Source organism: Polypterus senegalus, chromosome 2, assembly GCF_016835505.1.
Source record: "Polypterus senegalus isolate Bchr_013 chromosome 2, ASM1683550v1, whole genome shotgun sequence".
In the NCBI taxonomy this organism is placed as follows: domain Eukaryota; kingdom Metazoa; phylum Chordata; class Cladistia; order Polypteriformes; family Polypteridae; genus Polypterus; species Polypterus senegalus.
The window spans coordinates 18,905,558-18,977,646 of NC_053155.1; positions in this window are offsets into that span (position 1 = coordinate 18,905,558).

The window sequence follows — 72,089 nt, forward strand, 5'->3', positions numbered from 1 at the left end:
TAAAAAAATAGATCTTATTGCACTAAATGAAACATGGCTGAATTCAGATGCCGCGGCAGTTTTAATCGAATCTGTGCCACCGGATTACAGTTTTACTCATGCAAACCGCCAGGGAAAAAGGGGGGGCGGATTGGCTAACATTTACTCGAGCCGATTAAAATGTAAAGATGTCAGTTTTGGTAAGTTCAAGTCCTTTGAGTATCTCGCCGTTGTTATTCATGGAGATTCTCAAGTTCTAGTACTATCCGTGTATAGACCTCCTAAATATAACGCGTCGTTTTTTGAGGAATTCTCTGACTTAATGTCAATTTTAATTACTAACTATGACACACTCCTAATAGTTGGCGACTTTAATTTTCATATAGATAATCAGTGTGATCTAAAAGTAAAAGAATTTATGAACCTCCTGGATTCTTTTGATTTGAGACAACTCATAAATCAGCCTACACATAAAGCAGGTCATACATTAGACTTAGTGATTACTAAAGGACTGAAAGTTGATATAAAACAGATCATTGATATTGGTCTATCAGACCATTTTCTTCTACTTTTAATATAGAAATAATGATAAAAACACTCATGAGAAGCATATTGTTAAAAACGCTTCTTTGATTCGCAGCAGCTTTAAAACTTACAAACATTTTAAGCAATCAGTCCGTTTATAGTGCCAGCTATAATAGCGAGGACAATGTAAATAGTAAGGTGGAAAGATTTAATTCTAAAGTGAGAGCTGCTGTTGACATAGTTGCACCTGAAAAGACAGTGAAAAAATCTTCTAGCATTGTTATACCATGGAAGACCCAAAGAGTGTCTGATTTAAAGAGAACATGCCGTAGAGCTGAGCGTCAATGGAGGAAGACTAAACTTACTATCCACCATGAAATATTAAAAGTCAAAATAACAGAATACAATAACACTGTCCGTCTTGAGAGACGCTGCTATTTCTCAAGATTATAAATAACAATGCTAGTAATCCCAGAGTCTTATTTTCTACAATTGATCGCCTACTAAACCCCAGGTAGCTCAAAGGAATGCCTCCTAAGTGCTTCCAGTGAAACCTGTGAGGCTGTCGCTGTATTTTCAATCAAAAATTAATGATATTAGAAATAACATAGTATATCTCCCCAACACTAAGGATCCTCCTAAACCCCAGCATCCTGTTATAAACAAATTAAACTCTTTCACTAGGATAGATTTACCTGATTTAAAAAAAATATCTCAATTAAAACCCTCCACCTGCGTCCTTGACCCGATACCAACAAGGTTTTTCAAAGAAGTATCAGGCTGCTAATTGATAATGTTCTGACATAGTAAATTCGTCACTAGATACTGGGGTCTTCCCAGACTGTCTTAAGACTGCTGTAGTTAAACCCCTACTTAAGAAACATAATCTTGACCCTCAGCTCTTGAAAATTTTAGACCCATCTCTAACCTGCCTTCTTAAGTAAAGTTCTGAGAAGGCAGTCATTATGCAGTTAAATGACCACCTAAATAAACATGCTATTCTTGATAAATTTCAGTCAGGTTTTAAAACAAATCACAGCACAGAAACTGCACTCGTTAAAGTAGTAAATGACTTGCGGGTAAATGCAGACAGAGGCCATTTATCTGTTCTCATCCTCTTAGATCTGAGTGCTGCATTTGACAACATTCTTAGAAATCGCCTTAGTCAATGGGTGGGCCTCTCTGGCAGTGTCTTAAATTGGTTTGAATCCTACCTGACAGGGAGAAAATATTTTGTTAGTTGTGGGAATTACAACTCAAGACACATGATATCCAATATGGTGTTCCACAAGGCTCTATCCTGGGTCCGCTGTTATTCTCAATCTACATGCTTCCGTTAGGTCAGATTATCTCAGGGCACAACGTGAGCTACCACAGCTATGCTGATGACACACAGCTGTACTTATCAATAGCACCTGATGACCCTGATTCTATTGATTCACTAACACAATGTCTGACTAGTATCTCAGAATGGATGAATAGTAATTTTCTCAAGCTAAATAAAGAGAAAACTGAAATTTTAGTGATCAGCAATAATGGATACAATGAGGCTATTAGAAATAAACTGGATACATTAGGATTAAAAGTCAAGACGGAGGTAAAAAGCTTAGGGGTGATTGTTGACTGTAATCTGAATTTTAAATCACATATTAATCAGATCATTAGGACAGCATTTTTCACTTAAGAAACATAAGTAAAGTTAGACCTCTTATATCACTGAAAGATGCTGAGAAATTAGTTCACGCGTTTGTTTTTAGTCGACTAGATTACTGTAATGCACTCCTCTCAGGACTACCCAAAAAAGATATAAATCGTTTGCAACTAGTGCAGAATGCAGCTGCTAGAATCCTAACTAGGAAAAGAAAATCAGAACACATTTCTCCAGTTTTATGTCACTACACTGGTTACCTGTGTCATTCAGATTGACTTTAAAATTCTGCTTATGGTTTATAAAGCCTTAAATAATCTCGCCCCATCTTATATATCGGAATGTCTGACACCTTATATTCCAAATCGTAACCTCAGATCCTCAAATGAGTGTCTCCTTAGAATTACAAGAGCAAACCTTAAAAGTGGTGAGGCGGCCTTCTGCTGCACCTAAAATCTGGAATAGCCTGCCAATAGGAATTTGCCAGGCTGATACAGTAGAGCACTTTAAAACACTGCTGAAAACACATTACTTTAACATGGCCTTTTCTATAACTTCATTTTAATCTTAATTTAACTTAATCCTGATACTCTGTATGTTCAATTCATCATAATAACTATTCATGGTGGCTCTAAAATCCGTACTGACCCCTACTCTTTTCTGTTTCTTTTTCTGGTTTCTTTGTGGTGTTGGCCTGCGCCACCTCCACCTACTCAAAGCTTCATGATGCTCCAGCAATGGATGGATTAAAAGGCAGAAGTCTACGTGACCATCATCATCATCAAGCCCTTCCGTGAGAACCCTAAATCCAAAGGGGACTGTTTCATTTTAGGTAGAATGCCCAGAGGGGACTGGACGGTCTCATGGTCTGGAATCCCTACAGATTTTATTTTTCTCCAGCCGTCTGGAGTTTTTGTTTTTCTGTCCCCTGGCCATTGAACCTTACTCTTATTGATGTTAATGTTGATTTATTTTGTTTTATAATTGTGTCTTTCATTTTTCTATTCTTTAATATGTAAAGCACTTTGAGCTACTGTTTGTATGAAAATGTGCTATATAAATAAATGTTGTTGGCGAGCTCTGCACAACTGAACTATACTGTTCTTATGCGGCGGATGAAATATGTTTGACATATGCACGTTAAAATGGTTCAATTGATATGAGTGTATCATTTGTAGTATTCTCCTAATGAAGACGAAAAAATTATATTTATAGATTTATACTATATGACGTACGGTTTTGAACAAAAAAGTGTTCCATAAAAGGTTGCATGATTTACCTAATCTTTTCATATATAAAAGTTGATATATGACAATATATCTTTGACACTATGTATCAGACAAAGGAAATCACAGCAATTCACAAGAATTAATTCTCAGCAACTACCTGAAATGTAATTTAACCATATCAACTGAAATATATAATGTCAATACGAATTACAAAATAACTAGAGAGTTAAGTGTCAGATAGACTCTCAACATAGAGGTCAATGCCTTTCAGTGTGCTGAGGCTTCACAAAGATTCAGTAACCATGTCTGCTCAAAGCCCTGTCATGATCCAATCTCAGTACTACGCATGTCTGCTCAGTGCTTCGAACCGCAATGAACGGTGGCAGGACATTTCCACGCTTATGTCAGCTTACTGCTTCAACCTGAGAGTTAGGAAGTTATATTAATTACATTACACTGCATATTCCACGAGTTACGATTGGTGAAACGAATCTTTCTGGATCGTCAACACAACTAAAATTATTGTGCAGTACATTACTTGGTGTCAAAAAATAAAATGACAAATTTTGCATATTAAAATGCTAAATATTAGAATGCATAACAGCTGTACTAATACGGTTCAAAACACTTCCTTTACCATAATACTCTGGCTGTTCTCATAAATATTCTAGTCTCTGTATTGCACTGCCTCACTTCTATAGTGACCAGTGTTATACATCTATTCACTGCATATAGAAAACACACACAGTCATATGTTAGTGTTAAATGTTACACTTTTGTTTGATATTTTATATGTTCTATTTACTGTCCTGTGTTTTTATACTGTCTGCTACAATATCACCGTTTCGGTCTCTTCTCATAAATATTCCTTTTCTTCCTCAGGTTCATTACTGCTATAATTACTGCATTAATGTTCAAGATGTCATTGTCCAACCCGCTATATCCTAACACAGGGGTCTGCTGGACCAATCCCAGCCAGCACAGAGTGCAAGGCAGGAACAAATCCTGGGCAGCGTGCCAGCCCACCGCAGGACACACACACACACACACACACACACTAGGGACAAGTTAGGATCGCCAAAGCACCTAACCTGCATGTCTTTGCACTGTGGGAAGAAACTAGAGCACCCAAAGGAAACCCACGCTGACCGCATGCAAATTAACCTAGGTCTCCTTACTGGGAGGCAGCAGTGATCAAGATGCATCTAATGAAAATGTGTCTCGTTTCAGGTGTATGATGAAACCGTAGATCAGGGGTGTTATTTTTTCGGCTTGTGATCTACTTTTAAAATGACCAGGTCGAAATGATCTACCTACATTAAAAATCATATATAGTACAGCCGAATAATGCAGTCAAGGAGTTTTTGAATTCAGCCGAGTGAAAAATGACGGCTGTCCGATTAACTGTAATTTTAGCTCCTTCACCTTTCTCAGTTCATTTTTTGGAAGGAAGTCAGTTTCGTAGTTTTTATGAACAGTTTGAAAGTGCCTTTCCACATTTTCCTTCTTTGGAATAGCAATACCCTCCCCAAAATTTTTAAATCCCTTCTTTAGACCATATAAATTGGAAGGCTAACTAGATCACTTAGACAGCCGGAGTTTTATAGTAGCTCGTGCATTTGATCGTGCGGGGTGACCAGTGTGTTAGAAGAAAAGCGATCTCAGACTGGCCACCCTGTATGTCAATAAAGTGGCAAATGCCATAGGGAGATATGATAGACTAATGTTTAAAAAAATTTTTTTTTGAATGCAACGCAATCTACCTGTACCACCTTTGCAATCTACCGGTCGATCGCAATCAATGCATTGGGCACCCCTGCCATAGAACTAGCTAACGTAGGGGGTTTCATTAGTTGTAGTAGGTATATTATGTTACAATAGGTAAACTGCAGGTCTTGATACATATATACCACCTAACATTCAAAGTACAAGTATTTGTACAGGTTTCGAGATACATGATTAGTATGGGCTGCAGTTAAGGTAAGCAAGAATAAATGTTTCTGGCAAAGAGATTTTTTTTGGAAATTACTATAAATATGGATAGCTGCCTGCTCTTTGCTTCCAGTGCATAAGTATCTTTAGGTCGGCGTCTGTATCAATCGAAGTGTCTACAGGGTCGGCATTAACAAGGCTAACATGGGGTGAAGTAATTGACAGTATTGATCAAAGTAACACACGACAGACCAAAGTTACATTTGGCTTTGCCTCCCCTTCATCTCACGTGCACTTTTTAAATAAGCTTCAAGGTGTCGTTTTGAAACATGTGCGTCAAAAGCTCAGCGTCTCATTTTCATGTGGATGTGTAGCGCCAGTTCGTATCAGTATATCAGTGACACCTGGAGCTTATACCTGTGAATGTCAGTGTCCAAAACACTCACCTGATCCCAATTCAGTCTAATACGCACCTAAACTACTTAAAAGTAGTAATGCATGCGTCCAAGTTTGAAGGTTATTTTTTTTGGAGATGAGTGAGGCGAGAAACATCGATAATACGACTAATCTACTTTGCGATTACATTTAGGATACCAGATGGAAGGTTCACGCAAGAGGTCTCGATCTCTGGTGTGGAATTACTTTGATTTAGTACCTACAAAGGTAAAATGCATGATTTGCAATAAGCAACTTGCATTTAGCAGTAACACATCTTCAATGCTTCGTTACTTAAGGTCGACGCATCCTGGCGTTACAGCGGGATTGTCGTACTCCTCTGTATCTGCTCACACTGGAACTTCTAAGCAAGGTATGACAAAATTTATTCTTATAGTATTACAAATATTTTAGCAATTCTAAACCAGCAGTAATGAAAGTGTCTGCAGCATGAGGTCTGGTGTGGGTGTACACAGTTTGCTTGATGCAATAAGCTTGTTTTGTGTGTTTTTTTTTTTTTTTAGGCAGACAAGAGGAACTGGATGAAGCTTTGGTTGACATGGTGATAAGATTTGCAGCCCTTTTCTATTGTCGAAGATAAAGGCTGCAAGGCTTTTGTTAAACTGGATCCCAGCTACATCCTCCCAACCAGAAAGGCACTAAAAGCAATGGTTCAGGCCAAGTACTGTGCAGCCAAAGAGAATGCAATGGCTGAGGTAAAGCAGGCTACTTATGTCAGCCTGACCTCCGATATGTGGACTTCAATTAATATGGATGGTTATCTGGGTGTCACATGCCATTATGTCACAGCTGAAGCCAAACTGGCCACAGTTCTCCTTTGTGTCAGGCAATTTCCCCAGACACACACTGCTGCTCGCATCACGGAGTCCATGAGTGTGCTAATGACGGACTGGGGAATCAGTGACAAGATACACTGCATGGTGACTGACAATGCAGCCAATCTTGTTGCCAAGGCCCAGCTGCTGAAAGTTTGTCATGTGCCATGCTTTGCCCATACCCCGAATCTGGTAGTAAAGGCAATTGACCAGACACCCAAGCTCCAGGAAATTCGCCAAAAAAGCAAGGAAAATTGGTGTCTTTGTTCAGGTCAAGTTGCAATGCTAAGGAAAAACTATCCGAGATGCGGCAGCTAAATGGGCAGGCCAGTACAGAAGGAGGTTAAAGTGGACACCAGATGGAACAGCACTTGCGACATGCTGCAGCGTCTGTATGACCAACGTGAGACAGTTGGTGCTGCCCTCTAATTTAAATACAGAGGTTGTTCCCTTAACAAGTGGGGAGTATGATATTAGTGAATGTCTGACCCTCCTTCCACTAAAACATGCAACAACTGAGATGTCTGCAGAAAAAATGGTGTCAGCATCAAAAATGATCCCACTATATCGCATGTTGCAACACACAATCTCAGAAGAGTACCAAGGTGACCAGAGAAGAGTCCATACAATTAGGGAAGCTGCAATGATCCAAAAACATTTTTGTACAATGAATAGTTGTGTCCCTTTAGTAACATTGACTATTGCTATTTTCTGTGCATCTGAAGGAAAGCTCCAGATTCTCTACACTGGAATCCATCCAGGTTTTGGCCTTGGCTACGCTGCTGGACCCAAGATTCAAAACTATTGGCTTTGGCAATCCAGAGAGGCTGAGAGACAACTCACCTTGGAATGCGCATCCCTAATGCGGTCCTCTCCAGACACTGCATGTGACACCCCAAGGTGATTTTTGTGTGGAATGTTTATTTTTGGTACTTGATACATTTAATGTGTACTGTGAATAAAACCATGTACTCTGATTCTTTCATCAACAGCCCCGGCCCCATACTTAGAAGCAGCATGTCCCACAGACTGACTATGGCAACTTTTGGACTTGCCTGTTTCCGAGGCTCAAAGAGTCCACAGTGCCACTGCAGAGGCGAAGAGATACCTAACGGATGCTTCTCTTGGTAGATAAGATGATCCACTCCTGTATTGGAAGGAGAGAATAACTGTTTACCCTAATCTTTATCAGCTTGCCATCAAGTATCTGTCTGCCAGCAACGTCCGTTCCCAGTGAATGCATTTTTTCCCCAAAGGCTGGGGAAGTCCTCTGCAAAAAAAAGTCACCTGAAGCCCAGCACAGCAGAACAAATTATTTTTCTAAATAAAAATGACTAAAACTGCTGCACTCGCCAACTTTACTGAAAGCTTCCCAGGTCAAAGTTCTTGAGGATCCACATCCTAGTGATACTTGATGCAACTGGACAGAATTGGTTGGGTTTTTGTACAAATTACTTTGTCCACTCAGGTTTTTGGGTTATTGCAAACTGTCCTTATTAAAACTTAATTTGAAATAACAGGCTGAGTTTTTTTGTTTTTTTTTGTAGGATGTGCAACACATTGACTTTGGAAAACAAATCTGGACAATGCAGTGTGACACATTTATGTTCTACAAAGATGGGACTATTCTAAAATTCAACCCAGGAGTTATTTTAATAAAACTCGTGCATAACTGATAAGGGAAACTATAATGAATTGCCATGGGGTTATTTCAATTAAGCACCACGGTATTGCATTATACTGTAAGTAAACGTTACAGTACTTTAGTGCAAATTTAAGAGCATTTCACATTGGACTATTGGCAGCGTAATGTATTGTGGCTACAGTATTACTGTTTTTACTAGCAATTCTTCTAGTTATTGCAAAATTTAGAGTGATAGTGATGGACCAATTGCATTTCCACGAGGTGTAGTCTAGATTGAGTTTAATTCAAATACTGATATATGCTGGTTTTACATTGGAATTAATATGAATGTATAATGTGCGGATTAAATTTCCGATTAGGAGGCGAACACCATCCAGGGCAGGCTCCTGTCTTCAGGTTTTCAAGGAGCATTGTTGCATAAATCGGAACAATCTCTATCAAACGCATTAGGCAGTGGAAATCTGCAATCCCCAACAGATACTGACCAGGTTTGTTATCGAACAGGAGAGCTGGCGCGGTGCGACTGCCACAATCGTTCAAGCCACCTTTACGCATATGTTAGGCGCCTGCACCAATTACGGTTGTTTAGAAGTAACCGTATAAGGTCCTTCTCAAAAAATTTGCATATTGTGATAAAGTTCATTTTCTGTAATGTACTGATAAACAGACTTTTATATATTTTAGATTCATTACACACAACTGAAGTAGTTCAAGCCTTTTATTGTTTTAATATTGATGCTTTTGGCATACAGCTCATGAAAACCCAAAATTCCTATCTCAAAAAATTAGCAGATCATGAAAAGGTTCTCTAAACGAGCCATTAACCTAATCTGAATCAACTAATTAACTCTAAACACCTGCAAAAGATTCCTGAGGCTTTTAAAAACTCCCAGCCTGGTTCATTACTCAAAACCGCAATCATGGGTAAGACTGCCGACCTGACTGCTGTCCGGAAGGCCATCATTGACACCCTCAAGCAAGAGGGTAAGACACAAAGAAATTTCTGAACGTATAGGCCGTTCCCAGAGTGTTGTATCAAGGCACCTCAGTGGGAAGTCTGTGGGAAGGAAAAAGGTGTGGCAGAAAACGCTGAACAACGAGAAGAGGTGACCGGACCCTGAGGAAGATTGTGGAGAAGGACCGATTCCAGACCTTGGGGATCCTGCAGAAGCAGTGGACCGAGTCAGGAGTACAAACATCCAGAGCCACTGTGTACAGGCGTGTGCAGGAAATGGGCTACAGGTACCGCATTCCCCAGGTCAAGCCACTTTTGAACCAGAAACCGCGGCAGAAGCACCTGACCTTGGCTACAGAGAAGCAGCACTGGACTGTTGCTCAGTGGTCCAAAGTACTTTTTTCGGATGAAAGCACATTTTGCATGTCATTCGGAAATCAAGGTGCCAGAGTCTGGAGGAAGACTGGGGAGAGGGAAATGCCAAAATGGTCCACTGTGTTTTATCAAGGGCAGGGTCAATGCAGCTAGCTATCAGGAGATTTTGGAGCACTTCATGCTTCCATCTGCTGAAAAGCTTTATGGAGATGAAGATTTCATTTTTCAGCACGACCTGGCACCTGCTCACAGTGCCAAAACCACTGGTAAATGGTTTACTGACCATGGTATTATTGTGCTCAATTGGCCTGCCAACTCTCCTGACCTGAACCCCATAGAGAATCTGTGGGATATTGTGAAGAGAAAGTTGAGACACAAGACGCAACACTCTGGATGAGCTTAAGGCCGCTATTGTAGCATTCTGGCCCTCCATAACACCTCAGCAGTGCCACAGGCTGATTGCCTCCATGCCACGCCGCATTGAAGCAGTCATTTCTGCAAAAAGATTCCCGACCAAGTATTGAGTGCATAACTGAACATAATTTGAAGGTTGACTTTTTTGTATTAAAAACACTTATTGGTCAGATGAAATATGCTAATTTTTTGAGATAGGAATATTTGGTTTTCATGAGCTGTATGCCAAAATCATTATTAAAACAATAAAAGGCTTGAACTACTTCAGTTGTGTGTAATGAATCTAAAATATATAAAAGTCTGTTTATCAGTACATTACAGAAAATAATGAACTTTATCACAATATGCTAATTTTTTGAAAAGGACCTGTATAGTCAACGTTGACCCGATTACTGCAGCATAATTGCTTGCTAAGCGTATGCAGAGTTACGATGTTTGACATTTATTGGCAGTTATAATTTTGGACTTCACAAAGATGTCTATCACAACTTCAGCCATTGTTTTTGTCCGCAATGCTCCGATAAGACTTTGAACTGTTAAATGTGCTGGTAATACAAATGGCCAGGAGATGTCACTAGAGAGGTGTGTCAAATGCTTTGAAGCTTCGATACGATTTCCAACACAATTGCTTCAAATGTTTTGATGCTTCGTGAGGCTTCACTCTGCCCATCACTAGTGTATACTATTAGATATACAGTCAGTGCTAGTAGCACACAGAAGCGCAATTCAAATCCCAGGTTTTAACACTAGAACTCCCAGGTTTTCCTGACCCCCTCAGCCCTACCAGAGGTAGGCCAAATGGCCCCTTGGTTTGAAACTAAAAACTCAATCACCGACAATTGGCTCCCATTCATTTGTAAATGGGTGGCCCATTGGAATGTGTCACTTCCCTTCCCCCCAAGAACTGCAAACCACCCATCACCTGTGAGGCCTGGCACATTTGCATTTGCTTACTCAGAGTAACTAAAATCCAAGGCAGGCCAGGAAAGACACACATTCACAATATATGGAAACACAAGTCAAAATTGAGTGAAAACAGAATGAAGAGTTGGTAATAGAATAGAATGAAAACATTCAGTCTCCAATGTATGTTTGTATAAAAATGTCATAAGATGAGTAAAGTTGTGGTCCATGGTTTTTGACATGCTCATACACATACAGAATAAAATGTAAAAAAAAGTGATCTGTCCCTCAGTTCCAGGTTCATCTCTTCATCATCTTTCTGCCTTTTGTCTCAGTGGCTACTTTCTCACACAGTCTGTCTGTCTGTATCAAAGTCTAAGTTTGCAGCATTTGCAGACCCAGTGACCATCGTTCCTGCATTTGGCAATGGAGTTCCTTGGCTAGTAGTATCACAATCTTCTTTTTTCCTTTCCACCCTGTACATGCAAATCTAGTGTTAACATCCTGTGGTATGTGGTATGGGTGACTGTGGGCGGGGCTGTGAACTGATGACAAGCTAAACTTGGGAATAAAAGGGATAGTTTACTACATGCATTCACAATCTTCTTCAAGAACCTACGGGTACGAACAAGCCACAAAGCTGCCAAGAGGTTACACTCCTGCCGAGGCTTTGGTTCTGCTGCAGAACATGGACCCTTGTGACTCGGATGGCGGGGAAGTATCCATTCACTTGCAAGAGTGTTCAGACTCTGACATGTCTTCAGGTGATGAGATGTGTTCCGGGTTGACAGTATAACTCCTCCAAAGAAGAAAGGTCGGCTGGAGACACAGACCACACAGAAAGGTTCCAAGTATGAGACAGCAAAAGATGGCACAGTGTGGGCTGAAGAAGAAGTGGGGAGGCCACTCCCTCACGGCCAACCAGAAACATATACATGTGATGGAGAGCCAACAGAAGAAGTCAGAAGAACTGTCAAGAATCGCTTGCAGAGCTTCTTGTTTTTGGTGAATTGGGGCATCCTTCACACTATAAGAAAATGTACAGTTCAGCATGGCCGCAGGATGGAAGCAGATTGGGACATGTCTGTCTATGAACTGATGGCATTCATCTCCATCCTTCTCTGGAGAGGGGTGATCAGAATTCCATCACTGGCTGATGCATGGTCGGAAACATTGGGGATCTCGCACGTCAAGAGCACGATGGCCCAAACCGCTTCCAGGACATCATGAGACATCTACGCTTTGATGACAAGGACACATGCACTCAGCGGTTAGCAACGGACAAGTTCGCAGCAGTTTCAAATGTTTGGCAGATGTTTGTTACTAACTGCATCAAGTCTTACAACCCGGGCCAGCACATCACTGTCGACGAGCAACTTTTTCCAACCAAGTCTCGCTGTCCTTTCCAGCAGTACATTGCCTCAAAACCTGACAAGTTTGGGATCAAGTTCTGGGTTGCATGTGACTTGAAATCAAAATACATGTGCAATGCTATCCCTTATCTTGGAAAAGGACCACAGTCGTCCCTCTGGGGAGAGACTGTCCGAGAATGTGGTAATGAAGCTGATGGAGCCTTTCATGGACAAGGGAAGAACTGTTACCACTGACAATTACTTTACATCATTGTCACTCGCTGGACGACTGCTCAGCCGGAAAACTACTCTTGTTGGCACCATAAACAAGATTCGTCGCGAGCTTCCACAATCAGCAAAAGAATCTTCGGACCGCAACGAATTCACCACACAGGTATGTTGTCGTTATTTTTATCTATTTTTATATATATTTTATCTATTTTGATTAATAATTACTATATTTATATAAAGTGCTGTGTTATTTTTCCTTTTCTTTTTTGCACCTAGAGCAAGAGCTCCAATTTCATTGTGTTATTATACTGTATATAAAAGTGCAATGACAATAACGTTTTATCTTTTCTTATCTTACTTATCAGGTGTTTTCAACCACTGGCACCACACTCACAGTTTATGCGCCCAAGAGGAAGAAGACCGTCTGTATCCTCAGCACCATGCACAACATAGTTGAGATTGGGGATAACCGAAAGAGGAAGCCAAACACAGTCACTGATTACACCACCATGAAGTGCGGCGTGGACAATATGGACCAGAAGGTTCGACAGTACACTGTAAGCGCAGGCATCGCCGTGTTTTACAACATGATCGACATGGCAGTGATGAATGCTCACGTGCTGTATCAGGCATGCACCGGAGTGAAGGAGAGAAGGGTGGACTTCATGGCGCAGCTTGCAACTGAGCTTACTAAGCGGTTTATGCAAGAAAGGATGGTGGACAAGGAGCAGCTGCTTTTGCAACAACCTGCCACACCACACCCAGGGAAAAGGGCCAAGTGTCAGGTGACCGTCCAGTGCAAGAAAAATAATGCAACCTTGCGCTGTGTGGACTGCTACAAGTACACCTGTGGGAAATGCAAGAAGGAGACTGACTGGCAGTGCCAGATATGTGCCAACAGATCACATCAATGAACTGATAAAATACTGGTCACTCCCACACACACACACAAATACCAGATGTTGCACATTTATGTAAATGTATATTTTTCTATTAGTGGTAGCAGTTTTTATTTTGTATTTTTTTGTTTAAGAAAATAAACGCTTTGAACTTTGGAATCTTTGAATCAATTTTTTCTAGACCAGTTGTACCCTTGGTATGGCCCCTTACATACTGCTCCTAGATGACTGTGATCCCTGATTGTATAGTCAGTAGCACCTTGTAAGTCGCTCTGGATAAGAGTGTCAAGTAATTGCCACATTTACAGAACAATAGCAACCGTTCACACGTGATTAAGGATATTAGGTAAAAACAACCGGGCCAAATGGCCCCTCTCTGGTAGAGCTAGGGGGATAGGGCCAAATGGCCCCTCTCTGGGAATTCTAGTGTTAAGTTTTAACTATGGAAAAAATTACCACATTCTTGATCAGGGGTTAGATCAAAAGCAAAAAGATTATATCTTTACGAGAACTCTGAACGGGTGATAGACAGAGATTGATCTTTCAAATGCTTTCCAGTGGCCAACACCAGGTTATAGTATTATCTGGCACTGTTGCCATTTGCAAAGTCTGGTTGAAAAGGTTTAGCAGGAATCTGTTCACCATCCAAGTACAGAGACAGGAACACTATCCTCATGCTTGAAATTGAATGGATTCTTTGTACAAGAACCTGAAAAGCTTCATTATCCATCATGCCAATCACCACACACTTTGGCACTTGCCCCAGAAGCAGGTTTTCTTGCTTGCATACCGATACCCACCCACATGCCGAATACTTTCATATTCACCTACAGGATATTTAGCATTAGCTGATGTAAGGACATGAGCATGCCCCAATTTCACAGCCGGTGAACCTTATTTTTACAAAACAGGGAGGCTGACATTATGTTTCCTTTGTAACTTCAGCATCAGACATTAAACAGAATTAATATTTGTTCTGAACTATTCAGATCGGAATGAATGTGCCGCAGAAGTTCAACAGTTTGGCTATTGTCAGCGTAAGTGCTTTTATTAAAGCCAGTGTTTTCTCCATCAGTATCGGTCTCTGGTCCTCTTTGTTAAGTGTATCTTTGTTAAAAAAAAAAAAAAGTCCTGTAATAAAATGATAATGAAGTGTCTCCTGGCTGTTAGTAAGCCTAAGACCCCTCTCTCTGTAAGGATAACAATTTGAACTGTGTGATATTAGGTGGTACCCTAGGGTAACATCAATTTGTGAGAACAAACTGGCTATAGGGTGTTTGACAAATCTGAACTTCCCCCCCCCTGCTGCTATAAATTAGTCCCATCAGCATTGTCTATTCTGCACCTTGGGTGTAGAAGAGCGTTATTCAAGTCAAGGTAATCCTCCCCATTTCTAGCTATGAGAAAATCTAGCAGCGCTACCTCAGAGAGAACCGAGGGATGGAACTTCAACGTATACACTTTTATCTACACTCGTTTGAGTTAAATGCACAGTAGACAGATCCAGTTCAGATTTGGCACACTGACATTGTGTATGAAAGTCATCTCTTAAAAATGTCAGAACATGACTAAAGCAACCAAAAAGAAAACTATTATGTGAAAGTACTTTCAGTAGCTTTGGAAAGAAAGATGGATACATGATTAACACAAGTTAAAGAATTGAATAATGAAATTGAAAGCCTTGCTGAAAGGATGCCTGGCTTAATTGATTTGTTTCCTTTTTTCTGACAAAAGAGCCGATGTAAAAACTGTGATTAGGTCAATAGGGAATATCAAAAGTAATGGCATGTTTGTGCCTTTTAAGACATGTAGCATATATTTGCTATAACTGTGCCAGGGATTCTGTTTAGAAAGCAATCCTATTTGCTGTTTGAACAGTTGTCTACAGTTGTGTTATTGTACTACAGCACATCAACTGAATGGATTTATGTGGGGATATAAGTTTCTCTCATTTCCATTATAACAGCTCTAAGATGGTTTGTTGGGTAATTAAAAACACACTATAAAAGATCATTCATGTTCAAGGCTGAAGTCTCAATGCCCATGTATGAGCTCTTAAATGCCTGCCTGTCATTGCCATATAGTCTGCTTTACTTTTGATGCAGCTTTGTGTGAAGTCTGTTGTATCTCATGGCAGCACCTGTGAGAGATATGTTTGGGTCTTGTTTAGCATGCCATTTGCATTACAAATCTTAGGATGGGCACACCAGTCTTATTCTGTTCCAATCCTCAGTAATTGCACCCTTGTGTCTTGTGTTGCCGGTATCGGTCAACAGATAAGTATAATAAGATTGATATGCATAGTGTTTTATATGGCTGAACCCTTGTGCGGTTTAACTTGTTAATCAGACTAAAGCTCAGATTCCAAAATGTCTGAAGCAGTTTGTTGCAGAAGTAAACACTTTTCGGGTCATACAGAAGATGCACCGTACAACAAAATTCCAAGATTTGGACAGCAGCTTTTGACCTTCTCTAAAATCGCCATTAGTTATTTTTTAAAAAAAAACACATTGAGAAATCTACAGTAAACAAGATACATTATGCATTCTAAACAAGACCCGATGGTGTTATTTTCTGTTGGTTAACCTTTGTATTTTGTTTTGTTCCTGTTGTCAGGGAATCCAGACTTGGCAGACAGAGCTTGGGTGGATATTTTGCTTCTCCTGCTTTATTCATGCATTTTTAAAAATGCATATGTTTAGCACATACAGTGCAACCCTGAAAGTGAAGACTGCCATTATTGCTATATTTGGAATGAGTTTCAATAATGTTGCTTTTAGGCACCTTGGTATCTTTGTCCTTTTTAAATCATTTTATAAGGATTGTTTGGGTACGTAGGTATGGGTGGACTTTCCCATGTCCGTTAAAGGAAATGCCAAAAAGAAACTCCAGTCTGCAAGAGTAACTGAAACACAAGGTGAAAGACTTAACTTTCAACATAAAGTTCAGAATCACCAGTTTGTTAGTCATGTCTGTATACATGTGGTCAAACCAAAACTGTGCGATCATTTACTTTAACTTGATCAACTGCAGGTGGGGAGCTCAAGACTTAGAATATAGAAATAGAATAGAAATAAAAAATGTATATGGATTTACAACATGAAGTGAAGGAATTATGTTGAAAGGCCAACCGGGGTGTTCTGCACCTAAAATCTGGAATAGCTTACAGGTAGAACTTAACCAGGCTAATATGGTGGAGCACTTTAAAAAAAAAAAATCACTGTATCATGGCTTTCTCATACCTTCATTTTGGTAAATTTAATGAATCATCAAGTATTATGAAACATGCAACACACCCACACCTCTCCCCAAAGAGCTTGCTCTAGAGTCCAAAACCCTTGTTACCATTAATTAATGTAATTAGTATAATAACTGAACAGGTAAAAAAAACTCTACTTATTCTATATAAAAAAAAAAAAAAAAAAGTGTCATCCGTTTTTCAGCAGGGTTTGGGAGTTAATCAAATATAATCCATTGATTTTCTCACTTTATTATCTAACTTCACTAAAATTTTATTCTAGGTGTTTGGATAGCTAGTACATAATTTATCAGCATTTAATGGATTGGCCTGGTCACAGTCTATCAGGGTTAGAATTTCACTTGCATACTCTCACCCCAGAGCTCTTAAACCGATTGCCCCAGATCAAACCTATCATACACCATATTAAGAAAAAATTTCCTTCTACCAGACAACCTCATCAGTTTTAACATTTTATATGGAAATAAACAGATTTAAAACATTTCTAGTGTGCAATTTAAAGAATTTGTAGCTTGAAAAGAAATGGAGCTGGAGTGTTGTCATCTACAGGGTACCTTTTGGAATTCCAGTATTATTAACAATAAAACACCTGAAGGCCCAACATGATTTTGTTGCTGCCCCTTTATTTTTAAACACATATTCCCTCAAAGCTTCCCTTTATAAGCTACAAAAAATTTTTAAACAGAAATTACTTCTGAAAAAAAATCCAACTTTTAATTAAACAATTTCTCCTGTTCTTGAAACAGTTTCTCTCTTTTGTATGTTAAACATTACCCATATTAAAAAAAATATTGGTCAAGTATTTATTGGTGGATTTTTAAAAATACCCCATTTCAGAAAGATATCTCTTAATTAAATGCACAAACTGACCAGTCTAGCTAATTAATTTAAGATGTATGTCTAAGCTCATGTTTTAAGGCTTAGAAGAAAAAAAGAAAATGCTCCCTATTTCCCAGTAACTTCACTATTACCTAGAACTTTAATCTTTTTTTTTTAAATAACACAACTTAATTAGAAGAAAAAAATACATATATTTTTCTTTTTTCCCACAACATCCAAAAAAAATAAAATAATATACAAAATAAAAGCTAAACCAACAGCTATTCAAACCTTTAAGCACACAAAAGAACAATCTCCCTCACCAGCAGGCCTCTTTTATAGAAGGCCTAATTAGCCAGGTGTTACCCTAATTGGTCAGGTGACACCGATTTCCTGTCACATGACTTACAATATGTAGTTCCATTTATTGGGAGATGTAGTTCAAGTTGGGTAATACAAAGTGTAAACAAAAAAATATAAATAAAGGAACAAAGACAAAAATATAATGACTGACTATAGCAACCTTTCTAAACTCGTTATTCAGAGATTCACATGTCTTCAACTTTTTATTCAAACCCGTTTTCAGTTTTAATTGGGCTTTTATTTTCTTATAGTCTTAATCCAGAAATTCCGAAGTTTGTTTATTTTAAAAATGGTTTACAAATGGTAATTATTTTTTTTAGTTGCCTGTAAAAAATGTATTCATGTATTTAATTATGTTTTACTAATTTTAAGATGCTAATTTTGAGATGTTTCAGTTATTTACATATTACATAATACATTATAATTATTTTACTTATATTAATTATAACCTTTGTAATTATACAAAACTATACCAATTTACTATACAGTTTTTTATTTTATATACAGTATTATATAATGGAAAATTGCAATAAAGTAAAAGCTCCTATTTGGAATTTGTAACCAGTTTTATATTTATCTTATAGTAATGTTTTTTTTTTCTATTCTTTATTCAATGGTTTGCTTCCAGCCAAAGAGCACCCATTGGTTTTATGGGCATTTACATTTTAATTTATGAACTATTTGTATCATTAACCCAATTATTTCTTATTATTCATGTGGCCATTCATTGAGCATTCCATTTCTAATGACTGGAGGCTAGCAAATATCATCCCACTTTATAAAAAAGTGATTGGGCTGATCCTTTTAAGTAAAGGTCATTACCCATAACACTAGAATTACCACAGCCTACGAAAAAACTTGTAGATCCGTCCCACCTTAAATTGCTTTGCACCTCTCCATCAGCGTCTTTTGTTGTGTAAATGTGTCGATAAGCAGCAAGCAGCCTGCTATCACATCCCCCATCGCCGCACAGTTTTCTCAGTTCAAGTCTGTTTACCTGCGTGTCAGTTGCTTAGAGTTGCATAGAGTAATAAGTCAAGCAAAATGACACCTTATATAAATACTATATCGTAATTTGGTACACTTGCATTTCATGTGTGTTCCGTGTCTACAACAATCTATGCACAGTAAACACATCATTAAAACAGAAACGTTTTTCATGTTTTAGTAATAACTGACAAAATGTAGACATGACATGTTTAATGTGTGAAGCCTGAAATCCTAATATCAAATAAACACTTTTCACAAAAGGTACAAATAGAACAAGTGCGCTTCTATTCAAGAATATAACTGCAGAAAAAGAACCCACATTAGGGTGCAACATTCACACCCCTTTGATACAGTCGCTTCGGTGGCGCAACAGTAACAACTGTTGATTGGTAATCCAAACTTCACAGGTTCAACCCCGGATGAGTCCATTTGGAGAAGTGAGCTGCTCTTATTCTTACTATTTTTGAATAAAAACATACATTTGATTTGAGTCTGTAACAGCCGGTGTAAATTTATGGTACTTGTAAAGGTTAGCATTTTTTTTTTATTGTTTTATTCTCTCAGTCGCGTTCACGATTCCACCCCCCCGATCTGACACTGCTGTTTTCACATAAAGACGCGATGTAACTGAGATTAACTCAGATGATGACGACGGTTCTACATTGGAGAAAGAATGCACGTTGCACTTTTGCCATCTCTGTACTTTGTATATGTACATGGGAAGCTCTGCAGTCTACTTGTGACTTTACGCTGTAGGAAGTAAGTAAATAAATCAGGATAAATAGGTAAATAAATTTGATCTGGCTCTTATATACAAAGTACAACGACGGCCGCTTCCACCTGCAGCTATAAACTCTTCAGTACGCAAGCGACTGAATGGTAACACGCAGGTAAACAGACTTGAGCTGAGAAAACTGTGTGGCGGTGGGGGGATGTAATAGTAGGCTGCTTGCTGCTTATCGACACATTTACAGGACAAAAGACGCTGATGGAGAGGTGCGAAGCAATTTAAGGTGGAACTGATCTACAAGTTATTCGTAGGCTCTGGTAATTCTAGTGTTAATGTACATCACAGTTAAATTAATGGAAGCAATTATGAAAAAGGTGAAGCAGCACATGACAAAGGTTAACAAAACAGTCAACAGCAGTTCAGAAGGAAAGTTATATTTCACTAATATTCAGCAATTCTATGAGGAAGCAAAAAAAGAATATAATCAAATAGGTGTGTATATGATATGATTCATCTTGAGTTTCAGAAAGAACCACCCGAAAGGCTACTGATCAAACAAAATTCTGGGTGCAAGATGAAGGTGGGGACAAAACGGGCTCAAAAACAGGAAGTAAATGATTATGGTGGGGGAAACGGTTTCAGAAGTACGGTGATGTGTGTCCCTCAGGTATCAGCTTTTGTGCTGGCCGATGCTTTAGGGCATATTAGCATATGATAGTGATAGGAGTTCTGATATCATAGAATGACTATTTTTAATAATGGAAACGAAAATGCTATTAAACTCCTAAAGTATTTTAGCAGTAAGGGAACTGACAAGTAGGGGGCAAGATAAAAACAAAAAGTGGAAAATACACAGAAAACATAAAAAGCTTATAACGCTAATTCTTAAGTTTCCACCGTAGTTAAATTTAGTTGACAATAAATTAGTAATTACAGGGAACACTGATAATATACCCAGAGTTTGCACATTATAGTTAATACAGTGCAACAAGGTTTAAATAGATAAAACAAACAAATCACTGGATTTTTTTTCACTAATCACACTTAAAACAATTGAATAATTATACAATACATAGAAAGCCTTATTGTGCATTTTTCAGAAATGACTGAAAGTCAATAAAATTGTAAAGGTCTTAACACTACCACAATTTGTTTCATGATGCAAGTGGGGTAGTCAAATGGATTTGGGTAAACTGGTAAATAAAGAAGACCAGACTTAAAAATGTATGACTGGCAATTAATGGAGTCCTATAATGATTTTCTGGAGCCCCTGCTCAGTCCAGGTTTCCAGTCTGTAATTTATTTGTACATTATATGAGTTCTTTTTACCAAGCTGCAAAGCATTAGTTAAGCATGAGTATTCATCATAACACAAGAAAAATATAAAAAAATGAAAAGAGAGAGCAAATTAAGAAAAACAACATGGGGGCTGTGAAAAATGAGGTTTGGAAAATAATGACTTAATTTGTTTTTGTAATGTTTTGGTAGTTTTTAAATCATGGCCCAATTATACAGGTATTTTTTTAATTCATTTTCATTTAACCCTTACATGTCCCATAGGTGCCACCATTTTTGTTGCAACCATTTGATATCTGGAATATGCTCCACATTATGTTATCCCTCAAAGAATGTACTACAGAATGTACTAAAATATTTCACAATTTTAGAGTTAAAAGCACTTCATAGAAACAGTACGGTGGATGCTTTTTGACATTCATTTTTGTTAGCATTTTGTTTTTTCAGTTTGTTTTAAAATGTCTCATACCGTTTTCAGAAATTTCACAAACACTTTTACATCTTCTGATCTTTTATGTGTAATTTCTTACTCCTTGACAATTTTTACATTCTACAGGGTCACCATCAAAGTCCTGTCTTAACACTAGAATTACTAGGGCAAACGAAAAAACTCATAAATCCGGCCTACGTTAAATGCCTTCGCACCTCTCCATCAGCCTCTTTTGTCTTGTAAATGTGTCGATAAGCCCAAACAGCAAGCAGCCTGCTATTCCATCCCCCCACCAAGACAAGCAGCCTGCTATTCCATCCCATCACTGCCGCAGAAAGTGCACAAAGTTCTCCGAGCTCATGCCTTGATTATCTGGGAGTGAAGTGCTAGAGTGGAAATAATAAGATTGTTATTTGGAACACATCTATTTCATGTGTGTTCCATTTCTAAAATAATCTGTGTAAACACATCGTTAAAACAGAAACGTTTTTCATATTTTAGTAGTAAATGACAAAATGTAGGCATAAACTATATAATGTGTGAAGCCTGAAGTTCAAAGATCAAATAAACACTTTCACAAAAGGGTCAAGGACGATAAAACAGCTTCTATGGCGTAGTGGTAAAATTTGCTGACTTGTAATCAGGAGTCCCTGGTTTGATTCCGATTGTCTCCTATATTTACCGTTTTCAGTAGTGAAACCAAAATAAGCTAAACTGCTGTTATCTATACTAATAAAAGGCAAAGCCCTCACTGACTGACTCACTCACTCACTCATCACTAATTCTCCAACTTCCCATGTAGGTAGAAGGCTGAAATTTGGCAGGCTCATTCCTTACAGCTTACTTACAAAAGTTAAGCAGGTTTCATTTCGAAATTCTACGCGTAACAGTCATAACAGTCGACAATGTCCGCCAGTTAAACTTTCTTGTTTATGGCCCCATCTTCACGAAATTCAGTAGGCGGCCTCCCTGCGCGAACCAAAACCTATGTACGTACTTATTTCAGTGGTATGACGCCACTGTCGGCCGCCATATTGAACTTTCCAACGTCACTAATTCTCCAACTTCCCATGTAGGTAGAAGGCTGAAATTTGGCAGGCTCATTCGTTACAGCTTACTTACAAAAAAGTTAAGCAGGTTTCTTTTTGAAATTCTACGAGTATTGGTCATAATGGTCAACTACATCTGCCATGTTGAACTTTCTTATTTATGGCCCCATCTTCACGAAATTTGGTAGGTGGCTTCCCTGTGCTAACCAAAACCGATGTACATACTTATTTCGGTGGTATGACACCACTGTCAGCCGCCATATTGAACTTTCCAGCAGTATTTGTTACTTATGGGCCTATCTTCAAGAAATTTGGTACGCGGGTTCCCAACGTTAACAATCCAATTTATGTACATATATACATCCATTGCCTGCAGCTTGGTCACCATGTGAGGCGGCATTGTGTCCCCCATCCCCACGCCTCCCATGTTGTTGGCTGCCTGCCTATATAAAGCCATCCATCGCTCTGGTCTCTTCATTCCCTTCCTTGCTTCGCCACGGGACTCACATTTCCCTGCTGATAACTGCAGTCTTTTCATTTAATACACGGCTTCTCCACTGTTTTATTGTTCGTTTATTATGATTATAGTTATTGTGTAGGTATTTTAGACTTACTTTACATTGTTCAGGTACCCATTTCCTTTATCGTTCCAACCGTACCCCCATTAACATGTCTATTGAGGTGATCAGTATCGATCAAAGAACTGTCACCGAGTGGTTTCCATGCCCGGAGATGGCACCTGCTTTTTTCATTCTCTGTGTTACATATTGCATGGCCATATCAGGCTCACTCTTGATATCCGGAGGAACATTGTGTCTTATGTATTGAATGACTGGGACAGGTTCAAGGTGTGGACTGATGACGGTACAGGAGATAATTATACTACACAGGAGCACTATAAGAGTGCTTAAGCCCTTCACCTATGGTTCTGTATGTGAGTTGATGGCTGCCGCTGAATTGTTCGGTTGTCGTGTTCAAGTGTACCGAAATGGCCAAATATTTTACACCTTTGGACAACTGCCAATGCCTCTTAAACATCTTCGATTCATAGGTGACGATTTGAGTAGCGGACACTTTGATGTTTATGAATGTTTAAACTCTCAAAAGCTGGATACGAAGTTATCAATGAAACTGGTTGTATGCTTACAACGCTTGACAGATGCCGAATGTCACTTCAACACAACAAGTCCTGCAAATACTGTCGTAATTGAAACAAACCATGAAACTCAAACCGATTACGACAGCAGCAATCCAAGCTGTGAGATTTGAGGCAAGATTGCTTTTCACGTGGCTAACTGTACGTTGCATGCTCAAGAGTAAGCGCAGCACACAGCTTGGTCATATTACAACCAGAGGGTCGAACTGACAATGTGGCATACAAAGAGATCCTTAACAAATAATTATTGGTATATTTTCCTTCAGTTTAGAAAGGTTTACTTTTCTTCTTAATAAAAAGTTTAAGGCAGTACTTCACTGCTGCGAAGCTCGGGTATTTTGCTAGTTGTTAATATTATACAGTAAACACATGCATTCGGTTTGCATTTGTAACAGCCGGTGTACATTTATAGTACTTATAAAAGTTATTGTTTTTTTTTCTATGAGTCACGATCATGATATATACTAACGCCCCCCAGGGATCTGACGCTGTTACTCTGGGAACTGGGAATAACTGTAGATGTGAGTGGTGTTTTGAGGCAGTGGAACTGGACATTCTCTGATCTGGAAGGATAAAAGCCAGTTGTGTCCGGCTGCAGGCCAAAGACTCAGCCTTCCATGCCCCCTGCATTCAAAAGATGATGAAATTGCTATTACTATGCCTTTCTCTGATCTTGCAGCAAGAATCCGAGTTTCTGTTTTTATTATTATCATAGTCCTGATGCTCAGGATTCGATAGTTAAATGAAACAGGACATAACATATTTTAGATGAAGGAAGCCCTATACTAAATATGCATGTTTTTGCTCTGATTTCTATTATAATGAATTCTGTCTTTCAAAGTATTTCAAAGCATTTTTACATTATTTCTGGAACCTCGTTCAATAAAAGAGAATTTCCATTAATGGCATTAATTTATTATGTTGCAAAATGAGTGATAACCACAGATGTTTTCTTAGTTCTTAATTTTAATGCATAATTGTTCTCCCTGTGAATATTACAGGAGTAACAGGGACATATTACATTAAATTAAATATGTGTTTTGGTAAATGGTTTTAAAATAAAATATATCGCCTGAGTAAGTAAAGTGGTACCAGTCAGTCAGTCATCTTCCAGCCTGCTATGTCCTACGGGGGTCTGCTTGAGCCAATCCCAGCCAGCACAGGGCGCCAGTCCATCAAAGGGCAAAGTGGTACTAATATTTATTAAATAATTATGTTTTTTGTTTACCACTTAGTATCTTGGTGGCAGCACAAGGGTGCAGTGATGACAGTGCTGCCTCACAGTAAGGAGACCCACACTCATGCCCAGGTCCTCCCTGTGTGGAGTCTGCACGTTCTCCCTGTGTCTGTGTGGGTTTCCTCCAAATGTTCCATCTTTCTTCCACAGTCCAAAGACATCCAGGTTAGGTGGAGTGGAGTTTCCTAAATTGACCCTACTGTGGGTGTGTGTTCACCCTGTGATGCACTGGTGCCTTGTCCAGGGTTTGTTCCTGCCTCGAGCCCTGTGCTGGCTCAGATAGACTGTTCAGAACAAAGTGGGTTAGAAAATGAATGGTATCTTGATTCTTCTTCTTTCAGCTTCTTTATTTAGTCAAGTCAAGTCAATTTTACTTATAGGGCACATTTAAAAACAACAAAAGTGGAAAATGCAGGCTCTGCATTCAGAACTCAACCTCTTGACAATGAAAGAAACTGAACAACTCATTTATAAATCCAGACATCATTACTATGAACACAGAGAGAAAGCTAATAAGCTCTTAGCTCAACAAATCCACAAGCAAGAAATTCGCAATTCAATCCCAGTAATCACCAACATGAAAGAGACAAAATCATTGACAATAAAAATATAATGCAAATATTTAGAGATTACTATAAATCCTTATATTCTACTGAGTTTAAAGAAGACAACACATAATCTTAATGCATTTCTGGATACATTACAGTTACCACAAATAGATACTTTTAGTGTGGAGGAACTGGATAAACCTGTGGTGCTATCAGAATTACTAGATGCTATAAAGTCACTTCAAGGCGGGAAAGTAGCAGGCACTGATGGCTATCCTGCAGAATTTTATAAGAAATTCTCCGCTCAGCTGGCTCCCCTCCTATTAGCAACATTTACAGAAGCTAGAGACAATCAAATTCTACATCAAACTTTTCGCCAAGCATTAATCACCATCTTTCCTAAACAAAGTAAAGACCTATTACAATGTGCATTATACAGACCAATTTCACTTCTGAATAATAATGTTAAGATACTCTCAAAAACCAGCCTTCGGTAATATCACAAGATCAAACTAGATTTATCAAGGGTCGAAACTTATCCTCTAATCTTTGACACCTGTTTAATGTAATATACTTACCAACAAAGTCAAGCACCCCAGAAATATTATTAACATTGGATGCAGAAAAAGCATTTGACATGATTGAATGGAAATACATTTTCACTACATTAGAGAAATTTGGGTTTGGCCTGAACATTTGTGCATGGATCAAACTACTGTATACCAATCCAGAAGCTTCAGTTTGTATGAACATTTGCTCAGACTACTTTAAACTAGAACGTGGTACCACAATTAATGATGTAAAATACTGCGATATGCTGTGGCGCCTCCTAGATTTGTTGCAGTTGACCAAGATATCTTTATCAGCTTTCCATTCGGCCTGGGCAATTTCTCCTCATCCTCGGCCTCTATCACCTGTGGGGTCCCTCAAGGATATATTCTGAGGCCTATTTTTTTTTTCATCTGTACATGTTGCCCTTAGGATCCATTTTTAAAAAAAACACAATACTTCTTTCCATTGCTACACAGATGATACACAGATACATCTTCCACTGAAACAAATAAAAACAAATTCATTAAACCTTTATTGGAATGTCTGGAATACATTAAAACATGGATATAATTAAGTTTTCTTATTCTAAATTACAAAAAAAGAGATTGTGTGTTTTGGACCTTCTGATCTTAATTGTGCTACAGAAATTAATCTTGGCTCCTTGACAACCTACTGTAAACCTTTCGCAAAAAATCTTGTGATTTTTGATCTTGCCCTCATATTTGATAAACAAATGAATTCCGTTATTAAAGCCTGTTTCTGTCAGCTCAGGGTATTGCCCAAGGTCAAGCCCTTTCTTTCCATACATAACCTTGTTGGTCACATTACATATGAAATGATAACTTCTTACAGGTAAACTTTGTAATGGATCAAGATTTCTTGGAGGTTCCCAAGTGGCAGTGACATACAAATCTCACACATGAATGTCCTTTCCCTGCACAGAACAACTGACAACCTTCTATATGTGAAAGCAACATTACAGACATCACCATCCACAGTGAAAGGATATACTCAAAGTAGTAGCATACCTTTAGACTCGCAATTTGTTGCCCCAAGTATAAGCATGCATTACCAATCTATAAAAAAGAAGCAAAATGGATCCAAGATTCTGGTCCAATTGTCTGAAAATCCAATCTTGTCAACCAGACTCCTCCCACTTCCAAATGTCTCTCAGTCTGTGGCAGTTTGGTATCCATTACAAAGCTGATCTGTGGTAAAAATAGCAAATGACCATTGTACAATTTTCAAGAAACCCTAACCCTAATGCAAATCACCTTTAACATAAACTGCATACATACAACTTATTAATATTAGACCTATGATATGGCACAGCATGCTTGAAGTACATACCATTTTCTCCTGCATGGGATGTAAGGTAAATCCCCAAGAGATTCTGCTTGCTTTCACATTCTGCAGACTAGTGACAGCTTCACAATGAATTCCACATTGACCTGAAAAGCACACAAAACAGTATTAGTTTAGGTTAAAACACACGCATATACACACATTTTTGTCATTTTCATCTTTACATGCAACTGGAGTTGTTGGGAGGACTGCTTGATACATTCCTAGATGACTTATTGGATGCACTGGGGATGTGATTGCTTGATGAGCAGCTGATGGAGATGGCAGAGAAGGAGATAAAGAAGCCACAAGCGGAGCTAAAAAAGAATTTGTTCCAGGAGGAGACAATCAAAGAAAATATTTTTGAACATGAGACTATGTAGATAGACACTGTAGATAAATACATAGATACCTAGCACAGCTTTTTCAGTATGATCGAAGGCAGTTTTACTCCCTGGACAAATCTTTCTCAGTTCTGCCAATGCCTTCTGATTTACACCCTGATTATGTTGATGAATAATGGATCTCATCAGGAACACGTGACCAGACGGAGAGAGCATATTCAGAAAGTAATTGTTTTTCCTCATCTCGGCAAAAAACTGGTCTGCCCTCTGAGAATTTATCCACCCTTGCAATTCTGGAACTAAGGAAATTCTCCGTAGCATATCCTTCTCATCCTTTGTATTATACTGGTGGAATGTATCATACAGAGTATAGTGCTCAGCAGATCCTGAGATAGGATGACCATTTGGATCAGGAGTGACTTTTTTACATTAAGCCAAGGCAAATTTATTTTTAATTTTTCTTTAACTGCCATTTCAATGTTGTCAGAGGTTGCCTCTGCTAGTCGTCCTTCATTTGGAGTAAATGAAAGTCTCCCTGGCTCCCGCAATTTGCAGTGGTTTACCAAATCTCTGGCAAAGTCATAAATAACCACATTTGGAATATGCATCCATGACAGCAGCATATCAGCATAGTCTCTTGGACTTTCTGCCCTGAGAGAGTAGACAACTCAACATGGGCACATAATCAGTGCCCAGCCACCTTTCCAAACATAAGACAGAATCAACTTAAGCATTGCTGTATATAAAATCATCAGATATAAATAGCATTTTCCACAAAAACAATACACATTATCAAACCTCTACTCACCTAATGCACCCCAGACCTTCTGAAACACCTTGTCATATGTGCTTCGAGTTTGCATTTTTTCACTTAACACTAGAATAACCAAAGCCTACGAAAAAAAATCGTAGATCCGTCCCACCTTAAATTGCTTCTTAAATCTGTCCTCACCTCTCCCAGCATCTTTTGTCCTGTTAATGTGCAGATTAAGAGCAGCAAGTAGCCGGCTATTCCATCCCCCACCGTCGCAGAACATGCACGAACTTCTCCCAGCTCATCCCTTGATTGATTATCTGGGAGTGAAGTGGAGTTTTGGAGTGGAAATAATAGATCGTTTTTGGAACATACGCATTTCATGTGTGTTCCATTTCCACAATTATCTGTATAAACACATTGTTAAAACAGAAACATTTTCATATTTTAGTATTAAATGTTACAAAATTTAGGCATAAACTATAGAATATATGAAGCCTGATTTCCAAAGATCAAATAAACACTTTCACAAAAGGTTCAAGAATGATACAACATCTCCCGTGAATAGCGGTAGAATATGCTATCACAGCCTTCCTGCTGTGCCTCAGAGACCTGAGTTTGATTCCCAGCTGAGGAGAAAGAATTGTTTTTTTTTTTTTATCTTCAAACGGACATAAATTTTATAAATTGGTATGCACTGTCAATTAATGAGATTGTTATATTTTCATGTGGAATGCTACTTTTAAAATACTTTTTAACAACTGAGACTGCAATTAACATGATCAAGTGTCCTTATAACTGTTATTTTTAAGATCCATAACACACAGACAGACAGAGCACTGCGTAATACAGTAGAGATACTTCCTCCTGAAGTGTAACATCTGACATAGGAGTAACTGGAGAGAAAGCCAAAGACCTCAAATGGCAGCATTCAAATCCCACGAACCCACTCCTTTGATAAAATTCTGATGCTTGGTTGCATTTCTCTGACTCACAGATCACAACATGTTTAGGTCCCCATGTGCATTTTTGAACATGAATGGGGTATCTCGGCCCAGTGGAAGTTTTTGCCACTGCAAAAATGCCCCTTCTGAAATCAATACAAACTGAAGGAAGCCTGTTATATTAATTTACCTCAATGTTTGCTGAAGAATGTCTTCTTTTTATATGTAACTTTAGATTTTCTTTGTACAACCTCAAATTACAAAAGCACCAAAATATCTTCTTCTCTTTTAAATGTAGAATTTTTGATCCTCTAAAACTAGTGACAGATGCTGATGAACAGGCATTGATTGTGGACATGGAGGGCACAGTCTCTTTGGGAGAAGCAACGGGGATAGTCTCTCTGGCAGGCATAGCGGGGACAGTCTCTCTGGGCATGATCAATTTTTGTCCATTTTTGTAGGTGAGTTAAAAAGCCATGTCTTAACTTACAAACTTACAAACATTCTAAGCAATCAGTCCGTTTATAGTGCCAACTATAATAGTGACGATAATGTAAATAGTAAGGTGGAAAGATTTAATTCTAAAGTGAGGGTTGCTGTTGACATAGTTGCACCTGAAAGACAGTTAAAAAATCTTCTAGCATTATTATACCATGGTAGACCCAAAGAGTGTCTGATTTAAAGAGAACATGCCGTAGAGCTGAGCGTAAATGGAGGAAGACTCCACTATGAAATATTAAAAGTTAAAATAACAGAATACAATAACACTGTCTGTCTTGAGAGACGCTGCTATTTCTCTAAGATTATAAATAACAATGCTAGTAATCCCAGAGTCTTATTCTCTACGATTGATCGTCTGCTAAACCGAGGTAACTCAAAGGAATGCCTCCTAAGTACTTCCAGTAAAACTTGTGAGACTATTGCTGTATTTTTCAACCTAAAAATTAATGATATTAGAAATAACATAGTATATCTCCCAAACACTAAGGATCCTCCTAAACCCCAACATTCTGTTATAAACAAATTAAACTCTTTCACTAGGATAGATTTACCTGATTTACAAACCCTCCACCTGCGTCCTTGACCCAATACCAACAAGTTATTTCAAAGAAGTATCGGGCGTGCTAATTGATAATGTTCTTGACATAGTAAATTCGTCATTAGATACAGGGGTCTTCCCAGACTGTCTTAAGACTGCTGTAGTTAAACCCTTACTTAAGAAACATAATCTCGACCCCTCGGCTCTTGAAAATTTTAGACCCATCTCTAACCTGCATTTCTTAAGTAAAGTTCTGGAGAAGGCAGTCATTATGCAGCTAAATGACCACCTCAATAAACATGCTATTCTTGATAAATTTCAGTCGGGTTTTAGAACAAATCACAGCACAGAAACTGCACTCGTTAAAGTAGTAAATGATTTGCGGGTGAATGCAGAAAGAGGCCATTTATCTGTTACTCATCCTCTTAGATCTGAGTACCGCATTTGACACCATTGATCACAATATCCTTAGAAATCTTAGTCAATGAATGGGCCTCTCTGGCAGTGTCTGAAATTGGTTTGAATCCTACCTGGCAGGGAGAAAATTCTTTGTTAGTTGTGGTAATCACAACTCAAAGACACATGATATCCGATATGGTGTCCCACAAGGCTCTATCCTGGGTCCGCTGCTGTTCTCAATCTATATGCTTCCGTTAGGTCAGATTATCTCAGGGCACAACGTGAGCCACCACAGCTATGCTGATGACACACAGCTGTACTCATCAATAGCACCTGATGACCCCAATTCTCTTGATTCACTAACACAATGTCTGCCTTGTTTCTCAGAATGGATGAATAGTAACTTTCTCAAGTTAAATAAAGAGAAAACTGAAATCTTAGTGATTGGCAATAATGGATACAATGAGGCTATTAGAAATAAACTGGATATATTAGGATTAAAGGTCAAGACGGAGGTAAAAAGCTTAGGGGTAATTGTTGACTGTAATCTGAATTTTAAATCGCATATTAATCAGATCACTAGGACAGCATTTTTTCACTTAAGAAACATCAGCGTTTGTTGTCAGTCGACTAGATTACTGTAACACACTCCTCTCAGGACTACCCAAAAAAGATATAAATCCGAGCACATTTCTCCAGTTTTGATGTCACTACACTGGTTACCTGTGTCATTCAGGATTGACTTTAAAATTCTGCTTATGGTTTATAAAGCCTTAAATAATCTCGCCCCAACTTATATATCGGAATGTCTGACACCTTATATTCCAAATCGTAACCTCAGATCCTCAAATTAATTTCTCCTTAGAATTCCAAGAACAAAACTTAAAAGAAGTGGAATAGGAAATCGCAGGCTAATACAGTGGAACACTTTAAAACACTGCTGAATCACATTACTTTAACATGGCCTTTTCATAACTTCACTTTAACTTAATCCTGATACTCTGTATGTTCAATTCATCGTAATAACTATTCATGGTGGCTCTAAAATCCGTACTGACCCCTGCTCTCTCTTCTGTTTCTTTTTCCGGTTTCTTTGTGGTGGCGGCCTGCGCCACCACCACCTACTCAAAGCATCATGATGCTTCAACAATGATGCATGGACTGAAAGCCAGAAGTCTACGTGACCATCATCATCAAGTCCTTCCGTGAGAACCCTAGATCCAAAGAGGACTGTTTCATTTATGTTAGGTAGAATGCCCAGAGGGGACTGGGCAGTCTAATGGTCTGGAATCCCTACAGATTTTATTTTTTTCTCCAGCCGTCTGGAGTTTTTTTTTTTTTTGTTTTTTCTGTCCACCCTGGCTATCGGACCTTACTCTTATTCTATGTTAGTTAATGTTGACTTATTTTATTTTCTTACTGTGTCTTTTATTTTTCTATTCTTCATTATGTAAAACACTGTGAGCTACTTTTTGTATGAAAATGTGCTATATAAATAAATGTTGTTGTTGTTTTAAATAAAAACAACAATGGAAATGGGTATTTGACACACACCCTGTGCTGCATCTGTAGATAGTAAAACCTGCCAAACAAAGGAAAATGTAGGATTAGCTCGTGCTTTTGAAACTTTGTTTTCAAAAGTTGTAATTCAAAACTATTACAATCAGTATTGTGTGGAAGTAAAGTAGCCTAGTAACATTTTTAAAATAAAATGAACAAGCATAGACTACTGGTATAATTACCTGCATACATTACAACGTGGGATTGATGGGACTGAAGGTGAGGAACCATGATGCTGTAGTCTCCATGTTTTTTACAAAGAGGGCACTTGTACTCGTTTTGATAATTAATCAATGTTGGTTTTTATATTCTCTGCATATATGGAGAAATGTGGCTGTGGAAATCAAGGCAAAAATAGTATATAATACTGACTAACTTAAGTTTCCAACTACAGAAAAAAACAAGTTAAATAAGGTATCTAACAAATGTTAATGACAAAGATATACAAATACCTTTCCGTATTGTACATTAACATTGCAGATACGCTACATAATGTCACATAAATAAGTGAGTTAAAAAGTTAGTATCACTGAAATAATAAGACAGATATTAAAAAGAAATGATGCAAAAAGGGAAAAATAATTAAAAAGATACGTTTAAAAATATGATATCCAGCTGACGTCAGTAGTGACAATAACCACAGAACACTTGGATTGATAGAGTACGCCATATAATGGAACATCTCATTAGTTTGTTTAATGGCTCTAAAGTCTCTTTAAATATGCTGAGTTTTTTATTCTGTGAGTCCATACCTGATTCTGCTGTGCCATTGTTCTGTGTCGGAAAAAGTTTACAATTCCTTTTTTTTTTTTCGAATTATAAAAAATGAATGTCTACACTCTTCCTTCTCTTTCTGCAGATTGTAGGAAGCAGTAGGGTTTGCAGTTATGTCACGAATTCTCCTCGGGGTGAACTGTGGAAAGCCAGGGGTGTGGAAGGCCAAGACATGGAAGGCAGAGTCTTCGGCCTGCAGCCGGACCCTTCTTATAAAAGCTGACACACAAACGCTGGTGAATATGCCTTCTTTGTATCTCACCGTCACTTGATTTTTTTTTATTCAGTTTTATTGAGTGTTCCTGCTCATGCTGAATTAGTATGCACCTTATGGTCCATGATGTCAAAGCCGCACTGACAAAAAAAAAAAACAGAGACATAGAATGAATAATTCCAAATTTCATATATACCTATGACCTGTATAGTACATTTCGGAAAATATTGTGGCACAGATGCAACATTATTCATATTATTCATATTCATTCGCATAACATCTTGAGGTTGTAATCAGTGACTGCGTTTTTTTGTTTTTTTTTCCGATCTTGCCAGTCTACATGTTGCTGTAAGGTGGTGATTCTTTTGTACTCCAGGACATGCAGAAGAAAGAATAGTACAGAGGGGTCAGTTCAGCGCTATATGCAGTCTTCAAATGATAACAGTTCACACACACACAAGGACCGTCCTTCCTATATTTACGACATGTGTACCTGTTGCAATGTACACATTTCTCTCTATGCTGTGGTTCCTATTACATTGAAAGGGCACCTGACACTGACTCCGTTTTCTTTCCTGGGGAAAGTGGCTATCTTGGAACAGAAGCTTGTCGATGTACAGGACAAAAGACGCAGACGGAGTGGTGCCAAGGGATTTAATGTGGGCCGGATTTATGAGTTTTTTTGTAGTCTTTGGTAATTCTAATGTTAAAGGTTTGTAACAACATTTTTAATTAAGCGTGGGGGGAATAAATTTGGCATTTTAACAAAATAGTGGAAAAAAATAATTCAGTGTTCTTAAACTTGCACAGAAGTTTTAAAGCGAGTAAGCTAGAACAGACTGAGATATTAACTTCTGTACTATTAGTTTTTGTTGGCAGGAGATATTAGATGGGATATTAAGCAGAGTATTAAAGTAACTAGAAAAGTTAGTATATATGAGCTAAAAATAAAATGCCTGAGGTTCAGTGTTGAGTTTCAGGGAGTGTCTTCAAAACATACTTTTAGAACATAAGAACATCAGAACAGTCTAGATGAATACAGATCATTCAGCTCGCCATGCTCTCAAATAACATCAAGTTAAATTTTGAAAGTTCCAAAAGTCCTACTGTCTACAACACTACTTGGTAGCTTATTCCATGTGTCTGTGGTTGTCTTTATAAACAAAAACCTCCTAATGCTTGTGAGACATTTACCCTTAACCACTTTCCAACAGTGTCCCCGTGTTCTTGATGAACTCATTTTAAAGTCACATCTCGATCCACTGGACTAATTCGCTTCATCATTTGAAACACTTCAATCATGTCTCCTCTTAATTTTCTTTTGTTTAAATTGTAAAGGCTCAGCTCTTTTAATCTTTCCTAATAATTTATCCCATGCAGTCCTGGAATCACTCTTAGGACTTCTTCCAGCACTGCTATGTCCTTTTTGTCCTTGCTACGGGGGTTAATTTCTTGATGAAATTGTATCTTAATTGAAATAATAAATGCATAAATAAACAAAATGCATGAATGGATACCTACCTTTGTTACCAATGTCCCATTTGCCAAATTAAAAACATTGCTTATATACTGTACTTAAGAAAAAGAGTCTTTATGTGTTCCTGTATAGTGTGTAAAATTATGAATTGTTTTTCTTTTACGTCTCTAACAAATGATTGTGTATTTTTACCATTAATACATTAATAAATACTGAAAATGTTTGTTTCCAGAAAAGCATACCATTGTTCCATTATGACATTTCTAATCTATTACATGTTGTAATCTTGTAATTTATACTGTGAGAATACAGAAATATTATTTTCAAAATCTGCACAGCTCTTGGTCAAATATATGTGCAGTTGTTTAGGTTCAAATGTATTTGCTTGTCATGCTAAATTTGTGAGTTGTCTAAGCTTCAGTGCCATGGTCATATTGTGGTAACACAACAACTGTAATAAACTCCCTGATGAACTTCGAAACTCCCTATAGGAGCAAAAGGGAAATAAATAACACTTGGAGTATTACAACATGAACAGTTCACTGGTAAGCACCTTTTTACTCAAAGTAAACAGTTTATTTAACTCAAAGCCATCATTAGAAAATAAAGAAAATCTACAAACGTTCTGTTAAACTAATGTATATTATCTATATATGTGTAAATTTGTAATCTCCAAGCTCTCAAATAGAACTCTTTAAATTGCATTCATAGAGCAGAGTTTTAATTTGTAAATAAGTAAATATTAAACCTTGTATGTTCTGTAAGGTCTAGAACAGTGGGTAATAAATGTTTCATTTCATGGGTTTAGATTTCAAATGCATTGTTAGCTTCATATTGTTTTTAACTTTTTAATAACATGTCTTGTTTTATTAACAGCCTGAAGTCTATTCTCTTTTTGTTGATCGTCTTTTCTTGTGTATCTATCAACACAGTTAACTGCACATGCAAGTAAGTGAAAATAAAAACAATTAAATACTCATAATATACCTTGACACTTTAAGTGCACTGTGACAGTACATTGGGATGCTAGAGTTAAACGTAGTATTTATTAAAACTTCATATATATATTACTGCTAGTTAGGAAAAATGGCAGTATGATGCCTTGGAACAAAAGAGAACTTATAATGTGCAGATACAATTGCTGTATTTTATCTCTTTAAAATTGTATTTTTCATGTCTTAGGTATTAAATGCTTTGTCACTTTCTTTGACAACATGTTTTCTGGTTTTTAAATATTTATTGGAAAATGTTGCCATCGTATGGTGTTAGAAGTGGATAGATGAGCTTTTGTGTCTTTTAACATTAAACATTTTATGCTTTGGAAAGATAACAAATACAGCTGCAAGAGTGTCTTGATTTTCAACTGGGGTTACCACTATTTCTATTTTCATAATTGGATGTATCTTAATGAACAATATAAATTATATTTAACTTATTCATAAATCAAAACAAGTTTTCACACTCTAAAAATGTGCAAAATACAAAACAGCAATCAAATGTTAAAACTAGTGAACTGGCCATATTGATGAATGACAAAACCTGTCAACAGTTTTCTCATTGCACAAATCATTTAGCTAATTGATTTTACAGTATTTTTATGCTCATATTGTTTACAAATAGTTAAATTTATACTATTCACATGTAACATGTAATGAAAGAATGATAAAGGTAATGTTTCTTTTTTTAATCACTATTAAATATGCAGTATAAAATGTTATTTATCCCTATATTTTAAAAGAACATTTTTTTTCTTCACTTGACATGTTTACTTTTATGAACAACAAAACATTGCATTTACTTTTGTTTTTTATTTTGCTAGTGTCCATGGCTGAATTTAATCAGTCTGTCCCATCAGTGGTGCATTTGATTCTGACTGGGTTTCTTAAGCTTAGAGATGTGGAAAGCAGAAAAGGTTTGTTTGGATTGGTGCTGACAACCTACCTCTTCATACTACTTGGGAATTTCCTTTTAATCGTCATCGTTACTTCTGACAGGACTCTGCACACCCCAATGTACCTTCTAATTTGTGGACTGGCTCTTTTAGACATTGCCATCACAACCAACACTGTGCCCACCATGCTGGCTGTGTTTACACGTGATGATATTACTGTACCTTTTGTGCCTTGTGTAATTCAGACGATTTTCTGGATTAGTCTGTTCACAACTGAGTGCTTCCACCTCGCTTTAATGGCTTATGACCGGTACTTAGCTATCTGTAAACCACTTTACTATCCCAATTTAATGTACAACACGCATGCATTAAAACTGATGGCTTGTTGCTGGGTGGCAGGCTTTTTATTTGCAGCCTCTTGTGTGACCCTTGTTGTTAGGTTTCCACTCTGTAGGCCTAATGTCATTATTAATTGTTTTTGTGATATTGTTTCCTTGCTTCTCTTGGCGTGTGGAGATGTTATCATTACTAGCTATATTGTATTACTTATTGGTTTGAGTGTTGCATTTATTCCACTGATTTACATCTTGTTTTCTTACATACGCATAGCATGTTCAGTTTTAAGAATTCCAAGTAGAAAAGGTCGAATGAAAGCCTTCTATACTTGTGGCACGCATATGCTGGTCATTTCTGTTTTATTTGTCATTGCCATTGGTGTGTTTATCTCTGATAGAATTCCTGGGACATCAATGGATATTCGTATAATGGGTTTGATCATCCAAAACGTATTTCCCCCTTTAATGAATCCAGTAATTTACTGTCTGAGAACCAAAGAGATCCAAAACAGTTTTTTGAAAATGCTGAAGAGAGGAGCTCTTGCTTGCAATGTTCAGTAGAACTAATTTGATAAATAAATTTCTATGATTTCATTATGCATGTTAATAGATATATTAATATGTTGTTTGTGGGTGTTTTTAATTTTTTTATATTTTTATAAATATATTTATTATTTTGGCTTTTCACTTGAAACAATAAAAACTAACACAGACACCTCTGGAAGCCACTCAGTGAAATTAACAAGATATCAAAAAAAATTTACTTTTTGCACTGGGGTTTGACTGCAAGTGTAAAACTCAAACTCAGATAATCAAGGCTTTCTGGCATTTCTTCGTTGCTGTTGAAATTTTTATTGGATTGTCTTTATGCACCTTCGTCAGCTTCTGCAACTTCTTGGCATCACTGCTGTAATTCAAAATGACTTCTATTGCATCTTGTAAACTGTCCACTTTCAGCATGTATCTTATAATGGTGTCCTTCACAGCTAACAGATCAGTCTCTGCCATCAACTAAAGTATCTCTATTGATCCCGCCTTCTCTGTTTCTGAAAGGCCCAGAATCTGTTTGTAGTCAGTGTTGCCATCCACTGTTGTTATTAGCTACTCTAAAAAAGTAGACAGTTACCAACTCCACTGAGAAATACCGTCTTAAATAACGCAGCAGACCCGCGGTAGTTTTTATTAATGTCAATATCTGAAGTTGTTTTTCTCACACTATTTTAAACAAAAACCTACTTCTGCTGATAGATATATCTATTGATCATGGGTAAACTACTTCAGTTGGCCTTTGCTTTACTGTTTTGTTTGACTAATTGTTATATTTTCATGTTTCTCCTTTTTATACGCACGCTAAGCTTTTACAGCAATTGTTGCACAGCAAGAGATTCCTCTTCATACTCTCTCACACATCACTGGCACAATGCCACACATTCACAAGCCACTTTTAAAATGACAGCATTGGGAATTTGGCAAATAAACCATCTATAAAGTATCTATCTATCTATGTATCTATCTAATGTTCACTTTGTTTTGACATGTTTCACTCCCATTTTTAAAATTGTTAATGTTATTATTTATTAAGGTTAAGATTTCATCTCTGGCTTGTTACTCTAAAGTTTTGAATGAACTTTTCAATTAAATTGAAAACATGCTGCTGCAAATGCAGACTCATTGCATTGGCCCATCTCAACTGCCAACAGAGACAAATTGTAAACTTGAGAGTTATCACAAGGAAGAGCTCATCTGAGGATGGAAAGGGTGAAGGTCTGGATTGAGGATTAAAGTTACAAGCCTGTCTGAGGATGGATGACACAAGGACAAAAGTTACAAACCCATCCGAAGATGGAAGAGGTGAAGATCCAGAGCAAAGATAAAATTTACAAGCCCTTTAAAAATGTAATAGGCAAAGATCTTGAGCAAATATTAAAGTTACAAGCTCATCTGAAAATGAAAGAGGTGTGAAGATCAGGAGCAAAGATAAAAGTTACAATCCTGTCTGAAGATGGAAGAGGTGAAAAGCCAGAGCAAAGATGAAAGTAAAGTGGAAAGGATTCAGATGTGGTCCACCTCCATAAAGTGAGATATGTTGGCTTTTGTATAAGTTGTATGAACTGTTACACTTCATAGTGAGTCAAGCCATGATAAGGTACTGTGACATTTTGGGTGCTGTGGAGGACTGTCCTAAATTGCTTATTTCACATGCTTCTTTAATGCTGGATTTCATCAGACTTATTGGAAAAGGCAGGAGGGGTGACTGAAGATTTATGTGAATGAGCAATGGTGAAAAAAGGAACACAGTACAATTACAATGTGTGAGCCAGGTGTTGAAGTGTGGACTGGATTTGTCCATCCTACAGGTCAGGTAGATAAGTTACATCATCCTGGCTGAATCAGCAACAAATGATTCACTCTATTATCAATATCTTAATGATGAATCATTCTGAATTTTGATGACTTCTAACAAGGAACCAAAGTCTACCAGCATGTTCCATTCGTGGACACTACAAGCGGGACCTGCTCACATTTTAATAAATTTAAATATAAACCTGTGAAAACTGAGCTAGTCTAGTCCCTTGGAGACAAATTAAGTATTATCTGTCTGTCTGTATTCCAGGTATGGTCTTATAGATTTGAAACACAGATCAAATATAACAAATTTTTATTCAAACCCAACAAAATTTACTTAATAATCAAGCATCCTGAAAGCCTTTACATTGATTCACTTAGCAGACATTTTTACCTAACACGGTTTACAAGAGGTCAACTTAATCGAGTAACATGAGCCTGTACACTAGGGCTTAGATGATGTCACGTTGTTGATGTGAATAAAAATCGTTGATGTACTCCAAACATTTTGAGAAATTTGCTCAAAGCAAAAAATTGCAGCTGTCAGTTTTTTTTTTTTAATCTCACGTGTCTCACAAGAAAACCATTAAGCACTTAAAATCCGTTTTTGTACTCAGTCTGTTTGCTTTGTTTGGCATCAGGGGATGATTTGTTACTTTGTTTCAATTTCCAATTAGTTCAGTTGCGTTTCACACTACAAATTTTCAAGTGAAATTAAACATATCAATAAACATCACATGGTCATGTTGCAAACTTCTTTAATTTATTCCTGGGAAAAATATCATGGAGGGTTAACAACAATTGTACTTGCACACTGCTGCATTTTTCCTATTTAGTTTCTTTACCAAATACAACCGTGTGAACAAAACGCCTATTATCGAACTAGTGGAAGACAACTTGGAAACTGTACACTACTATCCATCCATCCATCCATTTTCTAACCCGCTGAATCCGAATACAGGGTCACGGGGGTCTGCTGGAGCCAATCCCAGCCAACACAGGGCACAAGGCAGGAACCAATCCAGGGCAGGGTGCCAACCCACCGCAGGTACACTACTATGCTTGGTTAAAAAAAGGACACATTTGAAAGAAGTGAGTGTACAAAAGAAAGCTAGCTCTGCTGACGGTATGTGCTTCAGTTTTAGGACGGTTTCACTTAAATGTATGATGTTCTTTTATTTATTTTCCAGAAGCCATCATATAGACATAACCTTAATTTAGTTTATTTTATGTTAAATGTCTAACATCTTAACTTTTGTATATATTTAATAATAATGCTCATTTTGGATTGTTTGATTTACATTTACTACTTACGTCAAAGTTAGTGTGCACATTGAGAGGATGCCCCATCTCACTTGTGCGCATCACTTTCATTGTGTAAGATTAGAGGGTTTGCTCATCGGTCTCACAGTGCACTGCTGTTTGTTTTTCACCTCCTCTGTCTGTGTTTTGATCAACCTGCTCACAAGTGAATTTACAGGTATTGTCTAATCGCACATTCAAAGCTGTGAGCCTGACCAGGTGCTTGGCTTGCTCTGATTGACTGGTAATTGAGCGAGTTATTTTATGCAAATTGTGTTACATTTATACCTATGTGCTTTTTTATTTGTACCTTTTAATTGTTTAAAATACTCCATATTAACCCTCAACTCATGCCTTGAATGAGATGCTTAGCATGAGTACCACAGCATGCTCAGTTTGACCCGTAATGCACAGTATTTCATGTAGTTAATCCGGTCCTGTGACGGATCCTAGTCAGGGTTCACTTGGTACAGCACCAAGACCACCCTTTCCAAAGGGTCTCTGTATTCTGGTTTTGGTCCGCATATTCAAATCAAGCTAAATAAGTTCACATTTGTGTAAATTTCAGCAAAATTAAACTGTTTCAAACAAACTAGTTGTGAAAATGCCTATATTTACAGCAGGAGGCATATAAATTAACAGTGCCTAACTTGTGTAGACATTATGTTTGGTGCATGAGTAGAACAGCTAAATATTCATCATTCAAAAGCATCTCTCCAGCGCCTTCTTGCACAGGCAATAGTATTGCACATCATTGATGCTTTGAAATGATGATGTGACGATTTGACATTGTACAGCCCTACTGTACAGCCTTTTAAAACAAGTGTTTCAGAAAGACTAAAATTAATCATCACAAATGAAGAGCTCTAAACCAAACACAGCAACACAATGCTAATTACTCTTAGCTTGGCTATCAAGAACTTCAAATCAAAACTATTTTAACTAGAAAAATATTAATAGAACAAGATAGCCTTCAAAGGTTTATTAAACATGGTGATGGAGTTAGCAGTTCAGATGAAGGAAGGCAGCTTGCTCTACCATCTAAGAAATACATATTAAAAGGGTCTGGTTTGAGATTTGATTCCAAGCAAAGGTGATATCACAAAATGCCATTCATTAGCAGACCAGGATGAACGAGAAGGAATATACCACAAGGACCTTGTGAATGTCTCCATATACACAGGTGCTGATCCATTGACTACTCTGTAGGAAACATTAAGGATTTAAACTTAATGCAGATTGCTGCAAGTATCCAGTGGAGTGGCCAGAAAAGAAGAGTGAGATGCACCCGTCTTGGCTGGTAGAGCACAAGACTTCCTGCAGCTACTGTTGTGAAAAAAACCTCAAAGAAGGCAGTCACGGAGCCCAAATGCAGAACATTATGCACAAATGTCTCAGTCCATGTACCTCATGTGCAACATCACATCATCTGTCTTTTAATTTGTTGTTAGATTAAAATGTATTGCTTTATCGATTGTGACCTGTGATTTTAAATGTATTAGTTATTACATCTTTTCTCTTGTGGCAATCAATTTTTGTTACCCATCCTACTTCACTTACTGAAATAACAGGCCCTAACGTAATGTTACTCGATTATGTTTACCTGTTGTGTAAGTTATTATATGGTTACTAAGTTACTATATGTTACTTACTATATGGTTGTGAGACATGGATGCTATCTAGAGACCTGAGACAAAGACTGGACTCCTTTGGCACTGTGTCTTGCCGGAAAATCCTTGAGTACTGTTGGTTTGACTTAGTGTCGAATGAGTGGTTGCTCATGGAGTCCCGAATGAGGCACATTACCTGCATTGTGAGGGAGCGGCAGTTACGGCAATATGGCCATGTGGCGCATTTCCCCGAGGGTGATCTGGCTCATAAGATCCTCATTGTTGGAGACCCAAGTGGCTGGACCAGGCCAAGGGGTCACCCACGTAACACCTGGCTGCGGCAGATAGAGGGTCATTTCCGGAGGGTGGGACTGGACCACGTGTCTGCCTGGGGGATTGCCAAACGGGATCCCAAGCTGTTTTGACGTGTAATGGGTGTGGCAACACACTGTACCAGTGCATGCTCCCCAACTTGACTTGACTTGACTTGTTGTGTAAGTCGCTTTGGGTAAAAGCATCTGCTGAGTTGTAAATGTAGAAAATTAGTCTTTATGTATAGAATAGATTTTTTCAGTCTCTAAAAGATGAGTCTAATGTTAGGGTCAGATGGTCAGGAGGAGAGAAAAAAACGTAAAAAATAAATCAATAGAAGTGGACGAAAAAAAAGCAAAATCTCTTGGGGTTCCAAGGCGAAAAGACTGCCCAGCCATCACTGGACATCCTACCTAACATAAATGTTCTTGTCATGTTTCAGCCAGCATTTCTTCCCTGGCTGGGTTTCAAAGTTGTGTTTGTGTTTTGTTTCTCTGTTTTGTCCATTTGTGTGCCATTTATTTATGAAAATGTTTCTTTTGTTTCTTTTCATTATGTACGTACATTATTCTTTGGGATTGTTTGTAAGTAGAAAATGCCTTGGTTATGTCCCATGTGTTTCTCAGGCAATTCCTGACCCCCAAAGTGGTAGGTTCACATGCTAATCAGGTACTGCATTCCACCCTATGAACTGGAGGGCCATCCATAGTTATTGGTGGTTTATTTTAAATGTGCTGTGGAGTTTGCAGTGTTTTGGTGTGACTTATTGCTTTTTGCGAGTTTCTGTATTTTTGAACCTGTGCTGTAGTTTTTGACTCCATCTTGGGATCATGTACTGGAACTGTGTTTGCTGTGGATTGCCTTGCTTTCTCAGGCAAATCCTTTTGAGCTCTTAGGAGCTTCTTGTAGAACAGTGCCATTTGTTAAAATAAATATTTTATTTTATAAAGATTCTTCTAGTTAAGATTCTAGCTGCTGCATTCTGCACTAGTTGCAATCGATTGATTTCTTTTCTGGGTATTCCTGAGAGGAGTGCGTTTCAGTAATCTAGTCGACTGAAAACAAATGTGTTAATTAATTTCTCAGCATCTTTCAGTGTTATAAGAAAAATATTTCTCAAGTGAAAAATGATGTCCTAGTAATCTGAATAATATGTGATTTAAAATTCAGTTCAGAGTCCATAGTTACCCCTAAATTCTTTAACTCCGTTTTGACTTTTAACCCTAATGCATCAAGTTTATTTCTAATAACCTCATTATATCTATTATTTCAAATCATTAAAATTTTTGTTTTCTCTTTATTTATTTTGAGAAAATTAAATATAAAATATTTAAATATATAAAATATATTAGAAAATGTTATATAAATATAAAATATATTATTTATATATTTAAATGTGTAAAATATATTTAAATTTAAAACCGTAGCCCAGTTATTAAAAATCTTCTGGCCTGTTGTTTTTGTTCAATGGATTTGGTCTTTCTGGACCTCGAAAGTACTATCTGGGAGTTAGTATGGTTAGTATGACGTACTATGTAGTTATGTAAAGCTTCCAGGATTTCTTTCTGTCTATTTGTAAAAGTCATGGAATAGTTTAATGCTTGAATTAAAATCATGGCTTTCGGAAAAGATAGACCAGCCAATTTAACATCGTTTGGGTCTGCTTAATTATTGTCTCTTTGTGTATTATGTCCTTTTTGTTGATACCAACTGAAATAATTACATTTCAGACTTTAGTATTTGGGGGTTTTACCTTTTTGAATAGAGAAATGAAATTTTCTATCCTGGCACGAGGAAAGCAATCTATTTGTAACGTCTGAAAGTGGTAACCTCCCACTATTCTTACATTAGAATCACCCAAAATAACATTGGGACGTTTAATTTCTATCTTCCATTCTAAATTTTTCTTTCTCAAGATGCCATAATTCTTTGAGTAATAGGTAACTAGTTGTTTAGTCTCCTAGGGTATCCATATCCAAATCTATCAAAAGATGTTTCTGGTTGTATTTGAGTTAAAGTGGTTATGTCTATTTTGGTAGGTGGAGTTATGTCAGTTTCCAGTGACAAATCGTGATCATCCACTTCTGCTTCTAAAAGTTTGGCTATTGCCTTCTGTGTGTCACTGTCTGTCTCTGTTTCTAGAGTCAGATTAAACTTGGACTCTGTTTCTCTTTTACTTTCATCCTTCAAAATCACTTCTTCATTACTTTCTTTCTCTGGTTGTATCTGTTTTTCTTCCCTGACCTGTTCCAATTTATCTTCAAATTCTCTCCCTATAGAGCCTATTATTTTGCTTTTGACCACAGGTACTCAACTGTAGAATCTCTAAGGTTTTTATGTCTTGTTCTTAGTCTGATCTTTTCTTTCTCTGATGAAATTAATGAGATTAACTATTTTACTTGTACTTCTTTTATATTTGACAGTTCTTTAGTTTCACTCTGAACTTCTGTATCTCGTGTCCTTCCTGTCTATTGTGAAGCAAACTCTCCTACTGTCTCCCTTGATTGGTCTAACTTTCTAGGTGTCAAGGACTCCAACTCACTAAATGAATAAAATCTAAGATCAAGCCCCTCTAACTCATTCACTTTTTTGAATATTTTAGTTTCTGGTTTGATTTTCCTTAGTCTTTTTGTTATTGTTAATCCTTTATGGTAAACCTTTAGGCGCCACTGTTTTTGAACCTTCAGCTAAATTATTATCCCTTTGTTCTCTACTATCCCCATCTTTAATTGATCTCTGTGAGTCCTTTTTAGGGAACTGCCAATCACCATCTGGAGAATCAGTATCTGTTTTTTTTTATTTAAGATCTGATCCTCCTTTGTCCAAGGGATCTTTTTTTGAATCAAGGTTATTTGGGATAATTATGATTTCTGACTTACTTCCGTGGTCTGCAAATTAGTATCTACTGTTACTGAGTTTGTCTGTTCTAGCGTCTTGCTATTATCTTGTATTTGAGACCGTATCATGTTCTGTATAAGGGTCTCTTGGTCGTTAAAACTAAGTTTAGCCTCAAGTACTTGCAAAGTCATCCTCGTTTGATACTCCAGCTGTTTATGCTGTTCTATTTTTAATTGATGTGCTCTCAGTTCACTAAGATCTCTATTTAATTGACAAATCCAAGACTCATATTCTAAATGTGGAAATCTCATCTTGAACCAGATTGTAGCTGTGTGCCAACATATCTGCCAATTTGTATCTTCTTTTAAGATTCCACCCACTTCAACCTGAGTATCAGCTAATTTATTTGTATAGTGTTCTATCAGGATTTGTAGTGCCATAGCTTGCCAATTACAAGCAATAAGCTCTTTGACTTTTTCATTTGCAAAGGCAGGTCTAATAAATTCCACTAACTGCTCCGTTTGTTGCCTTATAGCTTTAGGAGCTTCACCTTTGAAGGCCTCAGTTGTGATTTTCAAATGTTTCAGTTAGACCCACCTGAATAATACTTTTTGCTTTTTGGGAGAAAGTTATATCCGTGTTAATTTTTCTCTCCCTTCTGAAATTATCCTGGCTAAAACCAAATGTTGTAAATCTCGGGAAGCTCCTCCGATAAAAGTTCTAAAGAGTTGAGTGACTCTAAACCCTGCACTAATCCCTGTTCTACCTACTCAAAATCCCTTCTAAAATATCTGTCTCTATTTGTATCTTGTTCTGAAAGACCATAGTAGCTTTTATTCTGTATTGGTTACTCCCAAGAATAACTAGGCATATACTGTAACTGTTACCTTGGTTAATTCTTTCTTGTTGGCTTCTAAAATCCCTGGTATGTCTCCATCTTGTTCTTGAGCCTCGTTCCTGTCCCCCAGATACAAAATCAGGCCACTGGCCCCAATAGTTGTTACTAAACTCATTTGTGTATCTCCTATTATACTGTCTTAGGAATTCATCACTATATTTAGAGTTATCACCACCATCTCTAATGGCATAATAAAATTTGTCCCATCCAATATTTCTATTGTTCCATCTATCTGTCTTTTTCTGTTCTTTCAAAGTCTCTGTAGGAATGATAATTGTCTTGTAGATAATGGGTGTGTACATCATGTGTATGGGTGTAATCACCCTTACTTTCGTTCTGTCTCTGTGTTGGAATAACGTTCCATTTCCTCTTCTTCTGCTTCAGTTGGTCTCCTCTCCCACCCCACTCTACTCCCCACAGGTTTATCCATATTCATTTTAAATAAATGTATTAATATTTGTTAGTGTATTAAATATTTGTTAGTATTTTAAAATCAAATAGTATTAAAAAAAACCTTTTTTTTAAGGTTATACCAACAATTCCTTTTATTCAGAAGAAATATAAATAATTTATATGTACATATATATGTGTGTATGTCTTTAACAAAAATAAAACAAAAAGAAAAATAGAAAAATAGTTTTCTTTGTTTTTCTTGTACGTTATATATCAAAAAACATTTTTTATATTGTTTCTTTTAAGCAATTTCACTCTAGTTTCTATTTAAATCAAATATAAAAATAGATCAAATCAATATAGAATCTTACAGTCCTTTATAATATCTCAGCCCACAAGAAATTACAAAATAAATAAAATATGCATAAAACAATTATTATATTTTACTATGTTTACATAAAACATTTAAGAACATAAAAATATCTGTGAAAAAAAATATGTACAGATTTGATTAGACTCCTTATTTCTCTGATCAGTTCAAAAAAGCTGCTTCTTCCAGTCCCCCTACACCAGCTTCTTCATCAAAACCACTTTAAAAAAAAAATTTTTCTTCTTTAGAGACTGAAAGTTATCCTCTTACTCTTGAAAAAATATATACACTCATATATATATCAATATTTGTTTTTGTTATATACCAAATGAAAAGCTTCGAAAATAAAAGAGTCCACAGGAAAGTTCCAGAGCAAACAGAAAAACTAGAACAAAAAGATAAAACCAACTAAAACTGAAAGTATCACCATATGTTTTCGGAGTATATATCCTTCCTCAGTGATGAATATACAATAAAATATGTAGAAAAGAAGCTATTCAAAATGGTTATAAAACAAAATATAATATGATCAGTCTAAATAATGTATCGTAAACAAAGGTCTTATTACCTTTTATCAGGTGCACCTGACCCGGATAGGATATTTAAGGTTTATTGGACAAAGTCCACCTTAACACCCTCAACAACAGGTAAAGGGTAATAATGGCGATCTCTGCCCTGCACCTTTCTGTACTTTATTTCACTCAAGAAGAATCTATTCGATATTCAAACAAACTTTTGTCGTACACTCGATCCAACTCGTCCGCTCTCCACTATCGCAATTCAAAGATGGAAGAAGAAGTAGAACTAAAATATAAATTTAGGATTTTTTTTAAATATTACACAGTGCTAGCCCGCTGTATATCTGTTAGTAACATCTTTCAGATTATTGGTTAATAACAGCAAAGTCCACCTCACCACTTCTTTTATAGTTGGTACTTGGAATAGTAAGTAGACCACCATTTCAGGATCTAAGGTTACGACTAGGATAGTAGGGATACAGGCACTCCAAAATATAAGAAGGAGCAAGATTATTTAAAGCTTTATATATCGTTAATACTATTTTAAAGCCAGTTCAAAAGGACATGGGTAACCAGTGCAACAAAGCCAAGACTAGCAAGAACGTCTCGGTTCATGTACAACTCGGTTCACGACCAGAAAGTTCGCCAAACTTTTGCTTTCGGTTCATGACCACACACTCGGTAAACGAACAAGCCTGTTTCCCTTTCGGTTTGTGCGCGCCGATAATTTTCGCACGTGTTGCATTGTTCTTGGTCAGACCGCCTGCCAGCTGCTGAGAGAGAGAGAGAGAGAGAGCAAGCGAGCCACGTTCCTGCTGGGGAGGGGGAGGGGAAGATTGCTGCACGTGTTTACCTGCCTGCCTGCCTGTGCCGGGGGGTGGAGTTGGGGGATGGTTTGCGTGCACGTACTGCCTGCCTTCAGCTGAGAGAGAGAGAGAGAGCGAGCCGTGTGCCTGCCTGGCTGGTTCATTTAAGCAGAGCCGCTCCCTGTTCATTGTTCTCAGTCAGACTTGCGTGCTTTACCTGCACTCTCTTTGTGCTCTACTATTTCGTGTGCTTTTGCAGTTAACTGTGGCTTCTAAGCAAGTGAAGAGTGGTGAGAAGAAAGTTTTGAAGAAAAATGAAATCGGAAGTAAAGAAAGAAATTATTGAAAGGTTTGAGCATGGCATTCGTGTTACTGATCTTGCCGCCGAGTACAAAAAGTCAAAATCTACGATTTCAACTATTCTAAAGCAGAAAGAATCTACTGTATTAAAGCAGCTGATATTGCAAAAGGAGTTACAGCGTTAACCAGGCAGATGCTTCAAGTGCTGGAAGAGGTGGAAAAACTGTTTACCAGTTTACTCATTTACCAATTTGAGAAACCTTGTGCTTTCAAGCAGCACGATGTAAACAAAGCCAGACTGCCAGTAATGTGGAGGGCAAACACGAAGGTTTGGGTCACAAGGACTTTGTTTTTGGAATGGCTGCATGAGGCTTTCGCTCCCACCAGCTAAACAACTAAAAACACCAGAAACCCAAGAAGTCACAAGAGAGAAAACACCTGAAGGAAAACATCCCTCCATTGTGGAGCCAGACTCTTCCTCCTCACTTCATGCCAGAACTCGACTCATGCAAGGTTAGTTTTCTTGGTGGTTTTTGTATTACGGATTTTTCAAAAGTTAATTTTTCAGTTCATAGCGTGATTAGTTGCAATGTTACTTTTTTCTTTTTTCAAATGTTCCTTTTTTTCCGCTGTGCTTAAAAAAGTGTTTACAGCGATCGGGCTGTAAGGCTAAAATAGCGTGATCTTGTTACTTTTTTGGTTGCTTGTGGTTGGTTTTTAAATTAAAGTTCGGATTTGTTCTAATGTTCCTTTTTTCCCGCTGTGCTTAAAACTCATTTTAAAAAAGTGTTTACAACGATCGCGCTGTAAGGCTTCTGTATTAGCATGAACTCCTGCAATGTTTTTTGGTTGCTTGTGGTTGGTTTTTAAATTAAAGTTTGGATTTGTTCAAATGTTCCCCTCTGTTCAAAGAGAGAGCGCGAGCGAGCTCAGAGAGAGAGCGAGCGCGTGCTGCAGACAGAGGGGGGAAGGGGGTTTGTGCGCTACAGAGAAAGAGAGAGAGCGCGAGCACGCTGAGCAGGGAGCCTGGGTGTTTTGTGTCAGTGTTATTCAATGTTTTTAAATTAGTTTACTATTACGCTGTGCATTCTATGGTGTAATTAATTATATTTGTGCTTAATCTTTACATATATTTGCATATTTACATACAGTTCGTACAGTCTGGAACGGATTAATTGTATTTACATACAATCCTATGGGGGAAATTGCTTCGGTTCACGACCAACTTGGTTTACGACCAGAGTTTTGGAACGAATTATGGTCGTGAACCGAGGTTCCACTGTATTTTTTTTTATTGTTTACGTACTGTACATAAGGAAAATCATTTATATATTTTTATAGTCTGTCAAAATGCAAACAATACTTTTCCTTATGTTAATTTATTACTTGCTGTATCTGTGACATTTTAATGCTTCATTTTTAAAATTAAGATCTTAAAACAATATTGAAGATGTTGGTTTGATTTAGTTTGTCTGTATCTTTGCTTATTTGTGTTCAAGATTTGAACAGATTTCTTCCCATGTAGTATCACAAAAAGTAACTTGCTATCTGGAGTACTTGGGGTTTTTTTTAAGTATACACTGAATGCATACACTGTAAATCTTTGACACCATTACAAAACTATGTAAAACTTTCTTCTATGTTAAAAATATTTGAAAATGAAGATTGTATTTAAATATTGAGAATACTTAATAATTAATTCATACATTTATTTTTTGTAGAATTGACTACTGCAATGTGCTATTCAATAGCTGTTCAAATTGTTTTTATACACCATTCACTCATTTCAAAATGCTGTTCCCAAGAATCATTACAGGATCTACAGTGTATGATCACATAACCCCTGTTCTGATGTCCTTACACTGGCACCCAGTTAAAGGAATACTCTATGCAAAAATAATATTGTGGGAATAACATCTTTTCCTGTTTACATTTTGTGATACAAGTTACATGAGTGATTGATTTTTTCTTTTTTACATGAAATTTTCTCACATCTTTTGCTATTGTCCAGAATTACTTACTGCAAGGTCCAATTGAGTTTGTATCTTCACTGTGTAATTTGAACATGGACATGTAACATTAAAACATGAGATTCAATTTTTTTTTTGGCCAGCACTATAAACAACATGGGGTAACATTTAAAAAAATATAATTTTTGGGTGTAATATTTCTTTTAAGTTTAGGGCTAATTTCAAAATCCACCCTTTAATGCATAAAGCTTTAAATGGTCAAGGTCTTGCTTACGTATCTAAACTTACCATTACTTCCAAACCAGAGTGCACATTAATATTTCAAGATTCCGCCCTACTTATTTGCAAAGATAAATAAAACAACAGCAGGGTGTAAGCTTGTAGTTACAGGGACCTGAAGCTGTGGAATGGTCTGCCAGGTTATATAAGAGACGCCCCTTTGGTCTGAGGCTGAAGACTCACAACTTTAGATGGGTATACCCTGACTAGAACTGCTGATAAGCTGTGCATACTACATCCCTGTTTGCTAGTCATCTGTATAAGAACATAAATAATAAATAGTTATGAAATATTTATAACCTCTTCTTCTCTGTTTCTTTACTCCGTGACATGCTGTGGAATTAGGTTTCACTGCTCTAATGTCGAGTTGTTTTGCTGCCCCTAAAAAAGACACCTGAGAGACTGGGAACTTTGGAAAGTTCAATGGATGGAAAGATTCAGTCTTCACATTAGACAACCCAGCACAGAATTACCAGGAAGGTCTTAATGGCCAAGGACTGTGACTTACTTTGTTTATTACTTTGTCTGTTCTGGTCATGGAGGCCCCAGAGATGCTGTTGAATGATTTTGTTTGCCTCTTCTCATTTTTCCATAGTTGAACAATAATGTTAAATGGACATACAGTTGTACCTTGAGATATGAGTGCCCCAACTTATGAGTTTTTTGAGATACAAGCTGTCACTATGTAGTTTTTTGTCTTGAGTTACGAGCCAAAATTCAAAATACGAGCCATCTATTTAATGACACTTGCCTAATGCTTGACTTTATTGAAAAGAAACTGATCGTACAGCGGCGCTATATAATGACACTTGACTAACGCTTGACTTTATGGAAAAGAAACTGATCATGCAGCGGCGCTATTTAAAGACACTTGCCTAACGCTTGACTTTATGGAAAAGAAACTGATCATACAGCGGTGCTACTTAATGACACTTGCCTAACGCTTGACTTTATGGAAAAGAAACTGAACGTGCAGCGGCGCTATTTAATGACACTTACCTAACTCATTTCAGAAACATTCTAAAGGAGAGGACTAAACAAAGCTCCTTAAACAGGTTTCTATTGAAACGCCCTGCGAATGAAAGTGACAAAAGCGTGGCAAAAAAGAAAAAAACTAGTGAAGAAGAAAATTAAGTTAAGCAAAAATGAAGTGAAAGAAAAAAACATTACAATACGCTAATCGGCTTTGCCAATATCTGTTTATTTCTTTAGATTCTCTTTCATGTATTAGGTTTTATTTTGTATGTATATGTTACCGGCAATGTATGAAAAGCCGGCATTCTATAGAATACCTAGGCATTGTATATAATGCCCTGCGTTTTCAGGCAATGTATGAAATATGAGAATTATTACACACTTTCCCTAGGCATTGTATATAATACCTAGGCATTCTATAGAATGACAAATGCTATTTAGGCAAAGTATGAAAAAAGGTCCTGATAAGGCAATTATATAAATGACGTGCATTCCTCAAAAATACAAATGTTATTCTGAAAAACTAATGAGAGTGCCATTTAAAAAAATGTATTCAAAATACGTAAAGAAAAATTAAAGTTGTATAAAACAAAATGTATGCCTTTCTTATTAAGGGAAACAAAATTTTCATATAAAAAATAAGAAATTTAAATTAACCTACTTGTTGCAACATGGTAGGCTTGAATGACATTTTGAATTACATTTCATTACATTTTTCACGCAAAGACATTTCATATTTTGGCACTTTGTTTTACACATACATTTGACGAATCCTTGGCTGCTTCCACTGGACTGAGCAATTACAACTGACCGGAGAGGAATTTCATGGTCAGGAATATCTTCAGTTCTAAGCAAATTGTGATCTCGCATATACTTGTTTTAAAATTCCTTCAGAAGTTCCAAGTCGGTAGAAACCATCCTCTGTCACACTCATTACACCTGCCAATATATTGCGCGAATCACCTTCATGGAGCACAGTAAAAAACAAATTTAAGTAAAATTGCGTATTTTGACACTCCCGAACAAAACGCAAACTGTAACTGACAAATTCTAAACCTGAAGCGTGCGTTAAAAGTCATGTGCCTTGCCACTTGATATTCGAAACGAATCAGAGATGTTATTTCATACTTTGCCGGTTTCTCATTTGGCATTCTATAGAATGCCTAGAAAATGTGTGAAATATGAATCTTTTCATACATTGCCGGCTAGTTTCAGGCATTATATACAATGCCTAGGCATTCTATAGAATGCCGGATTTCAAACTTTGCCGGTAACATATACAATATTTGTTCATTATAAATTCATTTTTCTTATGTTGAAAATGTTTAACAAAAAATTGGGGTGGTTTTTGGGGGGCTGGCACGAATTAAACTTTCAGTTTGATTCAATGGGGAAAATTGATTTGAGATACGAGCATTTTGACTTACAAGCTCGGTCACGGAACGAATTAAACTCATGTCTCAAGGTATCACTGTATACTGTTATGTTCCAAGTAATGCTAATGAGTTTAAATCTGTATTGTCTTCCTGTGTGTTTAGACAGATTTGTGTCTGTATGCATATACTTTACATCATTAGTTTTGTAGTGATATTTTACCATTAATGTTGCCTCTACAATTTGAGCCTGCACTCAGTAAGGCGCATTACACAAAAAATAAAAGTGGTTGCTTTTGCTTTTTTCCTTTCTATTTCTAATTTCTTTTTGTTTTCTTTATGTTAATGTAAATGGATGTATCTGTTAGGTTATTATTATTTGTTTGATTGAGTAGTATGCCCCTGTAATGTTCTGCTTTCAAAGATAAACTAAACTAAATGATTTTAATAAATGTGCATTCAGTTAGAGTAGAAGCTTCATATAATATTTGCTGCATATGCTGGCAAGCTCATGGTCAAAGGTAGATATCCATGATACATTTCCTAAGTGTCATTATTTCTAATAGTTTCACATAAGCAGTAATTACCTCCCTAATGAGCTTCAAAATTCCCAATGGGCATAAAAAAGAAAATAAATTGCACTCTGAATATCACAACACAGACCATTTATCGGTAAGTGTCTCTTTACACTAAAAGTACAGTTTAATTGACTCAAGGCCATCATGAAAAACATAAAGAAAGTCAACAAATATTCTACCAGTGTAATATGTTGATGTACACAGATATAATTATTACATTGCAAATTATAAATCAGTATATTGTTTAGTTATTAGCTAAATAAAGGGATTGACGGATTCAAAGGTCTCCTCTCATTTCTCACATTTCTTATTTTCTTACGTTCTTATATTGCAATATTTTATTTAAATATTTTTAATTTGTAAATGAGCAAATGTTAACCTTATATATTGTGTAAATCTTACCTGACTTAAAACAGTGAGGAATATATAACTAATTGTATTTGTTTAGATTTCAAATGCATTTGTAAGCCTAACTTATCATTTCAATAACATTCTTGTTTTTTTAACAGCCTGAAGACTTTTCTCAATTTTCTTGTGTATTTTATTTCATCACAGGTAAGTGTACAGTCAAGTAAAGAAAAATAAAGAGAAGTGCATGCTTACCCTTTTGTAATCCAAACACACTAATTAGTGTTATGCAACAGTGCATGATAATGCTAGACTTAAACAAGTCAATCCCTAGAATTACTCTGCAATTAATGAGGCTTACATTGAAGTGGTATTATTTTGCCTTGTAAAAAATCAGAAGGTAAAATTAGAATTGCTGTGTTTTATAGTTAAATTTAGTTAAATAGAATGTATTTAAATTTGTTTTTTGAATACTTCCATTCTGTAGTTTGCTAATATAAATAAACAAGTGACCATGTCATTCTTTAACTTTAAACATAGCAGAACAAGGCAAAGAAAAATTATTATACAGCAACATTAAATATATAGTAACAGTATGCAGTAGCTGGACTAAGTACAGTCATGTGCCAACTTATGGCTCCACTTGGGAGCCACCATTTCTCAGTCACAGAGTACGCATACTTTAACTTCCAGTGCCGTCTTTAGGACTTTCTCAGAATGTGAAATTTATGGTGAGAGGGATAGAACATCTTAGCAGCTCGGCAACGGTGTCTGTGTTTGGACTTGGATGTGCCTATAAGCCATCTATCACAGAAAGGCAACAAGCTGACTAAACAAGGGGGATGAGTTGTACTTGAGTGCTTTCATTAGTAACTAGTCAGGAAGGAACTAGAAAATTAATTCTGTTTGTCTAAAGTATGGCTGTTTATGATTAGTTTTGAATCAGAGGCCATTCTGTACTACAGCTTGCCTTTACCTCTCTCTCTCTCACCATCTGGCCATGAAGAGAAGACTCTGCTTCCTTAATACACTTAAACAATTGTTGTAAAAGCTTTAAAAAATTATGACAATAATTCACCTTTTTAAGTTCTTTCAACTAACACTTCTTTTAAGTAAATTTAAAATGGCTTTTTGTGTTGAGTGATCATAAAAATGTAATATGAATTTGTTTGATTAACAAATCTCTTTGCTTGTGGACAGTATTCTTCTTTTCAAAACAGCATTAGGAGGCATTGTGAAAAAGTAACCAAACCGCATCATTTAATATACATCTTGCAAAAATGTACTAATTCTCTTACCCCAAGTAAGACATCTAGCATAATCTGGATTTATTTTTGTACAACACCCCCCCTTATTCCGGGAAATGCTTAGCAGCCATGATGTGAATTTATCCTGGGAAGATATAAACTTTGCAACCAGGTGGATTGTTGTGATTCTCAAGAATTACCTATCAAATGTAAAAGCACATTTTTTTTACTGTATTAAGCATGACTATAATTTTTGTAAAAATAGTAAACAAATAACAAAATTAATTTTATGTGATTTCCAGATAATTTAGTTTCTCTTTACCATAATGCCATTATTACATGTCTCACTGATACAGCAGATCTGCTTTATAAGCTAGTATACAAGTTATCTGTTAGTATAAGCTGCCAGCTGCAATCCATACGAAATAGCTTTTTAAGAGAATATCTTAAAAATGCTAATAGGAAATAATGCATACCTCTTATAAATAACCATGTTTATATGTGCAAGTCAGTAAAATATACTGAAAAATTCTTAATGACGCACTCAGGAAATATTTTGGATAGAAAATGGCTCAGCTGGTCAGTGAGCATGCAGATCATAAAAAGCAAACCCAAAAGCACATTTAAATGCACTTAAAAAAAAAAATTAGTAGAGGGAATGTAATAATTAATGTAAATATTCAAGTATGTGTATTTTGTTAGGTTAACTATTAAATATATATAATATACGCAAATTCAAAATTTTACATATTTTATGTAAAATATATTTGTACAAGTGAAATAAGCTAGACCTAAAAATGATTTTTTTTTCAGTGCATTTCTGGGCATTTTATCAGTAATACACAATTAAATGTGTAACTTAACTCCTGCCTGGTTCTTTATTTTGTCAAACTGTCTGAGCTTACAGATGTAAAAGAGAAGGGGTGAGGAAATGCTAAAGTACCTGACAAAAGAGTGCTAAGTCTATGAGATTTTAGACATTTTATTAAGGTCTACATAATAATCTAATCAATCTAATCATCTAATAACAGTATTAATATACATGCCACGCTTGATTTTGCAGATAAAAAATCCTATGGACCATTGCTGGTCTGTTGACCAGCGGTTGGGAACCACTGATATAAAGTATTCCTTATATATGATGCTTTTTATAGGTTATTTTATAGGGACACCCTCCTGATGTGACATGTTTAAACTGTGAGCAACAAAGCAAATGTGTTTTTGTTATTTTTTCTTCAGTTTTTTCACATGAGTGTAACTAATTCATATTAGTGTGTAACACAAATATATGTAACATCCCTTAAATTCACTGGAAGATTTTTTTTTTAGCTGGCTTTTGCATTTTTTAATATTATTTAATGTCACTTGTGCTCTAAAATACACATTATAAAGAACGTTACCAGAAACATCATTTTAGGTTTAGTGTAGAGGTTAAAAAGAGAAAACCTGAAATTTTCATTTGTTGTTGATTCTAAAGAGGAAATATAAACATTTATGAAAACTAGTGAAACACGTGGGTCCCCGTCCTAAAATATAAAAGTAAATCAATAACAAGTTGAAGGTAAGGATCCATTGATACTTGTTATATTTATTAAAAAAAAAAAATAAAAAAATAAATAAATAAAAAAAAGTGATTTCTTCCAGTTCAGGTAGAAGTCATTAATATATCATAAATTGTGGTGGCTCATCTATAGTAAGTGGAACTTTTCTATTTTCATCATGAAAAAATACTGCTTTTCTTTTTGTTTTTACAATTATGGTGGTTGTCACTTGGATTCTCGATCACTTTGCCTTAAACACATGCCATCCTTTACTGCCACCAGAATCCCGCTAGCTGAAATTTTATATACTTTCTTGCTTGTTAGTGTCCTACAGCGTCTTATATGGTTGTTCTTTTTCGTTCTTGTCACTTAATCACCTTCTGCGATATGCTTGATGTCTCTGCTCTTCTTTTTCTTTCTGCCATCACAGGGGTTATCACTTGATTTCTCAATCGTGTAAACACATAACCACAGGTCATGCCCATCAGCTTGCTAGTAGTATATATATATATATATATATATATATATATATATATATATATATACAGTTTTATATACAGTTTTTCTTTTTTCTTTTAGATTTCCTGCTGTAGTGATCATGTCTGAATTTAATCAGTCCGTCACCACAGTTGTACATTTGATCCTGACTGGGTTTCTTGGGTTCAGAAGTGAAGAAAGCAGAAGAGGTTTGTTTGGAGTGGTGCTGACAACTTACCTCTTCATACTCCTTGGGAATTGTATTTTGATCCTCATCTTTACATCTGACAGGATGCTGCACACCCCTATGTACGTGTTAATTTGTGGTTTGGCTGTTTTAGACATTGCAATTACAGCAACCATTGTGCCCACCGTGCTGGCTGTATTTACCTTTGGACAGATCTCAGTACCTTTCGTGCCTTGTGTAATTCAGATGATTTTCCACATGGGCCTGTTCACAACAGAGTGCTTCCACCTTGCGTTGATGGCTTATGACCGGTACTTAGCTATCTGTAAACCACTTTACTATCCCAATTTAATGTACAACACGCATGCATTAAAACTGATGGCTTGTTGCTGGGTGGCAGGCTTTTTTTTTGCAGCCTCTAGTGTGACCCTTGTTCTTAGGTTTCCATTTTGCGGGCTTAATAAAATAGTTAATTGCTTTTGTGATGTTTTCTCATTGTGGCTTTTGGCCTGTGGGGATATTATCCTAACCGGCTATATTTTATTGTTTATTGGTGTGACTGTTACATTCATTCCACTGCTTTATATCTTGTTTTCTTATGCACGCATAACATATTCAGTGTTGAGAATTCCGAGTAGTAAAGGACGAATGAAGGCCTTCTATACTTGTGGCACGCATATGCTGGTCATTTCTGTTTTATTTGTCATTGCCATTGGTGTTTTTATCTCTGAAAAAATTCCTGGGACATCAATAGATATCTGTATGATGGGTTTGATCATCCAGAATGTGCTCCCGCCTTTAATGAATCCAGTAATTTACTGTCTGAGAACCAAAGAAATCCAAAACAGTTTTATGAAAATGCTGAAGAATTTCAGAATTCTGCCTTTCAGTGTATTGGAGTACAAAATGTGAAAATAACCTTAACAGACTTCATTATGTATGTTTATTTCTACATTGCAGATATATTGCTTTTTGGTGTAGTTTGTAATTCAGTCAAATTGGTAATTAATGTTAATATTTGAAAAACATGCTTTTGGTTAATTTGGTCTGAAAAAAATAAATTCAGAGGTAAATGCTGTCATGGTTGGTCATGAATAATTATTTTATTAGTTTCCATCTGTTTTGACTGATTTTTATAATCACCATCATCTTTGCATGTCTCTCTGCTGAAGTCTGCAGGTCTGTGGAAAGGCAACCCCAATATGGAGTCTCGGCTCCGTCTTAGAGGTCACTGGCCTAATACCTCTCGTTTACAGGCCACGTTTAAAATAAGGAAACTGGGATTTTTATAGTACAGCATCTGATGGGTCTTCTTACTGCATGAAATGCTTTTTTTTATAAACCATCCATCCTTCTATCCTATTCACTCATATAATATACTGTAGCTATTTTAATTACTTGTGTTCTTCTGAAATTAAGGAGATAAAAAAAAACTGCATTGAGTACTCTGAGTATGGCCTCACGAGCCTAAATATCATCGGTTTTAAGTGGTAATCACCACCATTGTCTTTATAGAGGAACAATAGGCTTTATAAAAGCTTCCATACAGAGATAAATTCACTTAGATGTTAAAATGAATACATACAATTATGTGAAAGAACAGCAGTCTATGTCTAAATAAAAAAACACAGCATTCTTCGTTTTGACCCCATCAATATTTAGTTAATAAATGGAGAGCACGTTTTTTTCCAATATTTTGCTTCTTGCAACATTTTTGGTGATTTTGATCGACATCTTCAAACTACACGCATATAATTTCAGATTGACTGTATTTAAAGAAGTATGAAATTAACTTTTATTAAATTGCTTAATGATGCTGATGCATTCTAGCAGTTTAAATGAGCTAAAAATGCTTTCCTGCTGATTTTCATTTTCTATTGAGGCTATGATTCTTCTAATTCTGTGCACACGTTTGTCTCAAACTTTTCCACCTAGTGACAATTTACGTATTACTTTGTGAAATTTGTTCAATCCATTTTTCTTAAAAAGTAGTTTAGTCAAGTTCCAGACGCTGTGTGCAGTTCTTTCACGTTACGCCTTGGCGAAGATATGCCTATAAGTTACTAGTTTGAATTATTATTTTTCTAAGTGCTTGTCAAGATGTTCATATGCTCCAGTTAATTGATCTATACGTAGATATATTTCTGTATTGAAAGATTGTTTGGTATTAGCACGGTACTGAAAGCACCCTTTGTATTGTGTTTTGTAGTTTTTATAATTAAGAATTAAAGATTGGCCTGTAAAGGCCTCACTTTGAACAACAAATGGGTTTACTGAAGTTATTTTTCACTCTCTGTCTAACTTTGCACGGACATACAATCGTGAGGACTGAATACTTCTCGACTTGGTGTCCAGCACTGATGGATTCCACTTGTCCTCATATTGCTTTTCCATCACTGTAATATTGAGGTGAAACCATTCCACATGTTTGTCACTGATTGCACCAAGATTTGCAGAAAAAACGTTCAAGTGTGAAAGCAGAAAGTGAATCTTTAGCAACATAATGCACTTGATGGTTTTGCATTTTGTTAACCAGCTGAACATAATTGGCCATTCTGTAGTGACCAAGAAATTCTCAAGGATGTTCTTGAATGTGTTTCCTGTGAGTTCTTCTGTCTCCACTAGCTGATCTTTGAACCGCTTGTCATTGATGATGTCTTCCTTAATCTTGGTGTCAGCTGCGTGTGGAAGCTTCTGTATCAGATATTGAAATCCTTCACCTTCCTTGTTGTTCTACATTTTATAAAATGTGTCACCAGTCAAAGTTTTATATGGAGAGAAGGTGAAACTATCTGTTGGGTCAATAAATGGTTTAGGTGGTACACTTTTCTGCCCTTCTTACAGAGCGGCCAGTTCTCTTTAGTGTAATGAGACTCTTTAGCTTGATGAATGCAATGTTGATTTATTTTTTATAATTATGTCTTTCATTTTTCTATTCTTTAATATGTAAAGCACTTTGAGCTACTGTTTGTATGAAAATGTGCTATATAAATAAATGTTGTTGTTGTTGTTGTAGCTTGGCTGTCCCCTTCATAGTACCTGGTATATCCTAGTAGCAGTACCAATACTTTGAGATCACTAGATGTTAAAATTGTAGCTGTGATTTTAATAGAGTGTGAATGACTCACAGAGATTGCAGATCACAGAGAATATGATCAGAAAAATAAAAGATGAGTTTTTCATTAACAGTAGGCCAAAATCCAGAAAGTACACCAAAAAGTGCTCAGGAAGCAAAAACTTTGTTGTCCAGTATAATTTGGCTACTTTGAGACTTTTATAAAATATAATTTCTATAAATTAAAAATGAGAAGTTTGAGCACTGATTTATGTGTAACTGGCACATGTAAAAAAGTATATTTACTTCTATTACCACACCATTAAACCCCCAGTAAATATACAATACAATACAGTTTATTTTTGTATAGCCCAAAATCACACAGGAAGTGCCGCAATGGGCTTTAACAGGCCCTGCCTTTTGACAGCCCCCCAGCCTTGACTCTCTGAGAAGACAAGGAAAAACTCCCAAAAAACCTTGTAGGTAAAATGGAAGAAACCTTGGGAGAGGCAGTTCAAAGAGAGACCCCTTTCCAGGTAGGTTGGGCGTGCAGTGGGTGTCAAAAGTAGGAGGTCAATACAATACAATATACACAACAGAACAATTCCTTAAGACAGCATAATAATAAAAATTTTAGAAGTACGGTTTAACAGTAGATGATATGACATAATTAGGTTTGGATATTTTTAGAGTCCTGGAGACCTCATCCATCAAGCTGCCTCCCCATTTGGCCATGCCACGGCTGAAACGTTGCTCCGATGAAAGGACCCCTCTTTCCCATGATTCCTGTGATCCTCCATCAGGGATGACTTTACCATAGGCAGGCAAACAATTTGGCAGGTGGGCCGTGGCACCAATTGCCACATTTGGGTACCGAGAAAAGAAACAGAATAGGTGAGGGTTAGTATTCAAATATAATTATCATGTTACTTATGTTATAGTGCTAATGACTAACAACAGAGATGCAGTCTGTACAGTTAATCAGCAGCTCTAGTCAGGATATGCTAAACTGAAGTAGTGAGTCTTCAGCCAGGATTTAAATGTTGTGACATAGAGAATTATTGTAAATGGAAATATTTTAATTAGACTGCCAAAGTAAAAGCTTAAAGTGATTGACGAAAGTGTAGGTTTACCAGTCCTGGAAGGAATCAGAAAATTAAAATGTATTAGTAATTGTTTAACATGGTCTGCTTTGAACACTGTATTTATATTTGTAATTTATTTGCCACATGTAAACACAAAGGGATATACAATGAAATGCAGCTCAGTGAGCAGCCTGTACGGTGCATTAAAATGAAAAATATTTATTAAAAAAAATATATTAAAAGGTGCAGATTAAAAATTCTTATGTAATTGCATAATACATACAGTATACACATGAGATAGACAGACACACCAGAATGACTATAAAGCAAGAGAATTAAAAAGAAAGAAAACTTCTGCCTTGGCAGTCCTAGTCAGGCATCAGCCAGGTGTATTGCCGTTGGTATAAAGCAGTTCCGGTTGTGTTTCTTGACACACTTCTGCTGAATAATTCCTTTTACTGAGAGTCTTCAGTGTTAGTGTGGATGCGCAGCATTGTTTATAATGGCACTCATTTTGTTTTTATTCCCTCCTTTGCTATGAACTTCACAGGGTCCAGAGTGCATCATATAACTGCCCTTTTAATGAGTTTGTTGATTCGGTGGGCCTCTCTTGAAGTGATGTTACCAGTCAAATATACCATTACATCCACTACCTAAATAGTAATCGGACATAGAGATTCTCTGGTGAAGTGAAAGGCAGTAAGCAGCTCCTCGGTTTTGCTGGTGTTAAGTTGTAGACAATTCTCTTTGCACAAAAAACAGTTCCACCCCCGACTCCTCTCCTCTTTCTCATCACCCTTATCAATACACTCCACAAGTGCAGAATCATCTGAAAATTTCTGCAAAAAATTACAGACATAAAAATTGTTAAACAATAAAAAACAGGCCCCTGCCAGACCTTAAACATTTAAAATGTGCTGTAGAGCGGGCCAGAATATTAATGAATAAAAAGGTGGGCAGCCACTGAGTTTCATCTGGAAGAGTAGCTAGTCCTGAGAGATAAATACTCATAGCTCTCTGGCACAATTTACCTAACCATATCACTAATCCATTTGAGGAAATTCTACCTTTTATTTATAAAATGTTCTTTAGGCTAAGTTCCAAATAGCTTATTTTAACATAGTTGCAATGTCCATAGGTAATTCTATAGGATTAAGCTCCCCATGGATCTACTCAGGAAAAGCAGGCTTAGAAAATGAGTGTCTGAATGGATGAATATGTGAATTCATTATAATGTGGATTGTGTGTACAAACTGAAAGGGCGTTTGAATATGCCCCATAGTGATGAAATGTCCTCTGTGCTCGTAAGAAGATGTTGACTCATTAACACTGCAATTCTTAAGTTTAACAAAGTAGCAGCATCATTACTATATTTTAGATTAGATAAACTTTAATAATATCAAGGGGAAATTCAGTTACATACAGCACCAGAAACAGACTTATGAGACAATTCATACAGCCAAATCAATCAATCAATAAATAAATAAATCTATATTTTGTAGATCTTTCAGAACTTAAAGAGTATGTCAGGAGGAAACACTGAATTACCTGATAGAAGTGGGCAGAGAAGACTCCGACGCTCTTCTCAGAACACTACGGTGGATTGAGCTTTTGGGTAAAAGTGTGCCTGGAGGGGATTTTTTTTATGATGGCATCCAATTTTGCCACCATCTTTTTTATTTGTTTTTTTTTTTTTAAATCAGCTTCCTGTGTATCCCAGGTTCACCATGTGATGGAGCAGTGTGAATTACAAAAAAGAAATCTGGAGTAAATGTCTTCATTTCTCCTATTATACTGTGAAATGTTACTTTTGGACACTGTGTTCTGCCTCAATGCAAAGATGAGGTAGGTGTTGGACGTTCATCTCACGCTTCGCTAATCCCTACGTGCTCATTTCCTTTTCTTATCAAAGGTCCACCTAAACATAATGCTCACACTGACCACTTATTTTCCAATTTAGAATTTCCTGTTTACTTAAGACAGGCTTTTATGACTGTGAGAAGAAAAACAAAGTAGCTGAAAAGAAACCAATGCAGACACAAAAGGAATCTGCAAACTCCCCAAAATCATGGTTCAGCTTAACAGCAGGACTATTCACTGTGTCCCCATGCCCTCCACCCCATACCCAGGATATAACCCTCTAAAGACTTCAGTTAAGCTCTGTACCACCAGGGTAGTTGCCAGACTGGATCTTCTTCATATCCTTTATTATTATTATTACATACAGGCAGTTTTCTTATGAGGCAATTCTTTGTATTTCAGTCTAATTCATTTTCTAAAATTCTTTGTGATGGCTGAAGCCGTGAAATGTCATAATTTATTTGGGTAAATGAAGATATAAAATCAATCACTTTTACTTTAAGGCCATTTTGTGTCTGTTATTGTTTCTTCAATAATTGAGTGCTATACAAAAGTAGTAGGCAGAAACAAAGCAAGGGTGTGTTAACAGGACATCTCGAAGAGAGAAACATTATCAAAAAGGCAGCATTCACAACTTGTAAAATATAATCAGGCCAAGCACAAGCAGAAATTTGTATAAGAAACCTGGTCATCCTGGAATAATTTTTTATATTGACTTACATCTACTGTTATCATTAAAGCTATTTTAGTACAGAAATGACAGAATAAGAAACAAAAGGGAGGGAGATATCTAAGAAAGTACAGGAAAGTAAGTTGAAGTAGTATGGACATGAGATGTGGAGAGACAATGAAGATGTGAGCAAAAGAGTGATGGGAATGGAAGTACAGGAAAAGAAAAAGCGAGGGAGGCTCAAATAGAGGTAAATAGGTAAAATAAAAAGATCTGAAGGGAAAGGGTCTGACTAGTGAGGAGGTGCAGGACCAAGCTGTATGGAGAACATTGATCATGCACTTTGACCCCACATTGAAGTAGGAAAAGATGAAGAAGATATTGTTAAAACTATTTTGTTCTGTCACATTTATTGTCACTGTGCCAGTCACGTGTCAAGGACGTGACTTCACGCTTCGTGTTCACACACTCTGCCATCATCATGATGGCAGTGCACAGCTTCTAGCATTCTAGCTTTGGATCAACTTACAGTTTTCCAAAATTTTGTTAATATAGAGGAACACGAGGTGCTGCCGAGGACCCTTTTGTTTTGTTTCTTTGACCTTTTTTTGTGTTTTTGGTTTGGAATATTTTCACTCACTCTGTGTATTAACTTCCTTCTTGATCACTGACTTTCAGTATAACTGCCTCATTCTGGTGCTTTCTCCAGCCGTCTAGAGTTGTTTTTGTTTTGCTTTTTTCTGCCCTCCCTGGCCATCGGACCTTACTTTTACTCAGTGTTAATTAGTATTGCCTAATTCTCACTATATCACAGATTATATTAACCTCCATGTCAACACAGTGGTACCCAAAAACACAGTGTCTCCTGCATCAGAAGAGAGCTTTCAAATCTAATGACAAAGAGGATCTAAATGGCACACAGTGAGTGCTAAAGATAAAGCTGATTGAAGGAAAGGACTAAAATAGTAAACAAACTCACTCAGAATAACATGAAAAATGTCTGGAATGGACTGGACATAATTACTGGACTCAAGTAATCCAGGCCTCTGTTGCTAGAAGGGGATGTGGACAAAGTTAACTCCCTGAACCAATTTTTAATAAATTTTCCTTCCAACTGCCACCTTCCTCCAATGACCAGTCTCCCCCCACATTCCCTACTACATCAACAATTCTTACCTCGTCAACTGGAATGGCCAGTGATGAGTCCACCTCTGACCATCAGTATGTGTTCCCCCCAACTGAAGAGTAAGCAAATAGACAAACGAAGAAGTTACACACAGGAAAGGCCAGAGGACCAGATGGATAAATAAATAGGTAAATAAATTTAGTTATCTATTTGTTTAAAGATCTTCTGTAAAAACCAAATTTCCCCCTGGGGACAAAAAGTTCTATCTATCTATGTTATATCCTACAAGCCTCCTTGATCACTGTCTGTATATGAAAAGTGATAACTTCACTGATTCCCAGGTCTTTCTCATAAAGTGCACTTTCAAGTTTCATATGTCCTATTGTGTATTCATATCTAAAATTTCCAGTTCCTATATGTTTACTTACATTATATTTCACCTGCCATATAGTAGTCCATGGCTGCGTGCTATCCATGTCCCTCTGTATTAATGTAGATGATTCTATGTTATCTGCCTTTCCATCTAGTTTGGAATCATCTGCAGTCTTAAAACACCTTTAAGGAAATTTACAGCCTCATCATAAGGACCAGGTTGTACAGCTCAACCTTGCTGATGGTTGGAGGACATGCATAGAGTCAATCCACAAAAGGCTGCAGGATTAGATAACATAACTGGACATATGCTCAAGGAATGTACTGACCAACTAGTACACAGTCACCAACACCTTTAACACCTCTCCAGGCTGTAGTTTCATGCTTCAAAATTAGTTCTATCGTGACGTTATCAAACAACTTTTGTGTGCCTCAATTACTGCCGCCCCATAGCACTCGCCCTCATAATTATGAAGTGCTTTGAGAGACTGACCAAGGCCCACATAACATCCAAACTCTCCCTCTGTTTGAATCTCCTCCAGTTTGCTTACCATCACATCACATCATAGCCACTTCCATCCACCTAATCTTGGTACATCTAGAGAGTAAGACGCTTATGTGTTTGTGCTGTTCTTAGACTGCAGCTCCACATTCAGTTTTATTATCCTTAGGCTCTGCTGTGCCTGGAAACTCCTCTCCGCCATTGAAATTTTTGACAACCAGACCCCAGTCAGTCTGAGTTTGAAACAATATGTCGAATACCATATTTCTGAGCACTGGTGGCCCCAAAGGCTGTGTCATTAGTCCACTATTCTTCTCCCAAATCACCCTTGACTGTTGCGCCATGTACAACATGAACCACGTCAATAATTTTGTGGATAACACAGCAGTAATGGTGATGGTGAGATGGCTTATAGAACAGAGGTTAAACAACAGTAAGAACAATAGCCTTACCATGAATGTCAATAAAACAAAGGAAATCACTGTTACATTTGGGAAGAACCACACCACCCAGCTTCCCATCTCTATCAATGGGTCTACAGTAAAGTCAGTCAAGATAACAAAGTTCCTGGGAATGGAGGTAAAGATCATCTCTCCTGGACTGAAATACCTCTTCCGTAGTCAAAATAAAACAGGCCGAAATCTTACAAAAAAAAAAAAAAAATCACCAGGGCCAGATAATATTTATCCTCGAATAAGGAAATTAGTGAGCATATACATATATAAACTCTTCATGCAAAATTTTAGGAAATCACTTCTCACTGGGGAGATTCTGAAGGACTGGAAAATGGTCAGTATTATCTCATTATATAAAAAGGGTGACTGGGCAGTTCCAAGTAACTATAGTAATAATAACCATAATAATAATACATATTATTTATATAGCACCTTTCCTATGCTCAAGGCCAGTAAGTGTAATGTTCAACACAAGTAAATTAATGGAAGGGATTATTAACACTAGAATTACCAAAGCCTATGAAAAAACTTGTAAACCCAGCCCTCCTTAAATCCATTCGCACCTCTCCATCAGTCTCTTTTGTCTTGTAAATGTGTCAAAAACAGCAAGTAGAATGCTAACGCATCCTCCCCATTTACCACGGAAACGGCAAAATCCTCTCCCAGCTCAAGTCTTCTTTAATCAGGGAGTGAAGTAGTACCTAGAGCTGTATAGTGTCAATAATATATCGTTATTTGGAACACATGCATTTCACATGTGTTGTGTATCTACAAAGATCTATGTAAGTATGGGATGACAGGAAATGCAAGAAATGTTGAACACATACCTAAAAGACAAACTTTTTTCCTGTTTTAGTACTAATGAGAAAATTTTACATGAAATGTGTGTGAAGACTGAAGTCCAAATATCAAATAAGCACTTTCACATAAGAGTACAAATATAATAGAACAAGTGTGCTTTTAATCAAGACTATAACTGGAGAAAAACAAATCGGGTTAGTGTACATCATTGTAGCAAGTGCTTTGGTAGTACAGGGGTAAGAGCTGCTGACTCTTCACAAGGTCACAGGTTCAAGCCTTCCTGTGTCCCAAAATAAACATTTTGAGTAGTGAGCTACTCTTATTGTTACTATTATACAGTAAAAATATACATTTGATTTGAGTCTGTAACAGCCAGGGTAAATGTATAGTACCTAATAACATTCATGGTAATAAAATAACATCATTCTGCAAACTTTCTGCATGAATATTTCTGTGTGTTTTGCCACTCGATGTAAGTTCATTAAATTCACAAGTAGAACACAGCCTTTAACCAAACTGTACAAACAAAAAGCTGTAAATCCACTAAAACTAAACCATTAATTGAATCAAGCAATGTGAATTGGTCATCGGACGCTTACACAAACAGATAAAGATATTAATTTCACTGTATGACTAACTAAACTGCCAGGATATTCCTAGTGACTTTAATCATGTGAAGCTGCAGTGGGGTGCAGTATCTACATGGCAGAAGGAAAAATGATTGCAATCAAGTGGAAGGACAGGAAAGATGTTACCCCACACTAAGCAGTGTTCACAATGCAGCAAATGTCGATGTCCTTGTCAAGGGAAATGTGGAAGTCACTAAACCTTGCACTATAGTAACCTAGAATAAAACAAACAATGAGCGGTGTCAATAATGCAGATCAAGTACTTATATTTTACTTTCTCATGCACAAGCAAAAGAAAAAAGGATTATAAGTGTGTTTCTTTGCACACTTTTCTTATTGAGTCCTGATCGCGACATTGGGCTGAGTGTTGGTGACTATTTCAAAGCATATCACAGAAAAAGCTGTGTACTAAATCTGCATCAGTACAGCAGGGGACACTAGACAGACTATCCCTAATTTATTTATGTTGACGTTTCGGAGTCTACCTTTTTTGTAACATGTAACATTTTTCCCTGTTGAAAAAAATTGTTTTTCACATGTTCATTTTTCTGGAGGTATACATAATGCTAAGGAGGGTAAAGAAAATGGAATTCCATCTGTTAAATTGTAATCTTCCTTAACATTTTAACAAAACTACACTTAATCTGTTTAGTCCTCAAGCAGTAAATTAATGGGTTCATTAATGCTGGAAACACATTCCGTATTACGACTCCTAAAATACGGATGTCCATGGATACGGAAGGAATCCTGTCTGAAAACATGACTCCTACAGCAGTGAGGAAAAAGACAGAAATCACAAGCATGTGTGTGCCACACGTGTAGAAGGCCTTCATTCGTCCTTCTTTATTGGCAATTTTGAAAACTGAGTTTGCAATCCTTAGATAGGAAAAGAAGATAAATAGCAGTGAGATACACAACACACTCAAAGCAATACATAACACAATATAATTAGTAACCTGAATGTTCCCACAGGCTAAGAACAACAATGAACCAAAGTCACAAAAGGCGTAGATGACATTAGTAGGCCTACAGAATGAAAGCCTGAGAACAAGAACCAAGGTACCACCCGCAGAAAGAAAGCCAAACACCGGGCAGTAAGCCATTAGTTTTGTGATGTGACTGTTGCTCATTACATTAGGATAGTGAAGTGGGTAACAGATTGCAACATAGCGATCATAAGCCATTAGTGTAAGCAGGAAGCACTCTGTTGCGAAAAGTCCACTCAGGAACATTGTCTGAGTAAAACAAGCAGCTAAAGGCACAATTCGGTATTCAAATATTATTAAGATTAGCAGACTGGGCATAGTGTTAGTACTGATGGCAATGTCAAGAACAGCCAAACCACACACTAAGATGTACATTGGGGTGTGCAGCATTCTGTCGGACGTAAAGATGGCTATTAACAGAACGTTAGCAAGTAAAGTGAAGAGGTAAACCGTGAAGAAGACTCCAAACAGAGTTTGTCTGCTTTCTTGGTCCCTGAATCCTGGAAATCCAACAATGAGAAATTCTGGGACGACAGTACTGGTTTGGTTCAATCCAGACATGGATGGTTTCAAGTCAAACTGGAGGGAACAGAGAAGAGAAACAGAAGTTGAATTAAGAACCTAAATATTTTAGCACAATTTAAAGTTGATTTTTATGGCACTTGTTTGAAAAATTATAAACATAAAAAAAGCCTTATCACTTACCAAATACATCCACTTTAAGCATTACAAAATTAGAACATTAAAACAATCTAGACAAGAAATAGCCATTCAGCCCAACAAAGCTCGCCAGTCCTGTCCACTTAGTTCTTCTAAAATATCAAGTCAAAATTTGAAAGTCCCTAAAGTCATTGTTACATGTGTTTATGGCTCTATGTGTGGAAAAAATCCTAATCCTAATTTTTGTGTGAAATTTACCCTTAACAGGTTTCTAACTGTGTCCCTGTGTTCTTGATTAACTCATTTTAAAGTTACAGTCTCGAAACACTGAAATAATTCCCTTCGTAATTTTAAACACTTCAATCGTGTCACCTCTTAATCTTTTTTTGCTTAAACTGAAAAGTCTCGACTCTTTTAGTCTTTCCTCATATCTTATGCTCTGTAGCCTTGGAATCAGCATAGTCGCTCTTCTCTGGATTTTTTCTAGCGCTGCTTTGTCCTTTATGTAGCCTGGAGACCAAATCTTATCTGCAGACTTCCTAGGGTAAACAAACAACTGAACGTTGCCGGAAGAATGACACGACTAATCATTCTTTATGACTCATTCCATGATGATACTTAGAAAGAAAAATAAAAAAAAATCAATAAGCTCCAAAACTGCCTCATAACTTTCAATAGAACGTGATATGCAGATACGCGCCTGGGAGGAATTTTCTTATCGCATTGATGTTGCCCGTGCTGCATCTGGTGGCCACATTGAACGATTGTAAGACAGGAAATAAAACTTGTTTGTGAGTAGAATACTTGTGACTTGGCTGTAGTTTTGTATTATGTTTACTTAATAAAATATTGTGTAATGAAATTGGTTCATTCTTTTTGAATAACCCTGTATAATAGATAGAGAGAGAGAGATAGATAGATAGGAAAGGCACTATATAAGAGAGAGACAGAGAGAGATAGGAAAGGCACCATATAATAGAGAGGAAAGACACTATATAATATAAAGAGAGGAATGACACTATATAATAGAAATAGCTAGATAGATAGAAAAGGCACTATATAATTAATAGATAGATTGATGGATAGATTTGTCGTCAATCTACTTCCCTAATTTTGCTCTGGGACTATATGCAAAAATTGCTGCTAATTAGTACAAATTAGTACATATGATTGATGCTACAGTTCATTATATTTGTGTCAGCTGTAGGTTTATGATTACTTGCTCGAACATAGTCACCCCTGAAAGCCCCTGGGAGGGCAAGACTGCAAGTTACAGTACATAATAAAAACCTGACATATTCAGCTTAAAATATTACAGTGCCGGTTTGCAATGTTGGTGTAATGGCGAGAGATTATACTTGTGTTCCCAAGATGTAAAATAGAAATTCAGAGAAAATAGAACCCCACCAAGGATAGGTTGAAGCTGTGAGGGAAAACCTGACAAAATAAGGTAAATGTAGTGTTCAGAAATCAAACTTGGATTTCTTTGATGAAAGGAAAGTGTGTTCACCATCACCTCTCTGTCAGTAGATCAGACTGTAGTATTTCTTGCCATTATAGTATTTCTGCTCTTTTGGGTGGAAGAAAAAGCCTGAGTGATAGTGAAAGATACTTATATGGAAAATTCCGAGCGTGTGGCTGGAAAAACAAAGTTATGCATTAAGAATATCAAATTAAGAATCAGTTACTGTGCTTTATAGAGATAGATGCTTGCCTGTATTGGACAATCATTTTTGTTCAATGTCCAAAACAGAATTTCCACGAAAAAAAATATACAATTATTAATTTTACGAGTTTATGGACATACATGCACAATTAAGACAACACACACATCTTAAGAGATAATCTATTTATACATTCTATTTTCTATTCATGTGCTGATTAAAAAAATAATTAAATTGAGCCAAGAGTCTCAAACTTCACTGACTGTATCAAAACACAATGTTTAATTACTTTAATAATGGCCCTGTTTTGTTATTATTCATTTAATCACATATATTTGGATTCATATTTGGCAGATTTTCAAGTAATGTCATTAAAACACTCATGTAAATTTCTTTTCCAAGTGGGACTGTTCTGTGCTAGCTGAAGAGACTAAGTTTAGATTCCAGCAAAGTCTCTGTGAAGGCTCTCCATGTTCTCCAGGTGTCTATGTGGTTGTGTGTCCCCTTTAATTGTCTGAGACCCCATCCTGTGTTGGTTCCTGACTAGTAGATAAAATTGCTGGGATGTGCTCTGACTCCACAGAACTCAAAAACAGATTGAAGTATAAAATGCCTATCCCATGCCTGACTTCAGTCTGCATTTATGTTTAGTGGCTGTTTTAAATACTAGTCTCCAGTTATTTATTTATTATAG